The sequence below is a fragment of the Ipomoea nil genome, unplaced genomic scaffold (genome assembly GCF_001879475.1).
Source record: "Ipomoea nil cultivar Tokyo-kokei standard unplaced genomic scaffold, Asagao_1.1 scaffold3314, whole genome shotgun sequence".
NCBI classification, from domain to species: domain Eukaryota; kingdom Viridiplantae; phylum Streptophyta; class Magnoliopsida; order Solanales; family Convolvulaceae; genus Ipomoea; species Ipomoea nil.
In genome coordinates this window covers 5,046,338-5,118,426 of record NW_017619742.1, presented here as the reverse complement: position 1 = coordinate 5,118,426, position 72,089 = coordinate 5,046,338, and the positions used below count along the sequence as shown (strand labels likewise).

Here is a 72,089-nt window from a genome sequence, read left to right as displayed (position 1 = left end):
TACAATTGGGGTCTACAAAATACATTTGTCTCCTCAAAACTTATACAATATATTACTAACAATTTCCCCATTTTTGATGATGTCGAAACTTATACCCAAGTCATTTGGCTATGTCAAATTTTGAAAAATAATCTTTTGAAAAATAATCTTTTTGTCCAATTTTATTGTGACTAGCCATTTGATGGGTTTAACACATTTAAGACTTAGAGATTTTAATCTTGGACGGTCTTAAACGTATATTGAGACTAAGACGCGGGGTTTGCGTATTGATTTTTATCTTTTAATTTTTCTTCCCCCTTTCAATTTTATTTTCTCAATTATACGCATTACATGCATTTTGCTAAGTCCAATTAAAATCTTAAGACTTTAAAGCAATTAAACAAACACACTAGACAACTAAAGAGATAAGCCGTGAGCTAGCTATTATATTGTGTACCAAAAGATATAATTCGAATAAGCTAGCTGGGATTATGTACACCAAAAAACAAATAAAAATAAGAGACTTCATTTTTACCTCTTGCCAATTAAGGCATTCACATGTGCCCTTAGCTTCTTGAAATCTTGTTCACCTTCATTGAGTTGGTATGGTGCGTTGACTTTCTCGGTTACATAATTTCCATATGCTTCTTGAATATTGTCACCTCGCAACACTCCGGCTTGGTACCAAGCAACGCATTCCTCGAATGATCTTCCATCTACCATCTCGTTGCTTGAGTGTCCAAAGAATGTCTCCAACTCATGCACTAACTTCATCTTGGTCTCATCATAGATTGATCTTGAAGGTGTTGATCTTGGGAAATCTTGTGGACTCGGTAAATCCGAACTTTGAGCAGTCACAAGATACTCCATAATTTTTCCTCCTCGACCTCGACCTTGAACCTTTGGCATAGGAGAGACTCCTCGTGGTACTCCCGGAGGTCGAACAAGCTCAACAAGTGGACGTTGTGATGACGGTCCAATCAAGTGATTTACCAAATGACTTGGAGCTCCTCTAGCCCTTTCCCCCTTTTCGGCAGCAGCAACATAGCTTTGAAAGCTTGCCGAAGCTTCGAGTTGGCTTTTCTGAACTCCAACTAATAGATCATTGTTTACGCCGGTTTGATGAAGTAAGGCCTTCAACTGATTTTCCACCAACCGTAATCTTGACTCGCAATCGGTTCCTTTCTTTCCCAATTCAAAGAACATTTTCAAGACTTCCCGGTTGTGTTCTTCTTGCTTGGTGGTCATCATAGCCATATCACCAGCTTTCATTGATCCTTGGCCAAGTAGCAAGGATTCGGCCCTTTCATACACACCTTTGTGAAAATCATCCAATTTGGTATCAACATTACCAAATCGGTGATGAACTTTTTCAAACTCTTGAGAGACATCCTCCTTCATTCCTTGGATTTCCCTGCGTACATCTCCAACAATACTTTGCCTTAAAGCTTCAACATCAATTGGATAAGAGTGTACCTCGGTGTGTGCCGTAGGTGGTGGTCACGAAAGTGTAGAATCAACCGGCTCCGGTGCATCCACATGAGGTGTGTTCTCAAGATATAATGGCTCGGCAATGGTAGGATCAACCGGCTCGATACAACTTAAAGTTAACGGAGTAGATGATTCAACTTGCATCACTCCCTCTTGTGCATTCTCACGGGTTTCACACTCATTTAAATCACCAACACTTTCTTCATTCACCAATGATGTAGGATTAAGTGTGACTTGATTATTCTCCAAATTTTCTTCATTCACAGAATTTTCACATCCGTAGCCGTGTGTGGAGAGATAGCATCAAAGCTAAGATTGTCTCCTCCAATGTTCGAAGGAAATGCATCCAAATCATTTAGGCTTCCACCATCGGTTTCCTTCAAAGTTGATGCTTCTCCCGGTGGTCCGTGAGCTTCCTCTCTTGAAAGAATCATAGCTCGGGCAATGTCATCACGAGCAAATCCATCAACTGTCTCAACAACAACTTCAATAACAACTTGTGCAACTTTCTTTCCTCGGCTATTGGCAACTTTCTTGATAAAGCACTCATTGATCACCGATAGCCTCGTAGCAATGGCAAGGTTTCGTGTACCTAACCATGCTAGAGCAAACTCCTCTAACTCAAGTGTATTCGGTCCTATGGTTGTAGCAACTGAATGGTGATCACTCAATCTCCAAGTTCTCCAAAACTGAACTCGATTAAGCTCCTCTAACAAAACACTATCCGCCCCATACGTAGGAATGTCATCCACACACCCATCTTGCTTAGAACTCCCACATCATCTTCATTCGGGTTCAAGGAGTTGACTATGGGTGCGGGTAAGGTAACAAAGGGATGGCTACAAGCATCATCACTAGCTCTCCCATGGGTGTTGGACTCTCCATGGCTAGGTTCTCGGATAACAAGGGATTTCTTGGTTAAGGATATGTTTGACGGGTTTGCCGGTTTTCGCTTTCGGGTGGTTGTTTGTGAGGGTTCGACTGGGGTTGGTGTTCTAAAGATGTAGTTTTGGTTTTGGATGGGTCGTGGCTTAGACAGGGCAACACCTTTGGCTTTCAAAAACTCTCCAATCCACAGCAACATTGTTCAATATAATATGCATCAAACCCAATTTCTCCTTAGTAAAATAATTCCTACTAGCATACTTGCATTCAATAATCTTATGCACAATATCTAGCAACATTCCATATTCATGCTTTAACAACACTTTATTTCCATTATTGCATGCCCCGACCGGTGCGATTTCGTGCCTTATTTCACTCCAAAAGGTATTCAAATCAAATCCATGATTTTCAACTCTCAAACCTTTCTCCAACAAGCCATACTTGGTTCGAACATCATCTAACCCAATTGACAATGCTACACCTCCAACAATAGATTTTATAAAGCCATTTTCGACATATGCATGCTTATAAAAATCTACTACTTCATTCTTGTAAAATCCATCATACTTGAAAGAGCAAAACTTTAATAACCCACTAGATTCAAGAGAGTTTAAAATTTTTACCCCCAAGTCTTTGGATTGAACATGCTTGTTGTAATCCTCAAGGTCTAAGATCATCCCGCGAATCACCCGTGTAACTTTCCTTGATCCTTCGGCTTCAAATTGATTGGTAGCTCCTTCCATCTTGAATTAGAACACAATTTAGGGATTTTTAGGTGGATTTTCGGGTGGTGATTTCGGCAGTCTGAAAAGTGGGTTGAAGGGCATGGGTTTTTGGTTGTGAGGGGTTTTAAGGTTAATGGTGAGGATGGGTGATGGGTATTTATGTGTAGAAGAGATATATGTAGAGGATTTGGGACGGGTTAGGTAGGATTGGAAGATTTTAGAGCTTCTTCTCTTCTTCTTGCATATCACATATATTACCCACATGATATAATCAAATAACTTTCCACGTTATTTATCACAAATAAATTAAAATCATGAATCACATAAACACATAGGAAAATTGATTTTTGATTTGGGCCAAAAGAAATTTTAGTGAACATAAATCTTACCTGGATTTCGAAATAAATAAAACCATTGAATCGAATACATCATAGAGAATAAACTCAAAGTGACGCCAAAATTGGAAAAGCATGAGGGTGTCGGATGATGGTGAATTGGTGATGATGGCTAGGTTTTCTCCCTCTTTCTTATGAATATTACGCTCCAAGGAAACTTATGTATACGTATTAAATATGTGATTGCAGCGTGCGTGAGTTTAAACATAGATATACATACATATATTACAGTTGTGGCGTGAGTAGTATTCTATACATGGATATACATACATATATTACAGTTGTTGCGTGAGTAGTATTCTATATATTAGCAGTGGTTTATATAATATAAAAACCTTAGTTTTAGTCGTGTACTGAAGTAAAACTTTAGGTTTATTTAATATATATAATAAAACATATTAGTTTAGAATTTCAAGATTAGTTATTATATTATATTAGTAATTAGTAATATGAGTTTAGGAAAATATTTAAACTATCTTCATTATTAGGAAAAGTATATTCCTTTACATATTATATTTGGATTAGGAAGCTATTAGGCTCAAAGAATAATATTTCTACAATAATAGGGATTAGGAGACTCTAAATAATTTAGTCACGTACGCACGTACGGTCTTCGTACAATGCCCAGAAAATATGGGGTATCACACTCTACCCCCCTTAAAAGATGATTCGACCCCGAATCATGACCACAAGGTTATAAGGAACTCAACCTCACAAATAAACTCGACCTCAAATTTAACGACACATCAAAGAAAAGATGATACACCACAAACGAGACTGGATAAAAGAAATCCAACGGGGTGGCACGCCACGTCTACCAAACACGGTAAACGCTACGGCAAACAATCTGCAAGTGTATACATCTATCCCAAAACATCAGTCTAACTACATTGGCGCACAGGCCACAAAAGCAAGGATAAAGGTGCTAAGTACCAGGCTCTAGACATCGCGCTCGTCTAAACATCACCTGAAAGATACAAAGATAAACATTGGGACGACGCCCGGTCAGCGAATAATGTTGGTAACCCACCAATACCGTTAAGTATCATAAATAGATAGATATAAGTCATAAAAACCATTTTCGAAACGGAATACATATATATAAGTCAAAACCAAGATCAACTGTCAACACAAGACTCATCACTCTCAAGGATAACACGGGAACACATCCCAAACAACAAAGGTTAACCACACGCAAAGGGTAAAGACTCACCCATCGGCAACACATGCCAAAACAACACAAGCCTCCGTGACTACACACGTCACGAGAGAAGATCACCCAACGCCGGCTTTACAAGCCCTCGCAACATCACCCATCACGAGTTGGTATGCTTTCCTTATGCCCTGTTCCAACCTTATGGCTACCCCCAACCTTGTACCTTCTTTCCAACCATTACCTCCAGGACCCCTGTACTTCTTAGTCCAACCTTATTCCCCCGGGACCGTCGTCCCCCACCAACGACCACCAACGAAAACCACCAATCACGGCAACACATGCCCGGATAACACATGTTATACCCCAAAAACGTGGACCCATCACTCAGGCCACAACTCCATAATCACGTCACGGCCACCACGAGGACCGCTGCAATACCTTGGTGACTAGTGTCCCATACCACTAATCATGCAATCCAGGTAGAGCCACACACGCGCCACAACTTAACAAGAATCAAACAACGGATCACAATGAAGGTATGAAACATACTCAATCAAGGAATGGGTCATAGCCCAACGACAACAACGATGGATAACACAAGTTATCATCAACCAAACGGAAGGTACAAACAACACACACGCTAGCATTAAGACAACAAACTAGCATGCTTATCAACGGGGAAACTCAAGATAGTTCCGAGGAACACACAAGACACCTCTTGGTCCAACAAAACACAATGTTGAACACTTAGCACGATTCAAGACACCAAAGTCCTACATGGATACCTACCATATAGTTCTAGACATACGAAACATCAATAAGACGCTCAAATAGTTCCACAAAAGAACAACGGGAAGCCAAAAGACCAAATACCGAGCCAAACAAATCACGTGGAACAAATCCCGAACGAACACCATCGTGTTCCCCGCGGGTGGACCCACGGGTAGTGCCCCACCCGTGGTCCCGCCCGCGGGAACACATCCCCACAGGACTATGTACCCGCGGGTAGGCCGGCGGGTGGTGCCCCGCCCGCCGTTCCGCCCGCAGGAACATCCCTGTTCCACAACAAATCCCTTCGGGGATTTTCTTCTCCAAACACAAATTCAAGTCCAAAACATGCCAAATCTCACCAATCACAACAAAATGACTTAAACCATGGAAAATGTCAAGCAATGGCACAAAGGAACCCTAAACACAAGCTCTAGAAATGCAATATCACAAGACAAATGCATAAACCCTCACATTTCATAGCAAAACACGAGTAGAATCCAAGAAATCACATATAGGTAAGCAAAATAGGTTTTGTAGAGCATAGGTTACCTCTTGAAGACCAAAAGACTTCACTAATCACCACAACAAGCTCTCCATAAGGCTTACTTTCCAAACCCACTTCAAGATTAAACCAAATGATCATAAAGATCCTACCTTTAAGAAAAAGACAACTAAGATGGAACCAAAAACACAAGATGAACTTAGATCTTACCCTCCTAGATGCCCAAATAGGTGAAAGGTTGAATCTTGGAAGCAAATCTTGGAATCTTGACAAGGGTCTCAACTTGGCTTGGAGAATAAGCTACACTTCTTTTCTAGAGAGAAGGTTGAACTATTTTCTAAGAATGTATGGAATGAAATGAAGAAGTCTTCTAGGTTAGGTTACAATACTAACTCTTGGTGAAAAGACAAGGATACCCTTACTAACCCTTAGAAAGTGTAAGGAACAAGAGAACTCCCCTAAAAGCACAAGGTGCAACGCAACTTAAAGGTTGACTAGTCAAATTCTAGTCCTTGAGTATTAAAAATCAGGATTTTAGGAATTAATTCCTCAAATAAAATAGGATTAATTACTCAATTAATTCATGAATTGAATGTGGATTTTTGGGGTGTCACATGCATGGGAGAATGAAGGTTGAACAGGCTCAACTTCAGCAGGCAAACCAGAGAGATTATCAGAGGGACAAATTTCACGTGAGACATCAGCAATTGCAGAGGGAGGCAGAGCAACATTATCAGCCGAGTAAACAACCAAACTTAAGTCCTTGGACTTCTCAGACGGTTTATCTTTCTCCTCAGACACATTAACAGTAACTTCCTTCAAATGTTCAGGCTTTGTAGAGGGGATGCATGGGGGATCATCAGATACAGAGGATTTCACAGAAATTAATTCATTCACATTATCAGAAACATTAGGCACAGTAGATGGAATAGAAGTAGAAACTACACCATCAGGCTTATCAGGAGAGATTTCAATATGGGAATCAGAAGTATTTGACCTGTTACGCAGAATCTCAAGCCGGTGTCTGGCTTCAGTCTCGGCAGCCTGAAGATATAGGGGTTGTGCAACTGCTCGACGACGAGTTATTTCTTCTGACTCAAGGGCCATTTGGCAAAGTAGTGGAGAAACGCCCTAGCCCGATTTCCATCTGAGGGTTCTGGAATAGATACCGGACTGACATCATCACTTGCTTCGGAGGCCAGCAGCAAGAGCTCACTCGTGTCATCGTCGGACCAGTTAGCATAGAACTCTGGATAATCGGACAGCACTGTGACTATGATTTCATCGCAGAGAAGGGGATCAAGCTTCAACTTTTTCTTCGTAGCTAACTGGAGCAAGGTTTTGACATGTTTGGTGGCTGTTTCTTGTGAATGAACCTTTCTCCCAAGCATGATGATAATGTTACGAACTGCATCCGCCATTGGTATGAGATTTGAGAAATCGGAGAAGAAAACCTTAGATAGAAGAGCCAAGAGAATTCAAACGGTGAGCAGAGATATTTTTGAACTCCTTCGTCCTCACAAGCCTGACCCGGTAATCGATTATAAACCCAAGGGAGAGGTACCCTAATAAATGCAGCTAGTCAGAATACATGCAGAGCAGATGTGATTGACGCAACGGTATGTCTTCTTTTTATGCAGGAAACGAATGAGGAGAGGATTTGAAATTTGAAAAAGGCGAATTACTATATGGAAAAAAAGGTTAAGATATTCTCTTAACAAAACAGAAGAGAGTTTTAAAAGGAAGTCAAGGCTGGTTATTGACCGGGAAACTTAATTCCATATACTCTCCTTCTGTATTACTTACGCCTTATTAATCAATCCTGCAGATTCCCAGAGCAGATCTGAGAATCTCAAACTAATTTACCTCTAGGGGCTTAGTCAGAATATCAGCCAATTGCTTATCAGTTTGAATATACTCCAACTCAATCTCCTTTGATTCTACCAAGTCTCTGATGTAGTGATGTCTTATATCAATATGCTTCGTTCTGGAGTGTTGAACTGGGTTCTTTGAGATATTGATAGCACTGACATTATCACAGTAGAGTGTCATAATTCCTTGAGTCAGACCATAATCTAAAAGCATCTGTTTCATCCATACCAACTGAGTACAACATCCACCAGCAGCGGTGTATTCTGCCTCTGCAGTACTTAAGGAAATTGAATTTTGTTTCTTACTCAGCCATGATACCAAGTTTTTACCAACAAAAAAGCATCCTCCAGAAGTACTCTTTCGGTCATCAATATTTCCTGCCCAGTCAGCATCACAATAAGCAACTAGACTCAGTTCACTGTCCTTGGAGTACCACAACCCATATTGAATTGTTCCTTTTATATATTTCAGAATACGCTTAGCAGCTATCAGGTGTGATTCTTTTGGATCAGACTGATACCGTGCACATATTCCAAAACTGAACATTATGTCTGGTCGACTGGCTGTCAAATACAGCAGACTTCCTATCAGACTTCGGTAGACTGTGTTATCTACTGATACAACTGTGTCATCTTTAGATACTTTTGTGGAGGTGGAGATCGGTGTCCTGGATGGTTTGCATGATTCCAGATCAAAATCCTTGACTAAATTCTTAGGATACTTTTCTTGTGAGATAAAGTATCTTTCAGGACTTTGCTTAACTTGCACCCCTAGGAAATATGTCAGTTGACCAACCATGGACATCTCGAATTCTTCCTTCATGACCTTTACTAACTCATCAGTGTATTTCTGTAAAGTAGATCCAAATACAATGTCATCCACATAGATCTGAGCAATGGTGACATGACCTCCAGTGGCTTTTACAAAAAGCGTTTTGTCGACACTTCCTCGTTTATACCCGTGTTGTAGCAGATACTGTGTCAGTCGTTCATACCATGCTCATGGGGCATATTTAAGACCATAGAGAGCTTTTCTGAGCTTGTAGACATGGGATGGATAATCTGGATCTTCAAAGCCTTTAGGTTGTGCCACATAAATATCTTCATGCAGATATCCATTCAAGAATGTTGTCTTAACATCCATCTGGAACAGTGTGAATCCCAGAATGCATGCCACTGCCAGTAGAATTCTGATTGACTCTAGTCTCGCCACAGGAGCAAACGTTTCGTCATAATCAATTCCTTCTATTTGAGTGTATCCTTGTGCCACTAACCGAGCTTTGTTCCTTGCAATATTCCCAGCTTCATCAGTTTTATTTTTGAAGATCCACTTTGTTCCAATTATGTTGACACGGTCAAGTCTTGGTACTAAATCCCAAACATGATTTCGGTCAAATTGATGTAGCTCCTCTTGCATCGCCTTGATCCATAGATCATCCTGTAAAGCTTCCTTTACATTCCTTGGTTCTATCTTTGAGGTGTAGCAAGCAGATCCGGATATTTCTATCAGATTATTTCTTACTCTGCTCCTGGTCTTCATCCCATCTGTTGGATCACCAATGATGTTGTCTGATGGATGATTTTTCTGAGTTCTGGTGGGTTTGTCTTTACTCGTATTATTTATAGGGGTGGTCTCCTATTCAGAACTTTCTTGATCATCATCTGAGGATTTTTGTGTTTTGGGCTAACTGTTGTCATCGGCAGTATTCAGTTCACTGAGAGGGAGCTCAGTCGCTGGATCAGTCACTGTTGTTTCCACTGATTCGTCTGGATTGTCGTCTATAACCACATTTACTTATTCCATTACAGACTGAGTTCTCTTGTTGTAGACTCTATAGGTACGACTATTTGGAGAGTACCCAAGAAAGATGCTCTCATCACTCTTAGGTTCAAACTTTCCTCTTTGTTCCCTATCAATCAGCACATAACACTTAGTCCCAAACACATGAAGGTACTTCAAGTTTGGCTTCTTTCCCTTCCAGATCTCATATGGTGTTTTGGATGTTCCTGGTCTAAGATAGACTCTATTCACTGTATGACAAGCTGTGTGAACTGCTTCAGCCCAGAAGCGCTGTGGTAGGTGAGAAGCATGTAACATAACTCTAGCCATTTCCTGCAAGGTTCGATTCTTTCTTTCCACCACACCATTCTGTTGAGCTGTTCTAGGAGCGGAGAACTCATGTGATATACCATGCTCGGAGTAGAAATTTGAGTATAGAAAATTTTCAAATTCTTTTCCATGATCACTTCTTTGTCTCTGAATCTTTATTATAGGCTCGTTCTTTTCCTTTTGAACCCTTATGCACGAGGTTTTAAAGGCATTGAAGGCTTCAGATTTTTCCCTTAGGAAGTATACCTAGATGTACCGAGAGAAATCATTTACACACATAAATATGTATTTCTTTCCTCCAATGCTTTCAGTCTGTGTTGGCCCCATGAGGTCTATGTGAACAAGCTCTAGACATTTCTCAGTAGTGATAACTCTTACAGCTTTGTGAGGATTTCTTATTTGTTTCCCAATGGCACATGCACCACAAACTCTCTCCAGTTCTATTCTGATCCCTTAGGTACTCCTTTCACAGCTTCTAGTTTGATCAATTTATCCATATCTCTGAAGTTTATGTGACCTAGTCGTCTATGCCAGAGTTTTGATTCATCAGATTTTGATAGGTGACAGGCATTTTCGTTTGCCAAAACATAACAGTTGTCTGAAGATCGTGTTCCTTCCATGACTAGTTTATCTGCTTTATCACTGACTCTGCAGCAGTTACGATTGAAGCACACATTCCAGTTTTGATCACACAACTGATTGATGCTAATCAGATTTGCTTTCAAACCACTGACTAACAAAACCTCTTCGAAGTGAGGTAAACCTGGTACATTCAGGGTACCTTTTCCAACTATTTTTCCTTTTTGCCCGTTGTCATATGTAACAGATCCACTGCTTGGTTGAACAGCCATAAGACACTTTACATTCCCAGTCATATGCCTGGAACAGCTACTGTCGAAATACCATCTAGCTTCAGTCGTAGATGCAGTCAGAACTATAGTGGGGTAGCATATAACTTCTGACTTTCTGACCCAAACCTGTTTAGTGAACGGTATAATAGTCTTGTTCTGATATTTTTCCTTTCTTTGATCTCTGTAGAAGAAATAACACTCAGGTCGAGTGTGACCTTTTGTTTGACAGTAGTGGCAAATGGAAGTGTATTGTCTAACTCTGACAAACTTGTTTTTGAACCTTGAATACTGAGATTGAGGAGCTACTCTGCCGGAGTCAGTATCTGCAGTTCGATCATACACCTTTCTCTTTTCATTTTTCTGAACTGACCGGGATGTCTGTCCACGTTCAAAACTGTGAACTGTTGTGGCTGTTGACATACCCTCTTTGACAAACATAGGAGCTCTATTCGAAGATTAACCTCGTTCAAATCCCAGACCCTTTTTATCATTTGGATTTCTACCAGAGTCCAGAATTTTGTCTAATGTTGATGTGGTGTCCATCATCTGAATATTTATCTTCAGACCTTCCAATTCCTTTATCGGTTTTCCTTCTTGGGATCTTATCTGTGTGATAAGATCTTCTTTTATGACAAGATCTATTTTTAGTTTCTTCAGAAGATCATCCCTTTGCTTCAGTTCATCATTCAGATTTTTATTGACTTTCACTAGTTGTTCCCAGCTTGCAACAAGTTTAGCAAATTCCATTTCAAGTTGAATATGCCTCTCTTCAAAATCATCTGTTGATATATAGGATTCTCCATCGGATTCGTTTTTGTCTGACTGATTCTCTGTAGCTTGTAAAGAAGGCTACAAAGTTTCCCACATTCGCATCTGACTGACCATTAGATGCTTCCTCCTCATCATCACTTAGCGTAGCCACTGACATAGCCTTCTTCCTCTTGAGATAAGTTGCACATTCAGCCTGTATGTGTCCAAAACCTTCACACTCTCTACACTGCACTGACCGGTTGAGAGACCTCCCTGTATTTGTGGAACTATTTCTATTTTGTCTTGTTCGGCCAGTCTGGGATTTATTGTTCTGTGAAAACGGTGAGGTTTCTGCTTTCTGATATGAGGAGTTATTGCCTCTGTATTGTGTCCTGGTAGACTGACCTTGACTTTTTTTGTTAAAACCTTTCAATATTTTCTTAAAATTCTTGGTTAGAAGAGTCAAGGTTTCATCATCTATGTCGTCTGTGTCAGATTCTCGATCAGCTTCAGCCACAAAAGCCACTGACTTTCCTTTTCTGTTGACAGCAAGATCATCATCAGCAATCACTTCAAGTTCATATGTGTGTAAACTTCGCATAAGTTCTCCTATAGTCTTCTTTTCCCAGCCTGTGTGTTCCTGAATAGCAGTTACTTTCATCCGGAAGCGTTTAGGTAAAGATCGAAGGATCTTTTTGACTACTCTCTCATCAGTGAATGGTTCACCGAGGATTGAGGCTCTATTCATCATATTCTGAACCTGACTGTGAAAAACTGAAATAGTTTCCTCTTCGTTCATTCTAAGAGCTTCAAATTCTGACAGCACCATTTGTAGCTTTGACTGCTTGACATCACTAGTTCCCTCAAATCTGGTTTCAAGAATTTCCCATACTCGTTTAGCTTCTTTTACCCCCTGTGACTAGGGTAAAGACAGAATCATGCAGGGATCCTACAATAGAGTTCAACGCTTTGTTGTTTAGATCAGAGGCATCCATTTCATCGTCTGTCCAACTCTCCATGGGCTTATCCCCAGTGGTTCCATCAGCATTCTGAACAGTTGGACGACTCCACCCAGATAGGACAGTACGATAAACCCTGGTACCTTGTGCTTGGAGATAGATCTCCATACAAGCCTTCCAGAAAGAGTAGTTGTGACAATCTAGTTCTGGTGGTTTCATACTTGCATCCATCCTGAACAAAGACAACCAGCCAACGAACACACAGAGCCACTTCCAAAAGAAGGAGAACAATGCAAAACCAAAAACCCGTACGGATCAAGTCACTATGTAGACTTAAAAGCTCTGATACCACATGTAATTTTGCATTTCCTCATTTTTAATCAAATTAACTGGATTAACTAACTGATGAAATGGACTGACTGATTCAACGATGAAGTCAGTTAGTAAAGAAAATAATTGAGATGATTATAGAAAGAGATAACAGCACAAAGCAAAACACAAGATGTTTACACAGTTTGATACAGTGTGTATCTACGTCTGGGGGACGATCACATAGGCGTCCAATCCACTGAATCATAATCCAATGTACAAAGGTAGAGAAACAATAATCTCACCCAAGTGCCCCACACAAGGTACGTACCTAGTCTACACAGGTTTAGTGGATTGTTGGAGATGGAGAGTCATATATGCATGCAGAAGTCCAATGAAATCCCTTCACTTGGAGAGCCAACTCTGATGCAGTCCACTTCAATGACGCACTTCACGGTTGTTCCCACAACAGTGTGATCGTAGTGTCCTTTCGTTTAAGCAACAGTGATTCTTCTCAAGTTCTTCATCTTAATCACCATGAAAATGTTATATTGAGAAGAGGCATGGTAATCAAAGATCTGATCTCATAAAACTGACAAAGAGTGTTTCTTCTCTCTTCAAAGCGTAACCCTAATTCTTGTCGAATAAGAGTACTTATAGTTCCATAGTACGAACACTCTCCATAGATATCTTTGATTGTAGATGGTATAACAATATTTGAATAATGTAATCTTAAAGATTCGGTCCATACCTTTCCAAAACAGATATGCTGATCTTCTTTCCAAAAATGTCTTCTTTAAACCGCGTACAGACTTTAAGGAAACAGCTTCCTAATTTAGATCTTCAGTGTCAGTCCCTTTGTTGTTGTATCTGATTGATCAGTCCTCTGTAAGACAAAACCGACACTAAGCTAATCCTATCTTAGTTTGCCATAATAATATTGCCAATTATAAGTTGGGGTTTTGTGAACAATTTAAACACTAACAAAACCCAATCACAGAATATTACCAATAGTTCCTCAAACTAGCTCGCTTCACACCCGGGCTAGTACCTACAGAGTAAACCAAGATCGAGAAATTTATGGCAGGCCTCAACCTCGAAAGCCAGAGGGCCCTAACCATACGCAAACCAAGGACTCTCGAAGAAACCTATGCCAAGGCATCCAAACTACAACAAATACCAAACAGCCCACAAGAAACATACTGGGGACACAAAAGAAAAGTTGAAGAGAATCACACAACCCTCTCTCGAGAACCAAAGACTGCCAGGGCCACCTCGCCCCACAAAGCCATAACACCGGTTCCCACAAGGAAAACAGGGAACACTCAAGGAAGGATCTTTACCATAAGCAAAGCTAAAATAAGAGATAGCAACATAGTCTCCGGAACATTCCTAGTGCACGCCACCCCTGCCACCGTACTATTTCACTCAGGAGCCACCAACTCATTCATAGCAACCGACTTCGCCACGCAACTTGCACTACAAGAAAAATCACAATTCGCGACGGAAAAATTCCATCGCAAATTACGTTTTGCGACGGAATCTTTCATTTTCGCGACGGAATCCATTCCGTAGTCTCAAGGCTTGTCGTATTTCATTTCGTGACGGAAATAATCCGTCGCGAGTGATGGCGACGGAAAATGGTGACGGAATTGTTCGTCGTGAAGTAGGCGACGGAAGTCATTCTGTCGCGAGTTCGTCGTGATTTTGGCAACAGAAATGTTTCTTTCTGTCGCCATTGCGTGAAAAAATATTCCGTCGCAAAACTCATATTCCGTTGCAAATTTCTGTCGTGAAATATAACGACAGAAATAATTATTGTCGCGAATCCGTCACTAACATTTCCGTTGCAAATTTTTTATTCCGTCATAAAATTTTGTCGTAAAAACACGACGAAAAAAATTGACGTCGCTATTCGATCGCAAAATTTTCAGTTACAAATTTTGTCTCCCGTCGCACAAATTCGTCGTAAGAAAATGACGGAAAGAATTTCCCTAGTAATTCCATCGCTAGATATTCCGTTGTAAAATTTGTTTTCCATCACAAAAATTTCGTTGTAAAATAATAACGTAACTAATCACTGTTGTGATTCCGTCGCATTTTGGATGAAAAAATCTTTTCGTCGCTATAATTACAATGAATATTCTATCGCTAAAATTATATTTCATCGCAATTAATGCTAAATTATTATTTTAATATTTTTTTAATTATTATTATTTTGTTAAAATTCTAGTATTTGTATTTAAATTGTTATTATGCAAACAAAAATACAATATAATTTGTTGTACTTAATACCAAAATGATGTATAAACAACAATATAGTAATTCATAAAAGAAAAATTAAATCAAGGTGAATTCGGTCGTGATGAGGGTGATGATGAAGTACAAGTTTTCTCACTCTCAAGAGCATTTAATCTTTGCTACATAAGAACCATAGAAGCCTTTAAATTCTCAATCTCATCAATCTCATCTAAGACCTTTGCAGAATTAGCATTCTCTTATGGCTACGAGGTTGATTCTATATTGTCCGATGTGTTAGCATTTATTGGACTACGAATGAATGTACAATATGAACAAAGTCCATAAACTCTTCTTTTTTTTATCATGTCCGCCAACTGCATCATAGTACAATTGACTCTCATCTACTTCTTCTCCATTTTGTGTTAATACATCCTGTTGCAATGCAATTTGTTCCTGCAAAACTTAAAAAATTAGTACAATTTTTATAAAAATTCATATACATTCAAAGAAAATCAAGATAAATAAACTTACATGGATTTGTTTATCTTTTTCAACTATAAATGTTTGGCCATCATGTTTTTTGATATGTGTATGCTTGAATAATTCAAAATATGATGGACGATGGCCAAATTGCTTTTCCTAAAAATTAGTTAAAATAGAAACAAAATAAAATAAAAATTAAAACAAATAAGATTATAATATATAACAAAAATATTTCAAACATCAACTCAATAAGCAGAATATAATATAATCACACTGTTTTTATCACAATAGTGTCAATAAAAGTTTCTACCTACATAAAAATACATAATTATTATATAAAGCAAACAAAATTCTGATAAAAAATCATCATAGTTTCCTGTATAAATAGAACTATCTCCCTGCTTAATATGTAATATAAATATCTCAAACATCAGCTCAATAGGTACATTAAAATAAAATCACAAGAAGTTCATCATAATAATGTCAATTAAAGTTTCTACCAACACAATAACGCATAATTCAGATAATCCAAACATAATCAGTTATAATTTAAACAATTCGAATTAACTTACAATTTGAGTGGCAACTTAGGAATGAGGTGTTGATCCTGTGGTATGCGTAGATTGAGCAACTTCATCTAAAAACACCACCACGTCTATTTCTCTTACCTAATTCTGATTTTTTCTTACTGTCTTTAGAATTCCAAACATCATTCCACTTTGCCCATATTTCTTCGTTGATATAGGGAGGTCTTGACTTGTTCTTCATTCTGCTTATATAATCAGCATATCTTCTTTTTGCCTTCACTTCCCAAGCACTATACACTAAATCTGTTTTAGTAGCACTCCAATCAAAATGTTTCTGCAATACACAATATAAATAATATTAAGCATCAAATGTTAGACATGTAAACAAAAAAATTTTAGATATTAAAAAATTACTTTGAACTCTTCCCAATAAAAGTTAATTGTATCATCACTAAGTTGCGCCCATGCATAGCCATTGGGATCTGTTCGTTCCTGGAATAGCTTAGTAATCTTTCTAGCGCAAACATCAGACTGAGTCAACCTATAATAAAGGAAATTCATAGTTTAAAAGAAGTAATATATATATATATATATATATATATATATATATATATATATATATATATATATATATATTCAAATTTAAAATCTCATTTTAATTTAATTAACTTACATCTTTCCCTGAACATCAATCGATAAGCGCCCGTTATGTGTTATACTATCAACCTGATGATTTTGTCTCCAGCCTCGAGGTTGAACTTTACAGACAACTAACCAATCAACTTTGTCTCGTTTCATACTAGGGTACGGCACAAAACAAACTTGAGTGGCTTGACTTGCTAAAATAAATGGCTCAAACTTATTAAACATTTTCCGGTGATTTATTTCAACCAAATTATACTTGTTATGCGCCTTGACTCCAACATTAGAAGTTGGATTGAACCAATCACATTTGAACAAGACAGTGTGTCTAATTGACAAAGCAGTATACTCAATTTCTAATATTTCTATCAGCTTACCATAGTAATCACCACATGTACTACTTATACAAACACCACTATTCATTGTTGATCTATTCTCACCATGTGACTCCCTGTGAAATCTATACCCGTTAACAAAATATACAGGATAAGATTTTACAGTTCTCAAAGGCCACTTAGACAAATCACTTATATACTTGTTTTGTATTTTGTTTTGACGTGCTTGCACCATTGTAAAAGTTGTAGATGAGAATGAAGTTCTAAGTAGTTTAGAAGAAAGTAGTTATCTATAATACTTACATAATTTTCAAACCAATAACCAAAATTTTGTTGTTGTATTGCAAGTTCTGAATCACTTATCTCGGAATCAAGTTCCTTCAACATATCTTCATGTAAACTGTAAATTTATATTCACAATATTATATATTAATGCAGGATTCAACATTGGCTAAACATAGAATAGATGTGGAACTTACTTAATGAAAGGTTCCACTTCGTCACAATTAAGCAATATATAATGGCACTACATATTTATTATTAAGTACGGAATGGCAGCTTTAGTCTTAATGGTCATGCCTGGGAAAAAATAGTCTACTTAAAGATGCAGATTGGTATTCTAAACATGTAGAAGATTGGTAATTTGGTATGCTTATAAGTGCTAAATATGCAAAAAATAATCTGATTAGTATCCAATATCCCTTTCATTATGGTAATGAAAAGTAATGAACTCACTACTAGAATAGCTAAACATGCAGAAGATTGGTATGCTTATAAGTTCTAAAAATAAAGCACATAGCACCTAACAGAAGGGGAGTATCCAAAGACTTTGAAATCTAGTGTCATATGTTTTTTACTCTACTTTTTTTTCAAGATTTGAAGAAAAAAAGAAGCACGGCATACATCATGACGATGATGATTCTTCACAGCATTGAAGAACAAGCAAACTGCTAGCACTGCAGAGTCACACAGGTAGAACACCAAATCTCAATGGAACTTTACCTAAAGTGAGAATAGCTCACAAGCCACTACTAGTACACTACTAAGCATAAGAGATAACAGGGTCACTTTGCCTAATACTACAATCAAAATGCATCATTCATTCCAGATCTAATTCCCTAACCTTCTTCTCCTGCAAAACACTTAAATTACTTTCAAAGCAAAAAAAACACATTCAGATTTTAACTATTCCCCCTGCTGCAACCGCCTTGTCAATTTCTTCCACATGTTCATGAAGTACCTTCCTCTCTTAAAGATTTATTTACCCCCATATAAATTTATATGACAGGGCATGGTGGCTCACAGCTCTCAATTGAGTTCAACTTTCAAATTCAAGAAGCTGTTAATCAATCTGATCGATCGGCTAATTAAACCGACAAATTGAAATAATTTTGTAACAAATATGGGTTTAAAATGGCGAATTCCGCCAATACGTATATATACAAAACAGTAGTGTTTTATATATATACATTGTACACAAACAGAAAATAATAAATCTATAATAGTACACACAAAAAAATCTGGAAAGAATCTAACCTTGGTTTTGATGGACGTCTCGCCACAACCAGTTGCCGCCTCGTCACCTCGTCGTAGCCCATCTCCGCCTCGCTACAGCACGTCCCAATCACGAATTCGCAAAGTCGAGTCTGAGGCCGACGTGAGTCGCAGAGTCTGAAGTAGACGTGAGGAGAGTTAGTGATTTTTAGGAATTTAGGAATTAGAGATTTTTAGGAATTTAGTTATTAGAAATTTTTGGAATTTAGTTATTTTAGGATTTTAGGTGTAAATTAAAATAAAATTTAAGATTTTAGTATATTAACATAGTATTTAACTTTTAAAATACTATATATATATATATATATATATATATATATATATATATATATATATATATATAAAATAAAACATATAATAAAACATATGTAGTTTTGGATTAATTAATATAATAAATATACTTCCTATATAATTAAGAAAATTAATTTTTTTTACATGTGTGTATGATCAAAAATCTTTTTTATTTAAATATTTACATAAATTTTAATTATATTTTTAGGAGTGTATACAATTCACTGAAAATATGTTAAATTGTCGAACCAAAAATCAGTTAATAAATTTATAAAATAAATATTTCAATTCAGTCAATGAATAAAGATTTTAAAAACTTTTTGCTACCGATATATAGTTTAGTACAATTTTAAATATAAAATAAAAATAATTATTTTTAATATAATAGAAATGAGTATTTTAAACTTCTAGCCAAAGTAATCGTAAAGATTAATATTATTGTACATAGTTATAATAGATAATACAAATGATGTCCTAACAATTTTTATATTAAAATAAATTAAATTTATAATTCAATATTGATTAAACTGTAAAACTTAACTTAATTTCTGTGAAAAGTAAAATTTATTATGCCCCTCAGAAGTAGATGTTCTTTATACAAAGTACAATTTTACTTGTCTCATTAATTACCTAGAAACATGGTCGTTCCAATCAAAGTTGGGGTCCAATGATAATTGTTTGATTTCATTAAATACAATCATTCAATATAGCATTTGTACATTTCTACAACAAAGATAATAATAAGAAAAACAACAACAACAACAACAACAACAACAACAATAATAATAATAATAATAATAATAATAATAATAATAATAATAATAATAATAATAATAATAATAATAATAATAACAATAACAATAACAACAACAAAAAATTAACTTTGTGTGCATAAGGAGGAGGAAAAAGGAAAATAATAATAATAATAATAATAATAATAATAATAATAATAATAATAATAATAATAATAATAATAATAATAATAACAATAACAATAACAACAACAAAAAATTAACTTTGTGTGCATAAGGAGGAGGAAAAAGGAAAATAATAATAATAATAATAATAATAATAATAATAATAATAATAATAATAATAATAATAATAATAATAATAATAATAATAATAATAATAATAATATATTTTGTACAATTTTACAACAACAATAATCAAGGACGGAGCCAGAAATTTGGTTGAAGGGGGCAAAGAAATATGGACGGATTCAGAAAATTTTTATAGTAAAGGCGAAATATTTTTTTTTTTAAAAAAAGAGATAATTAAAAAAAAAAAAAAGAAATTACCTAAGAAATATAGTTGTAAATATTGTTGGAGATGAGCATAATTAATTTAAATTTAAAACACGATAAATATATGTTGATACCAAACGATTTGAAACCTTGATCTTTATAATTGCCAAACATGTGCTCTACCAACTAATCTAACTCATTCTTGTTAATATTTCATAATTTTTTTATACTAGCTAATACTAAAACATGTACTATATATACATATATACATACAAAGATTATAGATAGGGTGGGGGTGAGAGTGGGCTGAGGGGCAGCCGCCCCCTACCCCCTTTGGCTCCGTCCCTAATAATAATAATAATAATAATAATAATAATAATAATAATAATGATGGTGTATGCATAGGACGAAGGGAAATTGAAGGGAAAATGGATAATAATTTAAAAAATAATAGTAATAACAATAATAACAATATAATTAATATAATAATAGTAATAATAAATATAATAATAATATTAAGGGGAAGGGAAATGGGAAGGAAAAGGGAAAATGCATTGGGGGGGGGAAGTGAAAATAAGCGAAATGGGAGGGTGAATCAGTGGAAGGGAAATGAGAGGAAATGACAAAAAATGTAAGGCTACGCACGTAGGGTTCCATACTTTGAGTCATTTTTAAATTAACATATGGGCCTAGAATCTGTGTTTATATATTTCTCAACAGATATTTTGGGTGCCTAAAATAAATGTTACTTAAACACAGATCTTTATGCCAAAGATCTCAACAGAATTAATTTCTGTTGCCAAACGAATGATCGTCGTAAGTTTCGTCGTCAACCTCAAACGTCAAATTTATCTTTATGCCAAAGATCTCAACAGAATTAATTTCTGTTGCCAATTTCATTGCCATTGCGCGACAAATATATAGGGCGTCGCATTTTCTGTCGCCAATGTGTCAACATATTGGAGACAAAATTGATTCTGTCGTCGCATTCCGTAGCGAAAATAAACTTTACATAAAAAAATTAAATATTTTAGTGACAGAAAGAATGATCGTCGTAAGTTCCGTCGCCAACTTCAAACGTCAAATCTACTATTGCTCCAAACATCGCAAGAGAATTAATTCTCGTTGCTGATTCGATCGCCATAGTGCGACAGACATATAGGGCGTCGTTTTATCTGTCGCCAATGTGTCAACATATTTGCGACAGAATTGATTCCGTCGTCTCATTCTGTAACAAAAATAAACTTTACTTCAAAATTTATATATTTTTGCGACAGAAAAAAATTCCCGTCGCAAATTCCGTCGTCAACCTCCGTCGTTAATCCCTTGGTGTGAGATTATTTTCCACTTTGCGCCAAATATTGCAACAGAATTTATTCTCGTAGTCGATTCTGTAGCAAAACCGTAATGGAACCATCGACCGTTGCCTTTTTCGCCACTATTGTGGTGACAGAACTTAATTTTGTCGCAAAATCCATCACCAAAATGTAGGCGCCAAAATTTCCCATGTTTTATTCTCATTTTGCGCCAAAAATCACTACGGAATTGCATTCTGTCACCATTTTCGACGTAAAATCGCGACAGAACACATTTCGTCGCAAAAACCGTCACAAATTGACAACAGATTATGTTCCATCGCGATGTTTGCGTTACAATTCGTAATTTTTCTTGTAGTGTTGGCTTGAACACCAACACAAAAGTACAACTGCAAGTCAAGGTGGCATCCGGCGAAATCATAAAATGTGACCGCATGTACAAAAATATAATGATCACCATCGAAGGAATAGAGTTCCCTAGCAACCTGATACAATTCATGCTGGATGGGATACAAGTGATCTTGGGCATGGACTGGCTAGGGAAATTCTGAGCACAAATCCTATGCGGCGAACAAAAAGTCATCTTACGAGGACCAAACGGCAAACGGGTATCCTACCACAGGACCCGCAAGAACCCGGAAATCAAACTAGTAAACATGATAAAGATGAAGAAATACCTGACTAAGGGACACGAAGCCTTCCTGTGCTCAGTCGAAGATCTCACACCAAGACAGCCGAACCTCAGACCATTCCGGTGGTGAACGAACTCACCGATGTCTTTCCAGACGAAATCCCCGGGGCACCCCCAACCAGAGAAGTAGAATTCACCATCGACTTGGTGCCTGGCGCTGCCCCAATCTCAAAACCACCCTATAGGCTGGCACCAAAAGAAATGAAGGAACTAAAAGCACAACTCCAGGATTTACTGGACAAAGGGTACATACGCCCCAGTACCTCGCCATGGGGAGCACTGGTATTATTCGTCAAAAAGAAGGATGGAAGCATGCGCCTATGAATCGACTACAGGGAACTAAACCAAGTCACAATAAAGAACAAGTATCATCTCCCCCGAATTGATGACTTGTTCGACCAACTTAAGAGAGCGGGAGTATTCTCAAAAATCGATTTAAGATCCAGGTACCACCAGATAAAAGTGGCCGACCCGGACATTCAGAAAACAGCTTTTCGAACCCATTACGGCCACTACGAATTCACGGTAATGCCCTTCGGACTCACCAATGCACCTGCTATATTCATGGACCTCATGAACCGAGTATTTCGGCGCTACGTAGATGACTTCGTCATTGTGTTCATTGACAACATCCTGGTCTACTCTCAAAACAAGGAGGAACATGAAAAGCACCTCCGCACAACCTTGCAAACCTTAAGGGAGAACCAGCTATACGCCAAATTCTCCAAATGCGAATTTTGGAAAGCCAACATGGCATTCCTAGGACACGTGATAACCAAGGAGGGGATCAGGGTGGATCCAACCAAAATCCATGCCGTCAAGGAATGGCCCACACCTAAATCACTTTCGGAGATTAGAAGCTTCCTAGGGTTGGCAGGCTAGTATCGGAGGTTCATACCCGATTTTACCAAAATAGCCCAACCACTCACCAAACTCATGAAGAAGGAAACCCCCTTCCGATGGGACGACAATTGCACTTCAGTCTTTCAGGAATTGAAAGAAAGACTGACCACAGCACCCGTTCTAGCCCTTCCCTCCTGAGTGGAAGGATTCGAAGTTTTCAGTGACGCTTCTAAAAAGAGACTAGGATGCGTACTAATGCAAAAGGGCAAGGTAATAGCATATGCATCTAGGCAACTCAAAACTCACGAAGAAAACTACCACACACACGACCTAGAGCTAGCTGCCATCGTGTTCACCCTGAAGATTTGGAGGCATTACCTATACGGGGTACAATGCAAGATCTACACAGACCATAAGAGCCTGAAATACATCTTCACTCAAAAAGATCTAAACATGCGACAACGAAGATGGTTGGAACTAATAAAGGACTATGACCTGGATATCCAGTACCATGAGGGGAAAGCTAACGTCGTGGCAGACGCACTAAGTCGAAAAACTAACCACTCCCACAACACCAACAGGTAAGGATAAAATCTGGGTAATAGTGGACCGGCTAACCAAGACAGAACGGTTCTTTGCCCTGAAAGAAACATGGACAATGACACAACTAGCCAGGGCCGACCTAAATCGAGTAGTGAAATACCACGGAGTCCCCCGAAACATTGTGCCCGATAGAGATCCCAAGTTCCTCTCGCAATTCTGGAAATCTCTACAAAAAGCCATGGGGACAAGGCTGAACTTGAGCACTGCCTTCCACCCCACTACCGACGGCCAAACTGAAAGAACCATTCAAACTCTCGAAGACATGCTAAGAGCCTGCATGTTAGACTTCCAGGGGACATGGGAAGAACACCTAGACCTCATCGAATTCTCTTACAACAACAGCTACCACATGAGCATCCGCATGGCTCCCTATGAAGCACTATACGGTCAAAAATGTAGGACACCCTTGTGCTGGGAAGACATGGTTAGCCCAGTGACACTGGGGCCCCAATACCTACAAGACACCGTAACTAAAGTCAAACACATCCAAGAAAGGATGAAGGCCGCCCAAGATCGCCAGAAATCCTACGTCGACCTGGGAAGGAAGCAGGCCGAGTTCTCCACAGGAGAGAAAGCCTGGCTAAAAATCTCACCCACACGGGGGGTGATGAGGTTCGGAAGAAAGGGGAAACTCAGTCCCCGATTCATTAGTCCCTACGAAATCATAGAAAAGGTCGGGAACCTGGCCTACCGCCTCGCCCTACCCGCCAAACTGGAGCGGGTGCACAACGTATTCCACGAATCTCAACTAAAGAAATACATACACGGTCCAAGTCACGTACTACAACCTGAGGCCGTGGACCTGGACGACATACTAACCTACGAGGAGAAACCCGTAAGGATCTTGGACACCAAGACAAGGGCCACTCGCCAACGAACCATAGAAATGGTGAAGATCCTCTGGACCAACCACGGAACCGAAGAAGCAACATGGGAACTTAAGGACACCATTAGGGAACGCTACCCTGAAATCTTCACCAGGTACCCAAGGCGAAATCCTAGGATAAGGAAAGAAGTCAAATCAACAAACCAAAGCTTCGGAGATGAAGCTTCCCGTTAAGGGGGGAGGGTGTAACACCCCGTGTTACGGCCTCCAAATCAACCAATTATTTAATTACTTACCCTAAAAAGAGAATTAAATTCCAGTAATTAACTAGGAAGAGTCCACTATAAGCCATAGACCCTTATCCCTAAACCAAACCCTTAGTCCTATAAGAAATAGGATTAGTAAATCCATATCATTCAGACCCTAATTAGGACTCTTAGATATATATAAGGACATAGGAGGCACCTAGAACTCACACCACAATAGCTTTCACCGCACAAGAATTCCCAAGAAATCCCCTAGGAGAAATCAAGAAGAGGAGATCTTAGAGAAAGAACCTTTATAGCCAAGGATTCTAATTAAGGCTAAGAGATAACCCATGTCTCAACAAAACCTATTTTCTTTGCTATAATCTTCTTCTTTGGCTCCTTCTCTATGCTTGTGTCTTGATAAATCTTTTATGATGATTATGATATGATCTTGATGATTGATGAGATGATCTTATGTGTTGATCTTGATAATCTTGATGATTATAAGAAGATCTTGATAATTGTGTGATGTTCTTGATAAATCTTGATGTTCTTGATTTTAAAGATAAACTATGATTTTGATGATTTGAATATGATTAGAGCCCTAGGATAAAATTGGGAATTTCGTATTGTGATATTCTTGACATATTTGGGTGGGACTTCGCATGTTCGGGTGTTAATTATGTTTAGAAGTCAGGTTAGGATATCATCAATATGATTCTTGGTTTTGATCCATTATTTGACTACGTGGTGTCGACGTTTATGTTTAAAAGTGTCTAAACATGGTTTCGGGTTCCACAAAGGATCCCGGGACCCAAGTATTGAAAAAGAGTCAGTGGGGGATAGGTGGGGGTAGGGGAACCCGCCACCTACCCGCTGCCCCTATTGGGCGTCGCCGGCAGCGGGCAGGCTACTGCCAGCCGGGCACCCGCTGCCCAGAAGTCCCGCCGCCGGTGGGTGGTCCTCCACCCGCCGGCCACCCGCTGGAAAATCCCAATGTGGGATGGTGGTTTCCCCGTTTGATGTTTCCCCGACTTTCGTGGTATCCCAACGGACTCCGTTTATCGTGCCTGAGTCTAGTTTGATGTTTCAGGTACCATTCGTAGGATAAAAGAGTCTTAGGTATTGCATGCTAGTTGAATCGGTACCCCTTTGGCCTAGGTGAAAGGAGTATGAACCCCTTAGGACTATTCCTAATATGTGGATGACCACGCATAAGTTTATTATACGCTTTCTCTCCCCTTTTCCAATGTGCTAAAGTGGGTTGCATGTGCTTGCCATGTGTTATGTGTGCATGATACCCCAATTTGGTTGTGATCAAATTGGTTATACGGGCAGTTGGATGGTTTGAGAACCATACTAACTGTTAACCAGGCCGGTTGCGATCGGTCTGGTATATAAATATTATATAGGGTTGCGGTCCACCGTTTGGTTGCGATCAAACGTTTTACATAAGCTACGGTTCATAATCTGGTTGCGATCAGATTACACTTTTGGGCTGCGGTTCATGATGAGCTGCAGTTCATCGGTCGGTTGCGATCGACCTCTTGTGCTGCAGTACTGGCAGGGTGCTTCGGGGCCATGCCAGAGCTATATGCACTGGCGCTTCGTGTATGAGCGCGTGAAGCGTCCTGCGGCACCACCAAAGTGTGTCTATGTGATTGAGATGATGATTGAATAATGATATGAATGACGTGAAATAATCTTGTGACCTTAGGATATATGCTAGTATCTTTAAGGCATTGTAACACCCTGTGTTACGACCGCTAAAACCGATTAATCATTTAACCAATTGCCCAGAGGGGAGAATTAAATTACAATAATTAATTAGGAAAAGGCCCACCCCTAAAACCCAACCCCTAGCCCTAAAAGGAATAGAATTAGCAAGCCTATAATATTAGTTCCTAATTAGGACTCCTAGGTATATAAATAGAGGACTTAAGAGGCACCTAGAACCCCCACCACAATAATCCCTTACCACACAAGAAGTTCCAAGAATTCCCCTAGGAGAAATCAAGAAAGAAGAAAGCTTCAAGAAAGACCCTTCATAGCCAAGGAATTAATTAAGGCTAAAAGGTAACCCATGTCTCAACAAAACCTATTTTCATAGCTATGATTCCCCTCTTAGGATTTCCCCCATATTCTTGTGTGTTGATGATTCGTTATAATGATCTTGATAATTGGTGTTATGATTCCATGGGTAATCTTGATGATAAGAGGTTCTTGATGATTATATGGTGTTCTTGGTGTTCTTGATGATTATATGATGTTCTTGATGTTTATATGATATTCCTACCGAATCTTGATATTAGAAGATGAATTGTGTTCTTGTTGAATTAAAAATAATTAGAACCCTAGGTTATATCGTGGAATTCGTATGGTATTATTTTTTGTAGATTGGGTGGGAATTTGTATGTTTGGGTGTTGATTATGTTTAGAAAAGCATGATAGGTTATGTGCCGTATGTTTCTTGATTTTGATCCGTTAATTATCTACATGTGTTATCAATTGCGTTTGAAAGTGCCTAAGCATGGTTTCGGGGTCCACAAAGGTTCCCGGAGCGTTTTTGGTGAAAAAGAGTCAGTGCGGGGGTAGGTGGGGGTAGGGGACCCGCCACCTACCCGCGGGCGGGCAGCTGCCCGCCGGGCGCCCGCTACCCAGAGTCACGCCACCGACGGGTGAACCCTCACCCACCGGCTACCCGCTGGAAAATACCCTACCTCGGGTTTCCGGCTTCCCCGTTTGATGTTCCCCCAACCCCCGTGACGTCCCAACGGACTCCGTCTATCGTACCTATGTCTAGTTTGATATTTCGGGTACCGTTCGTAGGTTGTATGATTCTTATATATTGCATGCTAGTTGAATTGGTATCCCGTTGACCTAGGTGAAAGGAGTATGAACCCCTTAGGATTATCCTTAGTATGTGAAGGAACACGCATAGGTTTTGTTATACGTTTTCTCCCCCTCCCCAATGTGTTAATGTGGGTTGCATGTGCTTGTTATGTGTTATGTGTGCATGATACCCCAATTCGGTTGCGATCGGATTGGTTATTCCTGAGCTGCGGTTCAGTAGCTGGCTGCGGTCAGATTTACACTCTCGGGCTGCGGTCCACCGTTTTGTTGCGATCAAACGTTTCTACATGAGCTGCGGTTCATATTTCCTGGCTGCGGTCAGATGACATACTCTTGGGCTGCGGTTCACTGTTTGGTTGCGATCAAACTATAATGAGCTGCGGTTCATCGGTCGGTTGCGATCGACCCCTCCGTGTTGCGATACGGGGCAGGGTGCTGCGGGGCCGTGTCAGAGCTATATGCGCTGACCCTCATGTATGGGCATGTGATTGGTCCTGTGGCGCCAACAAAGTGTGCTATGTGATGAGATATGGATGAGTTGTTGTTATGAGTGTCTCGGGAGGTGACTTTGGGATTTATGCCGGGAATCGTATATGTTGGGTTATGGATATTAATTGTGCTTATCTTTATCTGCCTTGCCTGTTTCCCTATGCTTGTAAATTGTTTATGCTCGATTATGTCCGTTGTCTGTGCTAAGCCCTATCTGTTGAGTCTATTCCCTGTTTTGAAAGCTAGAGTCTCTTAGGGTATATCTTCATGCTTCAAAATGGTTTTTCGTATAACTATGTATATATCTATATGTACTGTATTTCAACACGTTGGAGTGGGTTACCAACATCTCTCGTTGAACAGATATATTTGGCTTTCAGGCACAGACGAGTAGATCACTGGAGCGCGCTAGAAGCTTGGGGCGTAGATTAGATAGTTTTCACTTTCGGCCTGCGTGCCATGATTTTGTATTGACACTGACTGAGGTTTTAGAATTTAGCCTGTGCACCTGAGTTCTCTAGCTCGGGTGTGGCATAACACCCGGTACTCTTCGTATTATGTTTTGGATTTACGATCATTACCTTTGTTATATAGTTCCAAAAGATTTTTTGAAATTTCGGGGTGTTACAGGCATGATTATGTCTGTTGAATGTGCTTGTCCCTACTTGTTGAATCCATTCTCGGTTTTAAAGCTAGAGTCTCCTAAGTATACATCTTCCGGCTTCAAAATGGTTTTCCTATATATATATATATATATATATATATATATATATATATATATATATATATATATATATATATATATATATATATATATATATATATATATATATATATATATATATATATATATATATATATATATATATATATATATACATATATATATATATATATATATATATATATATATATATATATACCTACCTATATTGTATTTTAACGCGTTGGAGTGGGTTACCAGCATTATTCGCTTAACAGATATATTTGGCTTTCAGGCACAGATGAGTAGCTCCGGAGCGTGCTAGAGGACCCGAGGCTTAGATATTTAGTTTCCTTATCGGCTTGCGTGCCATGATGATGTAATGACACTGTTTTGAGGATTTTTAGATAGTATAGCCTGTGCATCTGGGTTCTCCAGCTCAGATGTGGCATAACACCCCATACACTTATGTTTAGTAATGCTCTGTTTTGAGATTTAATAAGAGATTTTCTTTATTATATAAGTTTTAAAAGTTCCAAAAATCTCGGGTGTTACACCCTAAGTCCTTGAGTGCAAACCGTGTTGCCAGAGAAGTGACAAACTGATCCAAAAACTTTTGTGAATTGCCGGTTAGAACCACATCATCAACATACACCATAAAGTACGCAACAATATCATCACTTTGATAGACAAATAAAGAGTAATCAGCCTTAGACTTTCGAAACCCAAAAGTGATAAGATAAGACGACAACTCCATATACCACGCCCGAGGAGCCTGTTTCAAGCCATATAATGCCTTTTTCAAACGATAGACATATTTCGGATGGTCCGGATCACAGAATCCTGACGGCTACTTCATATATACCTCTTCTGACAGGGTTCCGTGCAAGAATGCGTTATTAACATCTAGTTGACGCAAAGGCCAGTTAGAGGCTAACGCCAATGTCAAGACAATTCGTATTGTAGCTGGCTTTGTAACCGGGCTGAAGGTTTCAAAGTAGTCTTTACCTGGTTCTTGTAAATACCCCTTAGCTACCAGCCGGGCTTTATACCGTTCTACCGACCCATCCGGTTTTCGCTTGATGCGAAAAATCCACTTGCACCCAATTGGAGTGTGGGATGACGGTGGCACCAACTCCCACGTCTTATTTCTCAACAATGCTTGATATTCCTCATTCATCGCATTACACCAGTGTGGAGATTTGCGAGCCTGGGTAACAGATGTCGGCTCAAGTAACGTAGCCAAGTCATGCTTTGTTGTTACATTAACAAAGTTAGAACCAAAATACTTTGGATTCTTCCATGTAATACGCGTTGACTGGGAAACAGTCTGCGTTTGAACATCTTCTGCAACCAGTTCACACGGAGGTGGCGGTTCATCATTTTGTGCGTGCACTGCCGACTCACTGTATGCACTACCGACGGCTAAAGAGGAAGACTGCTGACCATCTAAAGTAAGTTGATGACTGGTAGGGTGCTGCCACGAGATTGGGTTGTGAGTGGATGACATTTGAGAGTCAGTGTTGTTGGATGGGCTGTGGGTTTGGGCATCAGTATGTAGAGTATTCTGAGAGGTTTGAGCGTAAGTATGTAGAGTATTCTGAGAGGTTTGTGTTCTGTGTATGGGTAAGGGTGAGCTATTGGTTGGGTGGGCAATAGGTGGATCAATTCGGGAGGTTGTAGGCGTGTGTTAATGTGGTTCAGTGGAGAAAATAGGATAAGGAACAAGTTTGTCACCTTCCGAGCGTTCCACGCCTGCCAGGGAACTCCGTGACTGTGATAGTGCCTGAAACGGAAAATCAAACGGGACAAAATGAACATGACGAGATAAATAGACACGTCCTGTAAAAATGATCAAGACACTTGTATGCAGATTGGGAAGTAGAATAACCTAGGAATATACACGGCTTAGACCGGGGTTGGATCTTTGAGCTAGTGTAAGGGCGTAGCTAGGGATAACACAAACATCCAAATGGTTGTAACTTAGAATAGTTCGGTATAGTGCCAAACAACGCATAGAAAGGAGATTTATTTTTAAAGATAGGAGTCGGCATTCTATTAATGAGGTATACTGTTGTCTAAAAAGCGTACGACCAATAGGTTAGGGGCAGAGACGCATGATGTAGTAATGATAACCCAGTATCGACAATATGTCTATGCCGACGTTCAGACACCCCATTATGCTCAGGTGTGTGCGGTGGGCTATTGAAGTGAGATATACCACATGAGCTTAACAGAGGTTTTAATTTTTGGAATTCACCACCATTATCTGAAAATAAGGTGTGTATCCTGTAATTATATTTGTTCTCAACTAGCTTTTTGAATTGTGAGAAGACAAAATACACGTCAGATTTTTTAACCAACGGAAAAATCCATATATATTTGGTGAAGTGATCCACAAAAATCACATAGTACCGAAACCCATCAATAGACTGCTGATTTGTACTCCAAACATCCGAGTATAATAACTCGAGAGGTCTCGAGCTTGTCATTGAGGTTTCATGGAACGGTAATTTATGACTTTTATTACTGAGACAAGACTTACATTGAAAACCCAAAATATACTGAAATGAAACATTGGCAGTTCTTAGCATGTGATCCAGTGTCCTGCTGGATGGGTGACCGAGGGTATGATGCCAAGTGGCAAGATCAGGCTTAATAGCTGCATTTATTTGTGGAGGTGATGACAATGGAGCACTATACACATCATGGACGGTCCTCCCGCACAGAAGTGGCGCCCCCGTGAATCGATCCTTCACAACAAAATGGGTGTCAAAAAACTTAACAGAAACATGATTAGTTTTGCAGAGTTTTGAAATAGAAACTAAGTTTCTTTGTAGTTGTGGAACACATAAGACATTATAGAGAGTAAGATCACGGGCTTTAGTTGGGAGAAGTGTTTTACCAGTATGAGAAATAGACAGAGAATTACCATCACCTAAATGGATCTCATCCGGTCCACCGTATTTAGAGAAAGACTGTAGCACATACGGGTCCGAGGTAGCATGGTGGGAAGCACCTGAGTCAAACAGCCATGGTGATTGTTGTTGATGAGAATTCATGGTGGTAGTGTTCACCGCAGGATTTTTCTCGAACCTATCGTTTAGAGAGACATTATTGTCTCGCAAGAAGCTTTGCAATTTATGGCATTCACGTGCTTCATGTCCATTTAGATTACAAAACTTGCAGACCACGTTCCTGCGGCGTTGAGTAGAGTTGTTAGGCCGTTGGTACTCTTGAAACTGTTGGCCATTATTATTGCGATTGGACTTATAGTTATTCCGGCTATTTTGAGAAAAAACCATACTGGCGTTGCGTGACATTTGCTGTAGCGACAAGCGAGTGTCTGGCAGCATCTTTCATCTTATGTTGTCTTTCAAATTCTGTTAGCACGTCTTTGAGTTCCAAGAACGTAATCGGGGTTGGTCGTATACGTAACGCAGGAACTATGTGATCATAATCATCACTGAGTTCAGTAAGGATATGGATTACCAAGTCTTGCTCACTGATCGGGTTTTGAGCAAGTCCAAGAGCTTCAGCAATATTAAACATCTCATCAACATATTCCGCGACCGGACGACCATTTTGAGGATTAGACGCCAATTTGATTTTGAGTGACACAATACGGGATGGTGATGAGCTTGCATAGGTTGTAGTTAAGCGTTCCCAGGCCACAACAGAGGATGCCGCTGAATAGATCAGCGGTTGGATGGTGTCAGAACAGCTACCTAAAATGGCGTTGAGAATGGTTTGATCTTGTCTAAACCATGTGGTGTACTCTGGATTAGACTCCTTTTGGGCTGCATCGCTAAATTGTGCAGGTGCTGGGGAGGTACCGTCAATGTAACTGAGTAAGTCGAGGCCAATAAGGGAGGCTTGAGTCTGTTTTCTCCACACTTGAAAGTTGGAGAATGTCAATTTAATGGGAAAACTCGTTGGGGCATTAAGTTGAATCACTTGTTTCTTTGGAGTGGTGGCCATTTAATTGGAAGGAAAGAGGAAAAAAATGCTCGTTAGAGTGTGGCTCTGGATACCATATAGAAATATGAAGTGAATGCTTTATGTAACACCCCGTGTTACGGCCTTCAATCCCGGATTAATTATTTAATTAATCCCGTTAATAATAATTAAATATGATTTAATTCGGTTAGGTTTTCCTTTAATTAATTAATAAGGCCCACCATGAACCGTGGGCCCTTGCCTAAATTAGAGCCTTAAGCCTATTAGGAATAAAGAAAGTAAACCTTTTACTATTCAGATTCTGATTAGGAATCCTAAACCTAGTTATCTATTAGGAATAAAGGAAGTAGGTCTTTTACTATTCAGATTATGATTAGGATTCTCTTTAATTAATTAATATGGTCCATTATGGACCATGGAACCCAATCCTTAGTCCCAAAAGGAATAGAATTAGCAAGCCTATAATATTAGTTCCTAATTAGGACTCCTGAATATATAAATAGGGGACTTAAGAGGCACCTAGAACCTCCCACAAGAATAACGCCCCACCACCCCAAAAGAGCTCCAAGAATCCCCTTAGGAGAAATCAAGAAAGCAAGGAAGCTTAAAGAAAGATCCTTCGTAGCCAAGGAATTAATTAAGGCAAAGAGGTAACCCATGTCTCAACAAAACCTATTTTCATAGTTATGATTCCCCCTTAGGGTTTCCCCATATTATTGTGTATTAATGATTGGTGATGATTATTATTAATGATTGATATAATGATTCCATGAGGAACCTTGATAATCTTGATATTGGGAGATTCTTGATAATTATAGTGTTCTTGGTAATTATATGGAGTTCTTGATGATTATGTGTTGTTCTTGAAAATTATATGATGCTCTTGATGTTTATGTGTTATTCTTACCGAATCTTGCAATTAGAAGACGAACCGTATTCTTGTTGATATAAAAGTGATTAGAACCATAGGTTGTATCGTATGATATTATTCTTGGTTTATTGGGTGGGGAAATCGCATGTTTGGGTGTTGATTATATTTAGAAAAGCATGATAGGTTATGTGTCGTTCGTTTCTCATAATTGATCCGTTAATTGTCTACGTGTTGTCGTTAATTGCGTTGTAAAGTGTCTAAGCATGGTTTCGGGTTCCACAACGGTTCCCGGGGCGCAATTGATGAAAAAGAGTCAGTGAGGGGTAGGTGGGGGGGTAGGGGACCCGCCACCTACCCGGTGCCGAGAATCACCGCCTCGCAGCGGGTGGCCGGCGGGCGGGCAGCTGCCCGCCGGCGACCCGCTGCCCGGAACAGTAAAACCGGCGGGCAGCCGGCGGGTGGCCCCCCCACCCACCGGCTACCCGCTGGAAATTTCCCCAACTTGGGATCCCGGCTTCCCCGTTTGATGTTCCCCGTTCCCCGTGGTGTCCCAACGGACTCCGTTTATCGTGCCTATGTCTAGTTTGATGTTTCGGGTACCGTTCGTAGGTTTATGAGTCTATTATATTGCATGCTAGTTGAATTGGTATCCCGTTGACCTAGGTGGAAGAAGTATGAACCCCTTAGGACCATTCTTAGTAAGTGATGGATCACGCATAGGTTTTGTTATACGTTTTCTCCCCCTTCCTAATGTGTAATGTGGGTTGCATGTGCTTGCTATGTGTTATGTGTGTGTTACCCCAATTCGGTTGCGATCGGATTGGTTATCCTGAGCTGCGGTTCAGAAGCTGGCTGCGGTCAGATTGATACTCTTGGGCTGCGGTCCACCGTTTGGTTGCGATCAAACGTTTCTATACGAGCTGCGGTTCGTCCTTTTTCCTGGCTGCAGTCAGATGACATTCTCTTGGGCTGCGGTCCACTGTTTGGTTGCAATCAAACACTATGATGAGCTGCGGTTCATCGGTCGGTTGCGATCGACCCCTCCGTGTTGCGATACGGGGCAGGGTGCTGCGGGGCCGTGTCAGAGCTATATGCGCTGACCCTCATGTATGGGCATGCGATTGGTCCTGTGGCGCCAACAAAGTGTGTTATGTGTTGTGACCTGGACGAGTTGTGATTACGAGTGTCTTGGGGGATGTGACTATGGGATTTATATTGGGGATTGTTCATGTTGTGTTATGATCATTGTTTATGCTTTGCCTTATCTGCCTCATCTGTTGTGAACTGCATATGCTCATTATAACTGTGCTTGTGTCTAGCCTTATCTGTCGAGTCATTCCCGGTTTTAAAGCTAGCGTTCGTAGGATATATCTTCATGCTCAAAATGGTTTTCGTATATCAATATATATCTCTATATGTATTGTATTTCAACGCGTTGGAGTGGGTTACCAGCATTTCTCGCTGAACAGATATATTTGGCTTTCAGGAACAGAAGATTAAGTCACTGGAGTGCGCTAGAACTTAGAAGTAGATAGTTTCCCTTTTAGCCTGCGTGCCACGTTTACGTATTTACGCTTGGAGGATATTAGTTAGTTAGCCTGTGCACTTGGGTTCTCTAGCCCAGGTGTGGCATAGCACCCCGAACGCTTGTATTTATATCTTGGGATTTAATAAGATTCTACCTTTATTATAAGTTTTAAATGTCTTGAAAATCTGGGGTGTTACAGTTGGTATCAGAGCTTAAGTTTGATCCTAGGATAAGACTCTTAAGACCGGACTTTAGGACACTAGGCTTGAACTCTAGGTACTTAGGAACATAGGATCCAGGAATCTTAGGACGCGCAGTAAGATTGTGAAACCTACACATAACCTCCCCTCACTTCATCCCCCTCTAACTTAAAGGAACCTCCCCCTACGCTTACCACACCAGGTAAGGGTGCGAATAGATAAGTTTACTTCAACAACTGGGTAACGTACACTTACCCGATAAATCGCCTCGTCCTAACTCCCGTCAAAAGACTTGACAAGGACCCTGACCAAAGAAAATGAAGATTTGGATGACTACTAAAAAAAGGCGTTACAGTCAGGACTGCTAAAAGGTACGGACTGCAATACGCACCAACCCAGGGTAACCACGATAACCCCCGAGTCAGACAAATGACATGCACCTTCTGACAAGTTGCCTTATCTCGGCAAACCCGGGTTGCGGCTACAACAAACAGGAAGGAGAACTAGGACACCTATTAAAGTAGCAAAGGAATGACACCATTAGTCGAATCCTTGGGTGCAAGGTAAGTATATCGCAACACCTTGCGACCCCACCACCCCAATTTAAAATATCATCCGCCCTAAAACCCCAGCATCTTGATACCCCTATTTGTTGAAAACTCCCACCCCGAATCCTTAATTACCTTAAGAGCAAATTCGCAATCGTCATGACCTTGCTCACCCTTTGTTGCGCTTAACCCAAACCCTCGGAAACCCTAAATTGTTATTGCCCTTACTCTAAGTTCATATCCCCACTCCGTTTGGAAACCCTGTTAAAAACCGTAGAGCAGCATAAGGCCCTTACCCTGCCCAGGGGCGTGAAGAACCGACATTCGTTGATTCAATATTAAAATAAGTTGTTAGATAGGAATCGGCGAAGTAGGTGGAGGTTACGAATACGTATCACCCCACCCTTGCACGAAAACCGTGAAGGTTTCACGAGAAACCATAGCCTGTACGTACGCCACCGAAGAACGCCATGCGTTGACAAGAGCGGGCAAACAGATACGTTCAATGTGTCAGGGGCTCTCGCTACAGAAAACATCGTCAAATAGGTGCAACAGGCCGAACCTCAAGGAGGACATAAAGCCTTGCTAAGAATTTCATCCACCAAGGAAGGGATGAAACCCAATAGAACAAGAAAGACTAACCCGAAACCCCCCTTACCCTTAAGAACCCTCGGCAAGGATTAGGAGTCAAGACCTAGGGGTTTGACCCACTAAACCGACTGGGTCCAGACTTCTGGACATCCGAGGGGAACGTGCACGGAAACCATCACGAGAATTCCCCTGGAAGCCATAGAGACGAAGGGGACTTCGACATGGGAAGAGAAGATCAAACGAAAATCTTAGAATCAAACAAAGCCAAGGAAAAGGGATCACCAGTTCGACTGCACGCCACAACCAAGCCCCAAACAGGCATAATCACTCGAAGCCAAGGGTCCTTAGCCCCTTTCCCTCCCCTTGCCAATCAAGTACCATTTCGTTAAAGAATCCGTCCTATCACTCCAAACCTCGCTCTTGATCCCTCATTACAGACAAACACGTACAAGGTGGCAACCTTCCTTCCTGTATTACGACCTTGAGACATCGACCCTATCCGCCCCTCGACTTTGAAACCTAGCCCTTGCACTTCTTACACCCCTTTAAACCCAGACCAAGAAAACATAGATATATATATATATATATATGTATGTATATCTACCTCTAGAACTCGTGCTTAAGGATCAATGAACATTGTACGATGGGTCATCCTATGTATCCAAGTCCCTTTTATTGTGCACAAGGGCATGGGACTTGTCAGGACATGAATCTGTGCATTTTTGGGGTCTTTCCCGAAGGAATTGACTATTCCTAGTCACTTTCCCGCGGGTCCCCAACGGGTCCTTGACGGGACCTTGGCGGGTCCTTGGCAGGAGCTTGGCAGGCGGACGACCGCCCACCTCGTGCCCACTGGTACAATGTGCTGATTTCTTAACCCCTCATTTTATTGATTTGTGGCGCACTTGTGTTCCTCGATTGAGGAATGTGAGTCTTGGGTAAGGAACCATGGACCACCCAAACATAGTGTCCTACGTAAAAGACCTTGACGCACGAGACACCATCGAGAAATCACAATCAATTACATTGCACGAGTAATTGAAATCGGATCCTACGATACAACCGACTAGGGATGTTTGGCGTAAAGGATTGCGCAAACCAAGGAGGCGAGTTGGGAACTCGTACTAAGAACCCACGAAAACCTTAAAAATCAAAATGCTAAGGAGGGACCGGGACTCCTCCAAACCATGGACATCGTTCGAGCAAATTAGAGGACTCCTTACAAGTTGTATGGAATCAAGAACTACGTAGCCCATGGTGCTAAGCAAAAGGGTGAAGAACACATTCGCGCCAAGACTTCAAGGGTCATTAAGGACCCACAAGGAAATGAGGTGACTCGTAAAGTCGCCGAGTCATCCCACAACGAAATTTGGTAACCAACTGCGCTTTAAAAGAAAAAGGGCACGCAAGGACACCTTCATCATTAAAAATAACACAAACAGGGCACAACAATGCCGAACCTCGGGTAAGACATGAAGTCTTACTAAGAATTTCATCCACTAAAGAGGAGATGAAATTCAATAAGAAGAGAAATTCAACCCAAAGTCCATCAACTCCCAAGAGACTTTGGGAAGAATTTGGGAAGTGCGCCCTAAGAGATTGGCTTGGTTGACCCAACTCGGTCAAGACCTTGGGCGCATTAAAGAAGTAAGTGTTGAATCACCACGGGAAATTCCCTCAAGAAAGAAGAGAAGGATGAAACCTTAGCCTGGGAAGCAAGGTCTAACGAGGACCTTAAAGTCAAGCAAGCACCAACACCAAGGAAGGAGGATCATCAGCTCGTCGACGCATCGTGATCAAAGCATCTAACCAGATTATTCACTTGGGATCGAGAAACCTTAACCCATCCTAGCCGAATTCCTTTCCCTCCCTCGGAAAATCGGCCCCTTCCTTATTTCAAAACCCTTTCTACCCTTCAGACCCCATTCTCAATCCCATGTTTTAACGATTCCATACAAGTGGCAACCTCACAACCTAAGTTGCAACCTCGAAAACTCGATCCTAATTCCTGAATTCACCGTGTCCTCAAGTTTGAAACCCACTCTCTTAGCCCTGTAAACCTAATCGTTCCCAAAAACCCAACACACATAGGCGTGCAAGTATACAATTTCCCCGTGGAATACCTTCTCTATAGGACCGCGGTTCTTCTCTTGACTCGTTAACCCTGCAATGATTTCCAAGCTTCGGGGACGAAGCTTCTCGTAAGGGGGGGAGAGTGTAACACCCCGTGTTACGGCCTTCAATCCCGGATTAATTATTTAATTAATCCCGTTAATAATAATTAAATATGATTTAATTCGGTTAGGTTTTCCTTTAATTAATTAATAAGGCCCACCATGAACCGTGGGCCCTTGCCTAAATTAGAGCCTTAAGCCTATTAGGAATAAAGAAAGTAAACCTTTTACTATTCAGATTCTGATTAGGAATCCTAGACCTAGTTATCTATTAGGAATAAAGGAAGTAGGTCTTTTACTATTCAGATTATGATTAGGATTCTCTTTAATTAATTAATATGGTCCATTATGGACCATGGAACCCAATCCTTAGTCCCAAAAGGAATAGAATTAGCAAGCCTATAATATTAGTTCCTAATTAGGACTCCTGAATATATAAATAGGGGACTTAAGAGGCACCTAGAACCTCCCACAAGAATAACGCCCCACCACCCCAAAAGAGCTCCAAGAATCCCCTTAGGAGAAATCAAGAAAGCAAGGAAGCTTAAAGAAAGATCCTTCGTAGCCAAGGAATTAATTAAGGCAAAGAGGTAACCCATGTCTCAACAAAACCTATTTTCATAGTTATGATTCCCCTTAGGGTTTCCCCATATTATTGTGTATTAATGATTGGTGATGATTATTATTAATGATTGATATAATGATTCCATGAGGAACCTTGATAATCTTGATATTGGGAGATTCTTGATAATTATGGTGTTCTTGGTAATTATATGGAGTTCTTGATGATTATGTGTTGTTCTTGAAAATTATATGATGCTCTTGATGTTTATGTGTTATTCTTACCGAATCTTGCAATTAGAAGACGAACCGTATTCTTGTTGATATAAAAGTGATTAGAACCATAGGTTGTATCGTATGATATTATTCTTGGTTTATTGGGTGGGGAAATCGCATGTTTGGGTGTTGATTATATTTAGAAAAGCATGATAGGTTATGTGTCGTTCGTTTCTCATAATTGATCCGTTAATTGTCTACGTGTTGTCGTTAATTGCGTTGTAAAGTGTCTAAGCATGGTTTCGGGTTCCACAACGGTTCCCGGGGCGCAATTGATGAAAAAGAGTCAGTGAGGGGTAGGTGGGGGGGTAGGGGACCCGCCACCTACCCGGTGCCGAGAATCACCGCCTCGCAGCGGGTGGCCGGCGGGCGGGCAGCTGCCCGCCGGCGACCCGCTGCCCGGAACAGTAAAACCGGCGGGTGGCCCCCCCACCCACCGGCTACCCGCTGGAAATTTCCCCAACTTGGGATCCCGGCTTCCCCGTTTGATGTTCCCCGTTCCCCGTGGTGTCCCAACGGACTCCGTTTATCGTGCCTATGTCTAGTTTGATGTTTCGGGTACCGTTCGTAGGTTTATGAGTCTATTATATTGCATGCTAGTTGAATTGGTATCCCGTTGACCTAGGTGGAAGAAGTATGAACCCCTTAGGACCATTCTTAGTAAGTGATGGATCACGCATAGGTTTTGTTATACGTTTTCTCCCCCTTCCTAATGTGTAATGTGGGTTGCATGTGCTTGCTATGTGTTATGTGTGTGTTACCCCAATTCGGTTGCGATCGGATTGGTTATCCTGAGCTGCGGTTCAGAAGCTGGCTGCGGTCAGATTGATACACTTGGGCTGCGGTCCACCGTTTGGTTGCGATCAAACGTTTCTATACGAGCTGCGGTTCGTCCTTTTTCCTGGCTGCAGTCAGATGACATTCTCTTGGGCTGCGGTCCACTGTTTGGTTGCAATCAAACACTATGATGAGCTGCGGTTCATCGGTCGGTTGCGATCGACCCCTCCGTGTTGCGATACGGGGCAGGGTGCTGCGGGGCCGTGTCAGAGCTATATGCGCTGACCCTCATGTATGGGCATGCGATTGGTCTTGTGGCGCCAACAAAGTGTGTTATGTGTTGTGACCTGGACGAGTTGTGATTACGAGTGTCTTGGGGGATGTGACTATGGGATTTATATTGGGGATTGTTCATGTTGTGTTATGATCATTGTTTATGCTTTGCCTTATCTGTTGTGAACTGCATATGCTCGTTATAACTGTGCTTGTGTCTAGCCTTATCTGTCGAGTCATTCCCGGTTTTAAAGCTAGCGTTCGTAGGATATATCTTCATGCTCAAAATGGTTTTCGTATATCTATATATATCTCTATATGTATTGTATTTCAACGCGTTGGAGTGGGTTACCAGCATCTCTCGCTGAACAGATATATTTGGCTTTCAGGCACAGAAGATTAAGTCACTGGAGTGCGCTAGAACTTAGAAGTAGATAGTTTCCCTTTTGGCCTGCGTGCCACGTTTACGTATTTACGCTGGGAGGATATTAGTTAGTTAGCCTGTGCACTTGGGTTCTCTAGCCCAGGTGTGGCATAGCACCCCGAACGCTTGTATTTATATCTTGGGATTTAATAAGATTCTACCTTTATTATAAGTTTTAAATGTCTTGAAAATCGGGGGTGTTACACTTTATTATGAACCATGAAGGAAGCTTAAATAGCCTGCACATAACAGCAAAGCCTACTCCTATGCTATTAACCAGTAGATTAATACTAACAAACCAGACAAAGTCTAACCACAAAACTAAATATAATTAATGATATACACTACTCCTTTACAGAGATTTCCTTGTACTACATACTTTGGAGTGGTATATGCTCTCAAGTGGTGTACAAGCAAGTCTCGAGGGGGAATTTGTTGACATTGAAAATTTGATAAATATGATTATTTATCAATATTAATATATTTGAATATATTTGGATATATTTTGGATAATATTGATATTATCTAATTTGTTAATTAGATAATATCAAAAGAGTTTGGGCTTATCAAAACTCTTCTATCCGACCGCTATAAATAAGAGCTCTTATTTCTATGTACACATCCTAGGAAAAATTCATAGAAACATCAAGTTTATTCAGATATCACAATAAAAATGTGATCCTGAAAGTAAAAGGCCCTCCTCCAATCCAATCATGCATGTTGATCCAAACCTCCATTGAAGATCAAGCCATTTGAACCCGGAGGCCCTTCAATGAAGAACAAGCTATATACAAGCCCTTATTTGAAGATTAAGTCACTTGAAACCCGGAGGCCCTTCAATGGTGGAGTGTTCAAGGCATCCAATTGAAGAATCAGAGGACCATCCAGAGACTTGTACCCACACCACATTGATACTCAATGTAACCAGAATTTTGAATATTAAAATATTTTATTCAATTGATTCAATTTTCTTTGTTCACATCAATATATATAGATATTAATATAACAAAGAACATTGCATGTTTGTCTGTACAGATAACTAAAGAAAATGAAAATGGAAACCCAAATAAACAAGGTAAATGGACAAGCAGAAGAGTAATATGACGAAAAACCAGAGCTTACCTTCTGGAGTGAGAAGGTGATCTTGAATTTGGTCTATATTTAGATCTATCTTTGGAGTGAGATCTAGACCTACATTTGTGTCTATCCTCTATCTCTACAATAATCCCGTCGCCTGCAAAACCAGTAAAAAAAAATGAACTTGCAGATTGGGGGCGGAGGAGATGGCACCAGCGGTGTGTCGTCTGGTACAGAGGAACGCAGCATCGCAGGGAAGGCGGTGGAGGGAACGAAAATTCCTTAGATCGGCCGGGGTGGCGACGAAGGCGGCGTTGGTCGTCGCGGTTGCTGATCTAAACGACGAAGCTGCAGCAGATCGGGTGGTCGTTGGGCTGAAGACGGTGACAAGGATGGAGGCTGAAGCGGCGACAAGGGCTTTGTGAGCGAGGAGGTTGAAGAGAAAATTTGTAAAGAGAGAAAAATTGGCGCTAAGTAAAAATTTGTAAAGGGGGGAAGAATTGAAGGAATTATGGAATTATTTTTATTTTGTGAGGGAAATAACATAACATATTAACATATACTATATACTATATAATATATATTATGTACTAATATACTCGGTAATAAGGAAAATAACGAAATTTTATTTTAATTTTATAATAAACCTTCATTTTTTTCCAAATTAAATAAGTATATTCATAGTTTTATAGGAACCCGGTCCACCATAAACCGGGTATATAGGTATAGATAGGGGGTAAGAAAATATTAGCTTTATTACCCGATGCGCTAGACCCAAAATAGTACCAGGTATATAGGTACAAAACGCGAGGTAAGAAAATAGTAGCTTTATTACCCGGGGTGTACCAGGTATATATGTATAGAACGGGGTGTAAGAAAATAGTAGTTTTATTATCTGGGGTGCTAGGTCCAAAATAGTTCATAATTTCTATACTATAGATTCTGAATTTCTATACTATAGGTTCATAATTTCTATATTATAGATTCATAATTTCTATGCTATAGATTCATAATTTCTATACTGTAGATTCATAAAATCTTTATTGTAGATTTATAATTTCTAAATCGTAGATTCATAATATAAATACAGTAGATTCATAATTTTTATACAGTAGATTCATAATTTCTACACTGCAGATTCATAATATCTGGACTGTAGATTCATAATTTCTTTATTGTTGATTCATAATTTCTAAACTGTATAGTTATCAAATTATGAACATATAGTTGATTTGTGAATACAGAGAACAGTGTGCACCATGCATGGTGCACACGATTGCACAACATAATTTTCCCTATATTACCTGGGGGTTTTATTACCCAGACAGCTGGCAGCCCAATTACAAAGATCGCGGCCAAAGAAATGGGCTATAGCTAACTGTACGACATCAACTACTCTTTCATATCCATTCTCCATGTGTCTCATGCATGCCTGAAGGGTCGATTATCAACATTTAGCTAACCTTGTTAGTCATGCACTAGCCGGAAGGGTCGATTACCAGCCCATGATCATACCGGCCTTACCCCTTCACACCATATTGCACCATTTTGAACACCACAGCGCACCGCGTCGCACCCCCTTAGGACCAGGGGCGCGGTTGAAGTGCCCGGGAGCGCACCACCCTGCCCGCCCACGCCATGGACTGAGGTGGCCGACTGGACACGCCGTCGGGAAGTCTTCGGCCGGTCATGACGGTGGTCAAAGCTCTCAGCCCAAAATTATAGGTAAAATATAAGGTGTAATGCATTAATAAACAAGAGTTGGTGTAACTTGGTGGGTTTAGCCTTGTTTGTTATGTTAGAGGTGTAACACCCCGTGTTACGGCCCCTAAAACCAATTAATCATTTAATCATTTACCCAAAAGAAAGAATTAAATTCCAGTAATTAATTAGGAAAAGGCCCACCATAGTCCATGGGCCCTTATCCCTAAAACCAATCCCCTAGTCCTATAAGGAATAGAATTAGCAAGCCCATAGTATTTGGACCCTAATTGGGACTCTTAGGTGTATAAATAGGGGGCATAGGGGGGGCACCTAGAACCCACACCACAATAATCTCTCACCACACAAGAAGTTCCAAGAATTCCCCTAGGAGAAATCAAGAAAGGAGGAATCTTAAAGAAAGACCCTTCATAGCCAAGGAAATTAATTAAGGCTAAGAGGTAACCCATGTCTCAACAAAACCTATTTTCTTCGCTATAATCTCCTTCCTTGGCCTCCTTCTATATGCTTGTGTCTTGATGAATTCCTCTATGCTATTTGTGATATATTCTTGATGATTGATAAGATGATTTATGTGTATTCTTGATAATCTTGATGATCTTGATGTTGAAAAGAGGTTCTTGATATTGATGTGATGATTGTTGACGAATCTTGGTAATTCTTGATAAAATATGGTTTTGATAATTTGGGAGGGATTAGAGCCCTAGGATGAATTGGGAATTTGTGTTGTAATGTTCTTAATTTATATTTGGGTGGGAATTCACATGTTCAGGTGTTGTTTATATTTAGAAGTCGTGATAGGACGAGTTATATGTGATTCTTGCTTTTTGATCCGTTAATTAACTACGTGGTGTCGTTAATTGTGTTTAAAAGTGTCTAAGCATGGTTTCGGGTTCCACAAAGGATCCCGGGGCGAAATATTGATGAATGAGTCAGTGGGGGGTAGGTGGGGGTAGGGGTACCCGCTGCCCGAAGATCACCGCCGGGCAGCGGGCAGGCGCCAGGCAGGCGTCCGCCCTCCGGCAACCCGCTGCCGGGCAGTGATCTCCGGCGAGCAGCCGGCGGGTGATCCCTCACCCACCGGCTACCCGCTGGTTCGTGACCCCTCCAGGGTCCGCGGCTTCCCCGTTTGATGTCCCCCATTCCCCGTGGCGTCCCAACGGACCCCATTTGTCGTACCTAAGTCTAGTTTGATGTTTCGTGTACTGTTCGTAGGATAGGTGAATCTTAGGAGTTGCATGCTAGTTGAATTGGTAGCCCATTGACCTAGGTGGAAGTCGTATGAACCCCTTAGGACAATTCTTAGTATGTGAATGATCACAGGTAAGTTTAATTATATGCCTCCCCTCCCCAATGTGCTATTATGTGCTATAACGTGTTATGTGATGCATGATTCCTCAATTTGGTTGCGATCAAATTGGCTATACGGGCAGTTGGATGGGTTGAGAACCATACCAACTGTTAACCAGGCCGGTTGCGATCGGTCAGGTATATAAATATTATATAGGGTTGCGGTCCACTGTTTGGCTACTTATGAGCTGCAGTTCATTCTCCTGGCTGTGGTCAGTGATTCACTTCTAGGGCTGCGGTCCACATGGGCCTCGGTGCTATGACCCACCGGACCTGAACGCGCCAGGACGGTGTGTAGGGCCAATAAGCCGAGGAAGGCTGTAGTCCACCGATCCAAGTAATCGGGGCGGTGTGTAGGGCTACGGCTGGCTGCGACCCATCGAGTGATGGGACGACGGTGTGTAGGGCCATAGTCTCCGAGGATCTTCGCCCACCGACTGAGTATAGCTCCGCGATGTGTCGGGCTTGATCCGCTATGGTCCACCGGCGTACCCATCGGCGGTGTGTAGGGTCGTAAGTCCCCCTTGAAAAGGGGATCGCGATCCACCGACTGGGTGCGTCAGTGGTGTGTAGGATCGTGGTCCGACGCTGAGTTCGTCAGCGGTTCTCAAAGGGTTCGTTGCGATCAACTCCCCTCATACCGCGGTACTGAGGTAGGGTGCTGCCGGGCCGTGTTAATGCTATAAGCATTAACCCTCATGTTCGGGGCAGGCGATTGGTCCCGTGGCGCCATCAACGATTATTTGATATGAATGGTGATTGAATGATGATGTGATTTGGGAATTGGGAAAATGTTCTGTGACCTTAGATGCGTATTCCTTGTGACGTTATCTCTACTTAACTGTTTATTGTTTATTGATGAGCTTGTCCCTATTTGCTGAGTCTATTCCTAGTTTTAAAACTAGTGTCTCTTAAGTATATATCTTCCTGCTTCGAAATGATTTTTGTATATCTATATATATCTATCTATAAGGTATTTCAACGCGTTGGAGTGGGTTGCATGTGCTTGCTAGGAATAGTCCTAAGGAGTTCATACTCCTTTCACCTAGGCCAAAGGGGTACTGATTCAACTAACATGCAATACCTAAGACTCTTTTATCCTACGAATGGTACCCGAAACATCAAACTAGACTCAGGCACGATAAACGGAGTCCATTGGGATACCACGAGGGTCAGGGAAACATCAAATGGGGAAACCACCATCCCACATTGGGATTTTCCAACGGGTGGGCGGCAGGTGGAGGACCACCCGCAGGTTGCCCGCCGGCGGCGAGACTTCTGGGCAGCGGGTGCCCGGCAGGCAGTGGCCTGCCCGCCGGCTGCCCGCTGCCGGCGACGCCCAATAGGGGCAGCGGGTAGGTGGTGGGTTCCCCTACCCCCCACTGACTCTTTTTCAATACTTGGGTCCCGGGATCTTTTGTGGAACCTGAAACCATGTTTAGACACTTTTAAACATAAACGTCGACACCATGTAGTCAAATAACGGATCAAAACCAAGAATCACATTGAACACATCCTAACATGACTTCTAAACATAATCAACACCCGAACATGCGAATTCCCACCCAAATATACCAAGAATATCACAATACGAAATTCACGATTCAACCTAGGGCTCTAATCATATTTAAATCACAAAATCATACTTTATCTTTAAAATCAAGAACATCAAGATTTATCAAGAATCAACACACAATTATCAAGATCCTCTTATAATCATCAAGATTATCAAGATCAACACATAAGATCATCTCATCATTATCAAGATCATATCATAATCATCATAAAAGATTTATCAAGACACAAGCATAGAGAAGGAGCCAAAGAAGAAGATTATAGCAAGGAAAATAGGTTTTGTTGTGACATGGGTTACCTCTTAGCCTTAATTAGAATCCTTGGCTATAAAGGTTCTTTCTCTAAGATCTCCTCTTCTTGATTTCTCCTAGAGGATTTCTTGGGAATTCTTGTGCGGTGAAAGCTATTGTGGTGTGAGTTCTAGGTGCCTCCTATGTCCTTATATATATCTAAGAGTCCTAATTAGGGTCTGAATGATATGGATTTACTAATTCTATTTCTTATAGGACTAAGGGTTTGGTTTAGGGATAAGGGTACATGCCTTATGGTGGACTCTTCCAAGTTAATTACTGGAATTTAATTCTCTTTTTAGGGTAAGTAACTAAATAATTGGTTGATTTGGAGGCCGTAACACGGGGTGCTACAGTTGTTACACTGAATGTTTTTCAGGGACAGTTGAGTAGCTTCGGAGTGCGCTAGTTGGATTCGTGGACTTAGTTTAGATAGTTCTAGCCTTGATGAGATGGCCTACGTGCCTTGATTTGTACATAGATATCAATCGTGGATTATGCTTTGTTAGATAGTTTAGCCTGTGCATCTGAGTTCTCTAGCTCAGATGTGGCATAACACTGTAACACCCCAGATTTTCAAGACATTTAAAACTTAAAAAATAAAGGTGAAATTCCATTAAATCCCAAAACATAATACAAGAGTATGGGGTGCTATGCCACACCTGAGCTAGAGAACTCAGGTGCACAGGCTAACTAACTAATATCCTCAATAATGTAAAGGCATAAGCATGGCACGCAGGCCGAAAAGGGAAACTATCTACTTCTACGTTCCAAGTTCTAGCGCGCTCCAGTGACTTATTCTTCTGTGCCTGAAAGCCAAATATATCTGTTCAGCGAGAGATGCTGGTAACCCACTCCAACGCGTTGAAATACAATACATATAGAGATATATATATAGATATACGAAAACCATTTTGAGCATGAAGATATATCCTACGAACTCTAGCTTTTAAAACCGGGAATGACTCGACAGATAAGGCCAGACACGAGCAACAGTTATAACAACATATGCAGTTCACAACAGATAAGGCAGATAAGGCAAAGCATAAACAATAGTCACAACCCAACATAAACAATTCCCAACATAAATCCCATAGTCACATCCCCCAAGACACTCATGATCACCACTCATCCATATCACAACACATAGCACACTGTGTTGGCGCCACAGGACCGATCGCATGCCCATACATGAGGGTCAGCGCATATAGCTCTGACACGGCCCCGCAGCACCCTGCCCCGTATCGCAATACGGAGGGGTCGATCGCAACCGACCGATGAACCGCAGCTCATCATAGTGTTTGATCGCAACCAAACAGTGGACCGCAGCCCAGGAGAATGTCATCTGACCGCAGCCAGGAAAGAGGACGAACCGCAGCTCGTATAGAAACATTTGATCGCAACCAAACGGTGGACCGCAGCCCAAGAGTATCAATCTGACCGCAGCCAGCTTCTGAACCGCAGCTCAAGATAACCAATCCGATCGCAACCGAATTGGGGTAACACACACACATATCACATAGCAAGCACATGCAACCCATATTACATATTGGGAAGGGGGAGAAAGCGTATAACAAAACCTATGCGTGATCCTTCACATACTAAGAATAGTCCTAAGGGGTTCATACTCCTTCCACCTAGGTCAACGGGATACCAATTCAACTAGCATGCAATATAGTAGACTCGTAAACCTACGAACGGTACCCGAAATATCAAACTAGACATAGGCACGATAAACGGAGTCCGTTGGGACACCACGGGGAACGGGGGAACATCAAACGGGGAAGCCAAGATCCCCAATTGGGGTGCAAACCAGCGGGTAGCCGGTGGGTGAAGGATCACCCGCCGGCGGTAACAAAACCGGGCAGCTGCCCGCCCGCCAGCTGCCCGCTGCCGGCGTTGCCCAAGGAGGCCGCGGGTAGGTGGCGGGTCCCCTACCCCCCACTGACTCTTTTCATCAAGAAACGCCCCAGGAACCTTTGTGGAACCCGAAACCATGCTTGGACACTTTCAAACGCAATTGATAACACACGTAGACAATTAACGGATCAAAATCAGGAAACAATCGGCACATAACCTAACATGCTTTTCTAAACATAATAGACACCCAATCATGCGAATTCCCACCCAATATACCAAGAATAATTCCATACGATACAACCTAGAGTTCTAATCACTTTTATGCCAACAAGAATACGATTTGTCTTCTAATTACAAGATCGGTACAAATAACACATAAGTATCAAGAACGCCATACAATTATCAAGAACAACATATAATTATCAAGAACTCCACGTAATCGTTAAGAACACCATAATTATCAAGAATCTCCCGATATCAAGATCACCCATGGAATTATCCCATCAGTCATCAATAATAACATCACAAATCATCAATACACAATAATATGGGGAAATCCTACGGGGGAAATCATAGCTATGAAAATAGGTTTTGTTGAGACATGGGTTACCTCTTAGCCTTAATTAATTCCTTGGCTATGAAGGGTCTTTCTTTAAGCTTTCTTGCTTTCTTGATTTCTTCTAAGGGAATTCTTGGAGCTCTTTTGGGATGGTGAGTCGTTTATTGTGATGGGGGGTTCTAGGTGCCTCTTAAGTCCCCTATTTATATATTTAGGAGTCCTAATTAGGAACTAATATTATAGGCTTGCTAATTCTATTCCTTTTGGGACTAAGGATTGGGTTCCATGGTCCATAGTGGACCATATTAATTAATTAAAGAGAATCCTAATCATAATCTGAATAGTAAAAGACCTACTTCCTTTATTCCTAATGGATAACTAGGTCTAGGATTCCTAATCAGAATCTGAATAGTAAAAGGTTTACTTTCTTTATTCCTAATAGGCTTAAGGCTCTAATTTAGGCAAGGGCCCACGGTTCATGGTGGGCCTTATTAATTAATTAAAGGGAAACCTAACCGAATTAAATCATATTTAATTATTATTAACGGGATTAATTAAATAATTAATCTGGGATTGAAGGCCGTAACACGGGGTGTTACAAACACCCCGACTATTATGAATTTATGATTAGCTTATGCTGTGTTTGGGAAATAATAATAGATTAGCCTTTATTTTATAGGTTTTAAATATCTTTAAATTTAGGCGGGCTACCTAAAGTCCCTTGGCAACGGCACATCCATTATACTTGGGGAAAACGAAGCTGCCATCCGCACCTCGGATTCCGGCGATTGCTCCCAAGCTTCTACCTTCTTTGCTAACTCTTCAATTTTCCTCTGCTGTCTCTCGACTAAGGCCGACTCATTAGGGTGCTGATGTGGGGCCAGCTCATTAAAGTGTCGGCGTGGGCCCGACTCACCCATATGCCGGCGCGGGGCTGGCTCATCGACATGTCAGCGCGGGACCGGCTCATCCTCGTGTCGGTGCGGGGCCAGCCCATCCAAGTGCCGGCGCGGGGCCGACTCGTCAACATGCCGCTCATCCAAGTGTCGGTGCCGGGCCGGCTCTTCAGATTCGCCCATCTTCTCCGTGGGTGATCTCTCTGCTCCTCTGCTTTCGCGTCGGCGATGGCCTCTAGTGGAGGACCCCATGGCCCGCGATCCCAATCTTTGCCATGCGGACGACCTTTGTCCCAACTATTCGAGCGCAAACTAGGAGGGTCCTGGTCGTCATCTGGTCGGTCCACTTCTTTGGGCGCCCTCCTCTAGGGCCCCTGTCCTAGTGTGGCATCCTGCATCCCTCGCCGCACGGGTTGTGTCCTGTTGTTGCCGGGTTTCTACCCTTCGTGGGGATTCCACTTCTATTTCCTGGGGCCGCGGCGGGGGCGCTTGGCCTTGCAATCCTACCACTGCCTGGGTTAGTGTTGTCGCCGCTTGCTGGATGGCCTCGGCGGTCGTTTGGAGGTTCATGATTTGGTTTGTTCCTCATTGTTGATTTGTTCTCGAAGGTCCCCGGCCCTCCCGTTATTGAGTTGTTCTCGGAGGTCCCCTCCACGATTGTTGGCGAGTTGGTCTCGAAGATCACCTAAGGCGTTGCCATTGTTCAAGTAGCGGGAACCATGGGAGCTGCAGGACACCATTCTTTCAAGCTTGTCGTTGAAAGAGAGAGTTGTGTGTATTCGCCTGCTTGAGTATTGATCTCAGGCTCTCAATGAAAGCACCAATGACGGTGAATATGTTACCAGAAATATAATATAAGAATAACGAATTGTATTGCTTTAGTATTTCAGTACAGAATATTCAATGTATCCCCCCTAGCTGAGGAGAGGTTCTACTTATATCAAGTCCCTAACGGTAATAACATCATGAGACGTAATGAGGAGCTGAGCCTTTATTTCTCTTTCTTCAATGGGCGCAGTAAATGACCCGTAGTAATGTTTTCACCGGTTGGCATTCTGTCCGTTGGAGTTCTGCCCGTTCGATTTCCACGTGGTGCTGGGTCAGGTGCCTGTTAACAACCCGGGTCGGGTGCTAGGCCCATTACTTTGTCACACATAAATACTCTCAGTGGCAGAGCCACAATGGTGGCAGTGGGGTAGCTGCCCCCCCCCCCCCCTCCCTTCATGCCTTACCCCTTTAATGTTATGTACATATACAAATTACTAAAGAGTTCAATAGCTCATTTGGTTGAACCTTGAATCCCACTAAGAACACTTTTTGTTAGCTCTTCCCACAATCTCACCCTTCAATAAATTAAATGTATATTTTTAATTCTACTTTTTGTGTGTGTATATTTTAGCTTCTATTCTTTATTTTAGCTCTTCTCACCATTCAATAAATTAAATACTTTTTTAAGTCTACTTTTTTGTGAATCATTTTGTTAATGTAGTCAACAAATTTATATTATACTTCATCGTATTCAAATTAATTTAGAAAAATTTTAAAGTTGATCTAATTAAAAGAAAATTAAAATTAAAGTATTTATAAATGTTGGTCCCAAAAGAGGTAAGGTGAAAGTCTGGGGGGGGGGGGGGGTGAATAGACTTTCAAACTTTTTCACACAACACAACAATTGCTAAGGCACAGAGAAACCAAAACTCTTAACTAGATTGTTAGAGTTTGGTACGCAGCGGAAATAAATAAAGACAAGTGTGTGTGAGATTGTGTCAAGTATATCTCGTGAGAAGCAAGTAAAGAGTAGTAAGTAAAGAAAGCAGTAAAGAACACAAGACAATTATAGTGGTTCGGAGGTGGTGTAATCCTCCTACTCCACTTGCTCTTATCTCCAAGAGCAATTCATTATATCCACCACTTCTTGGTTCCAAGATACAATGAATTCCATGATCTAGTGCTTTGATCACCAAGCCCGCACTAATCACGCGCAGTGACACCACACTGCTGCTTCGGGTTTCACGTCGCCGCGCTACTTTCCCAGGATTTCACGACTCTGCGTTACTTTCCCCCAGTCTTCTACACTCCGGTAGAAATGCTCTTCCGTGATCTAGTGTTTTGATCACAAAGCCCGCACTAATCACGCCCAGTGCCTCCAACACTGCTGCTTCGGATCTCAGCTCCGTGTGACAATCCAGGATTTCACAGCTCCGTGCTACTTTCCTCCCTTCCTACACTCCCGTAGGAATATTACTTGTTCAAAGACAAGTTTTCTTCTTGCTTCCAACTTCTGAGACTCTGTAGATGATCTTCAATATGATGCAGGTCTTGACGTTGATGAAGATTAAACACTCTTGAATGATTTCTCGTGAAAGCTCTGTATTTCTGACTGTTTTTCTCTCTTTGAATGTATCAAGTATAGCACTTGATATTTATGCTCTGTTTAGCTCTGCTTTTAAAACTCTCTGAATATTTCTTTTGAAGCTCTTTGAGTTCTTTTTCTTTTCTCACTTGAAGATTTCTTTTTTGTATGCTCTGTACCAATTGAAACTCTTGCTCTTTCTAAGCTTTTTGTTCGTGAGTTCGTGTTCTTGCTCTGTTTTGCTCTGTCTTGCACTCTCTTCAAGTCTTCATATCTTCATCCTTATATAGCTGGTAATGAGAATCTGCCTGTTGGAAAGAGACGATCTCATTTTTGAGTTCTTGTATCTTTTTGTCACAGATCTTATCTTATCTTCTGGCAAAGTGTCAGAAAAGATAATCTAGCAGTTTGTAGAGCTTCAACTTCATGTAAATGAGTTCCCAAACTTCATCTGATATTCCTCTGGTGTTCTCACGTTTCTTGGAAATATCTGGGTCTCAGTCAAATTCATAGATGCTTGACAATGTTGCAAAACACGCTAGGCGCCCCCTAGGCGCCAAGGGGGCGCCTAGCGCCTAGGGAGCCTAGGCGCCGATTTTTTAGTTTTTATTTTTATTTTATTTTTATTTTATTTTTTATTTTTTTAATTAAAAATTAAAATTTTTTAAAATTTAGTAATAAAACATAAGGTTTCCATAGTTATTTCTTAGAAACTATTTACGAAAGTGGTTGTAAAAGTGTTCAAAATATTGTTTAAACCATCTAAATACATAAAGAAACTAAAATTAAGAGCTAAAGAAGCATTTTTTTGAGAAATTAGTGATTTGAAAAAAAATTGTCCAAATCGGACAACCGAGTCAAAAGTTATGCCTTCCGAAAGTTTTCCGACATTTTCAAAAAAAAAAAAAAAAAATTAAAAGCACCGGTTCAGGCGCCGGTTCAGCCGGCTAGGCGGCCGGCCGCGGAGATGGCCGATTTCGGCCTTCTTCGCAGCGGCGCAATGGCGCCTAGGCGCGATTTTTGCAACATTGATGCTTGATCTTCAAGTCAAATTCATGCAAACTTCCAATCTTAATTTTCTTCCTCGAAAATTCTTCTGGGAATTCTTTTTGAGTAGCAGCGACTTAAACTCATATCATTCATCTTCTTCTTCAATTTGTCATTTTCACCAGACAAATCCTTGATTTTAGGCTTTATATCTTCTTCTTCTATTTTCATGCATCTTCCTCTGTTTTTCTCTTTTGCAAGATAAATAATTTCCCGATCATGGTCTGAGACTCTACTAGACCTATACAAATAAAATTTGGGTTCTACAAATACATATTTGGCATATCAAAACCATTACACTTTATTCCTAACAATAAATATAATAATGTCTTTTCTATTCAAACTATTTTATCTAATCGATTATATTTTATATTTTGCCATAAATATTTTTATAACATTTCAAATTAAAATTTCACCCTACCCAAGTACGGAGTATATAGTTTTGGCTCCGCAGTTAACTATCATATAGTCTATCATAAATATTGTATTATAATTTATAATGTATTATTTGAAACATATTATAGGTGTTTAATATTTTGTTATGACAATTCTAAAGTCATTTTAAGTATGCCTCCACTCACATAATTTTCTGGACAATCATTGAATACTCTTGCTTAAAATTTTTAGCACATTATAACATAAAACTACATTGAGCTATACATTTATATGTACGTAGCAATACACGAACTGTTAAAATACAAATCAAATATTAATAAATTAATAAATTTAAGTGTAATTAAAATTGTGAGATTAGTCCTACAACCAATTGGAACAGCTGGCCTAATAGTGAATGAGCAGGTATAAGCTAGATGGATAAGCTGATTGAATTTTTGTACAATCATATGCAAACTAAACAAACGATACAAACAAACGACTCTCCTTCCTTTGTTGTTTTCACATGAATGGACACTTCCCTGGTCTTCATATGACTTTTTCTTTTTTCTTTCATTTTTTTTTTTTTTTTGAAAACAAACAAACAAAAAAAAAAACGAAATTTTGCAATACAAAAAAAAGTTAACAAGAAATCATAAAAACGAAATTTTACAATATAATAAGTCATATAAGTTTAACCTATCATATAAGTCATAGGAAAAAGGAAAAGCAAAAAGTTAACTAGAAATCAAAGAATGTTATATGTTTAACCTATCTACATTCTATCATATGTACAAAAACCGAAGAAAAAAAAAAAACTAAGATAATCCATGAAACGGAATTATTAGATCTACCTCTTGACCTACAAAGCTATTTGAATACTCTATTTGGTAAAATAGTTAGCATATCAGTTAATTTTAGACTTTTTAGCTTATTTGATCATTATTAGCTGTTTGACTTGATTAAACAATCAATATAAGTATTTCATTAATTATTTTTTTGTAACAATTTATTGCTCCAAAATGTTAAAATTCAAAAGGTACTCAAAATAGTTTTTTCGATCAATTTTTTCAAAAAATCATTTTGTATGTAATCAACTATCAGCTAACAGCTAATTTACCAAACACTTTTCTACAAAAATAAACTAATGCTATCAGCTAGTCAAACCCACTAACACAATCAGCTAACAACTATTTACCAAACAACCCCGACATCAAAAGTGTTAATTACCAAATTGACGAAACTTGTTTATTTGTATGAGTTCTTTAGTACGTCTAATAAACACTTAGCTTGTTTGAATGAATTTCACATTTAATTTCACTATTATAATGATATTTAAAAAAAATAAATTATGTCTTAACATTTAATTGAGACTGACTTGGTTAATTTTATAAAATCAAAAATAAAATGAATAAAATTAAGGAAAAAATTGTAATTTATGACTAACAAATATGTCAATTATCAATGTCACTTCTGAATTATTAGTGGTGTAAATGTTGCCCCTTAATTTCCAAAACGTGACATATGTTGCCCCTCTTGAATTATTTGTGCTGTAAATGTGGTTACCCGTTATTTTTCCTATTCGAAGATCACATTTCTTTCCTCCATTTTTCTTTTTTATTTTGTTCTCCTTCCGCCGACAATAATGTTTCTCCTTATTCCTATTAGGGTAGTGACAATATATGCCACATTTTAAAAATTGAGGGACAACATTTACACCACTAATAATTATGGTGACATTGATAATTGGCATATTTGTGGATCCATAAATTATAATTTTTCTTAAAATTACTAAGTTAGAACCTAAAAATATTTTTTTTTCTTATAAAACAAATTATACCACGGATTAGGATCTATCTTGTATTGTGGTCTAAATGAATATTCAAATTATGTATAAGCAATTAACATGTTATGTGATTGTAGTACCAGTAAATAAATTGAATGCACATGATAATAAGTTTTTTTTTTTTGAAAAAGCACATGATAATAAGTTAATTACAATATTTATCAACATAATTTATTAACCGGATCACATAATACGTTAACACTGTATATTGACATATAATTTTTAAATGGAAAATGTACAAATAGATCATTGAACTATTTGTGGGATATCAATTATGCTACCGAACTCGAATAAGCTCCAAATTCATCAATAAACCTGGAAAAAAAGTGTAATTAGCATTTTTAACAGGTTACAACAGGTTTGGGTTGTCATGTATATATTTTATTTTATATTTTATTATTTTTATTATCCTACCAAGAATTTGACCATCTTCCATGTCATGTTTTCATGATTTTATTTCCTGACGTGTCGGGTACTGTATTTAAAAATAATTTTTTTAATTTATTTTAATAATTTCAAATAAAATAATTATTTTCAAAAAATAAAATAAAATAAAATAATTATTTTCAAATTAAAAAAAAATAAATAAATAACCTTGTCGGAGACAAAGGGGACTCCTTCGTCTCCATGGCCGACCCTTCATCTTCGTGGCTAGCCGGAAACGAAGGGGTCCCCTTTTGTCAACATGGCCAGCCGGAGACGAAGGGGATCCTTCGTCTCGATGGCTGGCTGGGCGGAGATGAAGCGCTAGGGACCGCTTCATCTCCGGCCAGCCATGGAGGTTGTTTTTTTTTAATAATTATTTTATTTGAAATTATTAAAATAAAATTTAAAAAAATATTTTTTTTGAAACAAAAAAAATTACTGTATTATTTTTAAATATAGTAGTCGACACGTCATGAAATAAAATTAGGAAAACATGACATGGACGATGGTCAAATGCTTAATAGGATAATAAAAATAATAAAATATAAAATAAAATATACATATAACAATCCAAACTTGTTGTTAAGCTACTAATAATGCTAAGTGTACCTTTTTTCTAAATTAATGAATAAATTTAGAACTTAATTGAGTTCGGTGACTTAATTACTATCCCCACATAATTCAATGACCAATTTATATCTTTTCCCTTTTTAAATTAGTGCCACAAAGCAACATAAACCCTCTTTATAACAAATGGAAATGGTTTTCAAACAAAAAAATACAATTGGAAATGTAACGATAAACCCAACCCGCGTTCAGGTTTCCTCGTTCATTTCAAAACTCTAGAGTCAAGACAGTAATTCTTCATCTTCTTCTCTGTAAATTTCACCATTTCAACTCACCTGCAAGCTGTAAATCCCGTTAATTTCTATAATAAACTATATGTACATGCTATACACGTTATCTTACGTGTGTATTTATATATTCAAATCTTCAACTAGAGGGCGACGCACATCCATATAATATAGTACGGAGTATATACATATACATATACATATATATGTTGATTTAGAGAGCAGGGGGTGGGGGATATGGCGATCCTTTATGCGTTGGTTGGCCGGGGATCAGTGGTGTTAGCAGAGCACAGCGCGGCGTCGACGAACGCCAGTGCGATTGCGAAGCAGATACTGGACAAGATCCCCGGGAACGACGACACAAACGTGTCTTACTCTCAGGATCGCTACATTTTCCATGTCAAACGCACCGATGGACTCACCGTCCTCTGTATGGCCGACGACGTCGCCGGAAGTAAGTTGAACCGTAAATTTAAGTAAAATAAAAAGTTGCTTGAATTCTAAGCTTTTGATCGTGTAGATTTAAAATTTCTTTTTACTTAAACCTTGACTGGAACTCTAAAGGGAAAAGCCACTCGTGGATTTGATTTTGCGTTTTACTGCAATTTTGTGTTAGCACTAGGCTTAAAAATGGAAAATTGTAAAATTGCCTCTAACTTTTAAAATTTTAATTTCTTTTAGTGAATTTGACTGGAGTTCCGAAGGAAAGACAGATTTTTTTGATTTGACTTTGAGTTTCGTTGCAATTTTTCATTTGAATTGCTTTGAGGGCCTAGATTATTTTGTGTAAATTATGCCTTAATTAGTAATACTGAAATTGAGAACTACATTAGCTCAAAACGAAAAAGAATTGCTATTGAGTAACTATTGAGTTTGAATTGCTATTTTCATTTGTATGAATGAATCAAAATAAAGCCAAAGCACAAGTCTGTTGATCCTTTTGTTTGATAAATTTGAAAATGGTCCTAGCTATTAGCCTATTATTCAATTGTTCTTTGGTTAACTAGGGAGAATAATATGCAGTACTATTAAGAGTTCCACATTGAAAATATAAGAGAGAACATATACGTTTATAAGGCTATGGGTTAGACTAGCTAATTAATTTGATTTAACTTTTTTTTAGTGTGGTTTGACCCATGTGCATTATATCCTAAAGTGACCATGGTATTAGACCTTGTTACCTACGGAGGATACACATATGAAATAAGGATGTGAAATCTTAGCTTAAGTGGCTTCAAGATGATGTTCTGAAAATTCACCTTTTTGGCTATTCTTAGTACTATTTTGACTGCTGTATCACTGCTTTTAAGTTTCTGCATATTTGGATTTGCAAACATCTACTAGTTGTCCTACTTTCAAGGCATGTGCTTGTCATCTTTTGTATATATAGTTCATGGTGGCTCACTGCTTTGCAGGGAGAATTCCCTTTGCTTTCCTTGAGGACATTCATCAAAGATTTGTTAAAACCTATGGAAGAGCAGTTCTCACTGCACAAGCTTATGCCATGAATAATGAATTCTCAAGAGTCCTCAGCCAACAAATTGAATACTACTCAAAGGATCCAAATGCAGACAGAATAAACAGGATTAAAGGTGAAATTAGTCAGGTAAACCCTGTATATCTGAAATACCTACATGATACAATGCTGCATTAAAAAGTGTCCTTTCTTATTTAGTAACTCTAGGCTTTTAAAAACAAAAAATAATTTGGCAACTCTTGCTTTATTCTACACATTCATGTGTCTGAGCTACCTCCATTCTGAATGTATATAATGCTTGAATGCAATCCAGTTTTATGTGCGCCATTATTTTTGTAAATAAGTCACTTGGTTCTAAAGTTCAGTTTGTCTGACATACACTGTATTATTTTTCATGTTCTCCTAGACATTCTTTTCTTTATTTATGGGACATTATCATAGAAGTTTGAAGATGTCTATGTACTGTGACAGGTGCGCGATGTCATGATTGAGAACATTGATAAAGTTTTAGAGAGAGGGGATCGTTTGGAGTTGCTGGTTGATAAAACTGAAAATATGCAAGGAAATACCTTTCGCTTCAGGAAGCAGGCTCGGCAGTTTAGAAGCACTGTATGGTGGAGAAACGTGAAGCTTATGTATGTCACTTTTAAACTAACAATTACTTCTTCTTCTTTTTTATTTTTTTATTTTTTTTATTTTTTTATTTTTTTGTTTTCTATGCATAAAGATGGATTCTTTGAATTTCCTACATTTTCATCTAAGCTCTTGGACTTAGCTTCTGGCACTTCTACTCTTACCGCTTTGTTCGAATGCAATCCATTTTTCCAATAGCATTGTAATGGGAAATGATAATGTTAGGTTAATCAGGTTGGTCTGCACATGATTTTCTTTAAATGCCTTATCTGCCCTGCTCTTTGGCTGCATGTTTTGTTGTGAACCATGGTTATCTTCTGATCCTATTAGGAAATGGTCTTTGAATAAAGTTATTATGTTGTGAACTTCTTCTAGTCAATTGGATGTTGTATTTGATTTCTCTGTTTATGGCCTTGATATTCTTATTCGCACCTTGGTGGCATAGTCACTTGCTTGTCTGGCTGACAAATTTTTGGTAAACATGTCGCATCATACTGATGCAAATTGTCGTATTTTCTGTCAGTGGTTTCATTTTTGTTCTCTATCTTTTACATATGGGTGTTCTCTTTAGCTGTATATGTATTCCAGTACTAAACCCTCGTGCTGCAGAAGTCAGTTATTCAGAATATGGGCATTTATCACATTATAGTTCAATCTAGTCATTTGTTTGATTTAAGGTTTGCCATTCGTATACTAACCACCTCAGATCCTTGCAAGCGTAATCTACCTCAAAGAACATTAAACCGTGTGAATTTTTTTGCAGAGTTGCAGTGATAGTCGTCCTGTTGGTGATAGGTTATGCGGTTTTGGCCTTCATTTGTCATGGTATTACTCTTCCATCATGCCGGAAGTGAGAATCTCGTGGTTCAGAGTATGGTCTTAAGTTGTCATCTCGACATGTGATTCTTTGCACCGTTTCCTCAGGTAAAGTGCAGATTTGTTTCTTCTTCTTCTTCTTCTTCTTCTTCTTCTTCTTCTTCTTCTTCTTCTTTGAGGGCAGCATGGCAGAGCCAATTCTACAAACCTCCATGCTTGTATGTTTTTAAAGTTTTATGAAAAAAAAAATGAAAAATACTGCCACATGACTGTGATTTGATCAGATTATATGTTGTTAAAACCCTATATATGAGGTGTAAGTTGCTTGTGATCATTCCAGTTTTCCAGTATTGTCAGGCTCTGTTGAGGAACATAGTAACTCTGACTCCAGTAAGAGTTTATGATGTAAATGCTTAGTTATATATATGGATTTTATCTTTATTGCTTTCATTATTTGGTTAACAGTAAATAGTGTGTTTGGTTCATGGGTTTACAAACTAAGATTGAGAATTAAAATCATAGTTAGGGTGTGTTTGGTTCATGGGTTTACATACTAGGAATATGAATCAAAATCATAGTTAGTGTTTGGTTGACTACTTTTTAAAACACATTTATGGGGTTTGATTACCCCTTCAAAAACCTCATTCCCTAATTAAAAATGTATCATTTCATCTTATTAGTAATATATGATTTTTAAGTTTGGATTAGTGATTAAGGGTGTGTTTGGCTCGCACATGGGAATCGGAATCATAATGAGAATCAAATATTTGGTAATGTTAATGTGTTTTGGTGAAAGTATTTTGCATGTTTGGTAGTAGGTGGAACTGGATGATTACCAATATTGTTGTTTGGTTATGTATGATCCTGTAATGAGAATAAAGGTTTTAAAAATACAAGAACAAAAAATCAAGGCAATTTATTCTAATATAAAGACATCCAAAGCACCAATATGAACAAATAAAAAATAAAAACAAAAAATCTAAAAACAATAATTCAAACATAAACATCAAATTACCAATTAGGAGGGAGAATAATGGGATGAAATCTTTCTTTTTTTTTTTTTATTAGGGAATGGGTTTTCTAATTAAGGGGTAATCAAATCTCATAATAGTGTTTTAAAACTTGTCAACTAAACAATAACAATGATTTTGATTCCGTTCCTGATAGCTATACCTATGAACCAAACACACCCTTAGATTTGTGTTTTGTTTTTGTTCATATTAATGTTTTGGATGTCATTATATTATGATCAATTGCTTTGATTTTTTGTTTTTGTATTTTTAAAACCTGTATTCCAATTATAGGGTCATATATAACCAAACATCAATATTGATAATCAGTACAATTCCATCATACTACCAACCATGCAAAATACTTTCACCAAAATTCATACCATTACCAAGCATTTGATTCTCATTCCGATTCCGATTCCCATGTGCGAACCAAATACACCCTTGGTAACCTCTTTTATTAAAATCTCATTCCCTAATTAAAAATGGATATCATTCCAAGTAATCTTTTTAAAGTTTGGATTAGTGCTTTTAAATTTTTGTTTTAATTTTTTTTTTTTTTGTTTATATTGGTGTTTTGGATGTCATTATATTCGGATCAATTATCTTAATTTTTTTATTTTTGTATTTTTAAAGCCATTATTTTAATTATAGAGTCATACATAACCAAACATCAATATTAGTAATACATAACCAAACATCAATATTAGTACTCATTTTAATGTCACCTTACTACCAAATATGTAAAATAGTTTCACCAAAATCTATTATCATTACTAGGGGTGTAAATGAATCGAATCGAGTCAAATATCCCACTATTCGATTCAAATTCGACTATATATTCGAATATTCGTATTCGTTTAAAATTCAAATCTCAAATTTGATTCGTATTCGATTCGACCAGTTTATTCGAATATATTCTATTCGAGGTTCGAATATTCGAATTCAAAATGCCTAACTTAATTTTGTACAAAATTCTCCAGTAAATTAAGATAAAATGTAATAAAAATTTATATTTAAATAGCATAAAATAATCGAATATATTCTAATACTATTCAAATCGAATACACTCTAATTCATATTCGTATTCAAAAAATATTCGAATCAAAAAAAGTATTCGAATTCAGATTCGTATTCGAAATATTCGAATTCGAATCAACTTATTCGAATTCAATTTTTTTTTATTTGATTTGTTTACACCCTTAATCATTATTAAGTATTTGATTACTATTCCGATTTCAAATTTATTTTACGAACCAAACACACCCTAAGTCCATCTAGAACTAAATGCTCAGGAAATATTATTAATTCACATCCAAATATCTAATAGTCAAATATGTTACTGTTGAATGCTTGATTGCATGATTAGGTAGATACCAAATGTGCAGCTAATTGCTAGACTATATTTTTAGTTGAGATGAATTCTATACTTTTTTTTTTGTTGTTGTTTTTTGTTTTTTGTTTTTTTTTGTTTTTTTTTGTCTTTGTTTTTTGTTTTTTGTTTTTTTTTTTTTGTTTTTTGTTTTGATATTGTATCTTTCTTATTTATTATTAAGAAAGGATGTATAATTTTATTGACAAACATTGAACTCATGACTTTCAGATATTCCGTACAAAAATTATTTTCTATCCACTCGTTAGTCGTTACGTTCATCCTTTTTGGGGCATCTATGAGTAGTTATTGATAGATTTTCATGGTCTTCAAAAAATAGAATTTATTGATAAACGAACTCACATTCATTGGTAATTATTATTTATGTAATGTGATAGAAATGTGTAAATATTTAAAATAAAGATGTATTTATAAATATTTTTCTTAAATATGTGAAAATATTAATTCTATTAATTTCATAATTAAAATTATTATACTAAACTATTTATAAATAGTTAAAAACTATAAAGTCTATTTGAAATAACGAATATAATGTCCAAATATCAAAATATTCAAACACATTAAATGTGCCCATATTTTCAATAGCATCTTCATTAAAAAAATACAACTATAACTCTGAACCATTTAAAAATAGTTAATATCCAAAATCGCTCTCAACTATAAAGAGTTAATATCCAAAATCATTCTAACGACTTTGGTGACTTAATATAGTACTAGACTTTTGTGTTTTTGTTTAATGTAGTCCTCTGTTTGTTATTCCGTTAAATTAGTGTTAAATAGAAGGACAATTCATTAATTTTAATATTAGTCTCTCTTTTAATTTATTTATAATGATTAAATAAATCACTCTTCTTTTATGAATTGTTCCAGTAATTTCAATAAAACTCTTTTACAGATTACAAAGACTGATACTGTTCAAGTGTAGTGTTTTGCATTTCTCCATTTGAAAAAGTTGGAAATCAACTAAATCATTAAGAAATATATATAGATCGGGGAAAAAGTTGGAAATCAACTAAAGAACGAATTTAGTAAATAAGTTTTCTATTTTTCATTTTTTCACTTCTCTAATTTTTTATTTTCTAAAAAAATCTCATTTTCTCCACTTTGATAAACAACCCCTCAAACTTTCCTAATTATCAAACGCACTTTTAAATGATTGTTTAAATCAAACGTAATCTTAGTATAACGTAACATTTCACAAACTTATACTGTATTCATACATTTTTGAGTTAATACTCAAAATAGTCCTCAACTATAGTGATTTTACTCGATTTCGTCCTAAACGACTTAATATAGTCCCAGACTTTTGTATTTTTACTCACTATAATCCTCCGTTTGTTAATCCGTTAAGTTGGTGTTAACTAGAAGGTCAATTTTGTAATTTCATATGTATTCCACACAATTCATACCCTTTCATACACAATTCATACGTATTCCACAATGTTTATACATTCATATCTCAATTTCTTTATACATATATTCATACAGTAGGCTTGCAAATGTACCCAAAAAAAATACAATAGGCTTGCAATGTTGGAGTCTGGTGGTGCAGCTCAACTGGGCGAGGGACGAGTCCGGCGACCTGCGGTCGGCGATTGTCCCACAACAATATAGTCCTCCGTCAGCGCGCTGAGAATTGATGAGCAGATTGGAGGGCTTGATATCACGACGAACAATCTTTCGGCGGTGGAGATAATAGAGGCATGAGAGAATCTGGCGGGTGAGATCAGCTAAGGAGGGGTGATGGTCGCGGGACAATCGCCGACCGCCGGCCGCCGGACTCCTCCCTCGCCCAGTTGAGCTGCCCCATCGGACTCCAACATTGCAAGCCTATTGTATTTTTTTTTTTTTTTTTTTTGGGTACATTTGCAAGCCTACTATATGAATATATGTATAAAGGAATTGAGATATGAATGCATAAACATTGTGGAATACGTATGAATTGTGTGGAATAGATATGAAATTACAAAATTGAACTATAGTGAGTAAAAATATAAAAATATGTGATTATATTAGGTCATTAAAGTCGTTTTTATACGAGAGTTTGTTGACTGATTTCACTCTCACATCTCGATCTTTTGGGCCGAATGCAATGTATTTATAGTCATAGAGGAGTACCAAATAATTTACGCTGCATGGAATCCATGGAGCTCAGCTGAGGCTCTCCAAAAGTTGAGGAGATTCCACCACCGTCAACCCTAATTGACCAAGTCAATATTCTTTAAAGAAAAATAAAAAAACTAAAACGACATCTGACTTGAACATCCTTGTTCCTCGTTCATATATACTCAATCTCACCACCTAATTATTAACTTTCCCAAATTCCAACGAACTCTAATCCACCATACATTTCCGATCCCTTATAAGCTTCATGTTTATCTATCTCCTCACAAATACATATGATATCTGTTCCCTGCAGCTCTCTTTCTTGTGCCACTTTTTGAGGGATAATCACAACTCAATCTATTTGAAATATATATAATCTTCCTTCATTTCTTTTTCCAATTCTATCTCCTTCAAGAGAGAGAAAGACACCGAATAAAATTAAGCCTAGAAATCAATTTGCATGCTTCAATTCTTCATCAACTCAGCTTTTAGGGTTTTTGATGCCATTCTTTCTATCATCTTCTGATCTTCCTAGTTAATAGTTTTCTCTCTAAGGTAATATGTTCTTCAGATTAATTTACCATTTACATATAATCTAGTGAACGACAAAAAGCATTTGATCATAATATGCCTAGGAATATAATGATTTTGCAGACAATGTGATATTGTAAATGCAATAACTAATATATATATATATATATATATATATATATATATATATATATATATATATATATATATATATATATATATTGATTGATATAATAATTTTCCTTTTTTTCCCAACTTGTAGATTGCAGCATGAACCAGGTTTGTTCGCCATATTTTGATCCCGATTTCGATAGCTTACCGGAGAGGATACATGGCCCGGAGTAAGTCATCATAGGCAAATTGTGCTGTGGAATTGTGTCCACCTTGCAAGGTGGACACGATTCCAAAACTGTTCATAATTATGAATATATAGTTAAAATATTATGAACATATAGTTCTATAATTATGAACATAGAGCTGTGAATATACTTATGAACATATAGATCTGTAATGATGAATATAGAGATTCAATAATTGTGAATATGAAGTTAAAAAATTATGAATATATAGCTTTATAATTATAAACATATAATTCAGTAATTATGAACATAGAGTTCTGTATTTGTAATTATGAACATATAATTCAGTAATTATGAACATAGAATCATGTCTACCTTGCAAGGTGGACACGGTTTCACGGCATAACGATTGAGTCATCATACCACTAAATATTAGAGAAGAATAGACATTTCGAGATATCACAATATTTTTTTAATATATTTTATATTACTTAATGAAAGACATAAGTTTAGTTTTCAATCTATTAATAACATTTTAATAAAAAAAATTTGGCTTTGGATATGGAACCGTCTTAAACCCAGGCCCCTCTTCAGCAAAGGGGGATTAGTATCACTGGGAGAAAATTTTGGGTACAACCAAAAATAAAATAACATTTTAATAAAGGATGAGAAAATGAAAATTGTGATTATTTTATATTTGCCAAATAAAATATAGATAATGAATCAATTCTTTTTAAGGTTATACAATAACTTTTTCAATATTTTTCTCTTTAATTTTAATTGTAGTTAAAAATTGATAACCTTAATTTATTGTTTCTCAATATCTTGCAGATGTAGAATTACACTTGACAATGATAGTTTAGAAGATTGTACTATTGTTAAGGTAAAATTTCTTTAACTATGTCAAAAGTTAGATTTAAAGGGGTATGACAAGTAATAAGTAGAAATATATAAAATCACTATTAAAATACAAATTTCAATTTGGTACCAAAGCAGTATAAAAAAATGATAAATATTGTTTGGTTGAGTGCAGATAGACAGTGTAAATAAGCAAGGAATCCTTCTAGAAGTGGTGCAGGTGCTAACAGATTTGAACCTTACAATATTGAAGGGCTACATATCATCCGATGCTGGATGGTTCATGGATGGTGTGATAATAATCATATGATATATGTTTCTAATCATGTCTTGAGATTGATTGATAAATTGTGACACTTAATTCTTTGAAATTGGCTGTCCAGTTTTTCATGTTAAAGATGAATTGGGCAACAAGATCACTGACCCAAGAGTCATCAAGTACATCCAGCAGGTACCAACTAACAACTTTGTTGTACCATAACCAACAAATTATATCATGAACCAGGATTTCCCTTACATTTTGGACCTTGGTCAAAAATAATTTTCAGACATATTTTGTATTTACAATTAATAATCTAAACACATAACATGACGACATAACATGACATATTATATATCTACCGTTAATAGTTACCTTGTTAGATCTAAATAGTCTAACTAATACTGAATAATAGTATACGAGAAACCTGACCTCGTATGATAGAGGAAGCGTAGCCATGTAGATCTCCAGCCATAGTTGATGTTCCTGTTGTGTTGCCTCTCAACGGTAGACCGTTAGCCATGTTTTGCCTCAGACCTGACTCAGAACCCTAGATGGTGTATTGGTATCCACTGAGCCGAGTACCGTAACTGAATGTGCTAACATCAATCATATTATATTAGGCACAGAGTTTGGTTGACTAACAGCTACTAGTTATTAAGTCCAACCAGACCACTTAATAAGCCTAGTCAACTTGCACCACTTAATTAAGGCCATAATATATAATATATAATATATATTATTAGGGAAAATCTTACATACCTACCTTATTATTTGTTTGTAGATAGAAAAATACTATATGTACCTTTCCTATTCTCAATTTTTACTCCCACACATTTCGATGTAGACACTTTTATAGGGGCCTACATGAAGAAAATAACTTATTAGCGCTTGCCATATTAGGGAGTAAATTTGAGGGAATAAGATTTGGGAGTACATGTAGTAGTGTACCAGTATATAGGAAAAATACGATATGTACTCCTCATTCTCTACTCTCTCCCACACTTATTTTGATGTCACACTTATTTTGATGTAGACACTTTTACAAGGGGCCCACCGAAGAAAACAACCTATTAGCGCCCGCCATATTATGGAGTAAATTTGAGGGAGTAACATTTAAAAATATATGTAGTCGAACTCTTGTAGATAACATTGACTTAACTGCAAGTACATAATATGAAAAGGCATAATTTTGTCATGGTATAACAATTGATCATAACCATAACCATCTACTTTTTGATTGATTAAGTGTGGTCTCTATTGTTACAGATTTCAATAATTAATTTATCTACAAAAAGTTTTAATTTTACTTAGAATAAGTTTTAGAAATGATGAATGCATGCAGGCTGCAGGTGCAAGTAAGGACGGCGTATTCAGAAATCAAGAGTGTCGAACCGGCGGCAATGTTTTCAACTGCGGATCTCCGGGCGAGCCCACCGCCATTGAGCTGACGGGGACGGACCGGCCGGGGCTATTCTCGGAGATCTCCGCCGCGCTGGCGGATCTGCAATGCAACATAGTGGAAGCGCACGCCTGGAGCCACAACGAGCGTCTGGCTTGCGTGGCCTACATCTCCGAGGCGTCGACGGACACCCCAATCGACGACCACCGGCTGGCGGTGATTGAGGGCCACCTAACCACCGTGCTCCGGGCGACGACGGTGGAGGAAACCCTGAACGACGAGCAAGAAGCGGTGAAGACAGCGTACGGGCTTATTCCCGAAGAAGGAGAAGCGATGATGACGGACGTGGAACGCAGGCTTCATCAGCTGATGCTGTCGGCCGGAGATTTCGAGGTTCCGTCGTCGAAGGTGTCGTCGGCGTCGGAGGGGAGCGAGGAAGAGGAGAAGAGCCATAGCGTGTACATAGAGAGCTGCGATGAGAAGAAATATTCCATAGTTTCGATTTGGGGCAAAGATCGTAGAAGGCTCATGTTTGACACTGTTTGCACTCTCACCGACATGGAGTATATCATTTTCCATGCTTCCATTGATTCTCACAAAGGTTTTGCATTTCAAGTAAGTCTTCCACTCTCATTCTCCAAATATCAATTTAGACTTTTAGTTTAGAGTATACACAATTAACTCAAGTTTATTCTTGGACAGCAAATTGTAGACAATGATGTAGGATGGAGTCTGAACTCATGGCAAGCACAAAACCACTGAGTTATTGTAATTTATCATTTGTGGCACTAGCCTGAACTCCCCCACATTGTGAGTCACATCTAATATGGTGGGCTCTTTGCGAGCACCCATCAGTGGTCTCTCACCTAATAGACCATTGAGTTATCGTAATTTATCACTGATCAATGGAGCCCTAGAAGCCATCGTTATGCTGTGAGCACTTGCCCACCTTGCAAGGTGGGCACGGTTCCATATCTATAATTTATATATTGTAGATTCATAATTTCTATACTGTAGATTCATAAAATTTATACTTTAGATTCATAATTTCTAAATCGTAGATTCATAATTTAAATACAGTAGATTCATAATTTCTATACTGCGATTCATAATATCTGTACTGTAAATTCATAATCTAAAGTATAAATTTTATGAATCTACAGTATAGAAATTATAGATTTATAGTATATAAATTATGAATATACAATAGAATAGAAATTATGGATATGGAACCGTGCCCATCTTGCAAGATGGGCACGTGCTCACAACATAATTTGCCCCCTAAGAGTCACACATTCCTAATGTGGTGGGCTCCTTGCGGACATTGGTCTTTAGCTCCCACCTAATGAACCATTAGGTTACTGTGATTAATTGCCTGTCGGACCCAGACATGGGGTTCTGCGAATGATTTCACTTTTTGTGGGCAAAATTTTTAATTGAGACATCAAAAAGTAATAAGTTGATTGCACAATAATAAATATATATCTAGTCAAATTATCAATTTACCCTTAGTATGGAACCAAACTTCAATTTAAGAAAAATACTATTAAAGAATATTATTTTAGTCACGTGATGTGATGTGTATTGATTGGGATGACAGGAGTACTTTATTAGGCATGTAGATGGGTGTACCTTAAGCAAGGAGAGTGAGAAGGAAAGGGTGATAAAATGCCTAGAAGCAGCAATCGAGCGGCGGGTTTGCGATGGGGTTCGGCTAGAGCTGTGTGCCAATAACAGAGTAGGACTACTTTCCGACATAACTCGAGTCCTCCGAGAGAACGGTTTAGCAGTGGTTAGGGCAGATGTGGCGACCAGGGGAAGTAAGGCTGTGAACATTTTCTATGTGAGAGACATTTCTGGGAACGATGTGGACATGGAATTTGTGAAGTCAATCAAGAGAGAAATGGGTGCCATTGACCTTGCAGTCATGAACGAGACAACAACCACATCAACAATCTCACCAAGATCGCATCGGAGGATGTTCTGTTATAATAGACTTATTAAGTAATTAATTTCTTATAGCATTTAGATTAGTTTTTATACTCATTTAGTTGTAATTGTTCTAAGTAATCTGATTTAATGTAATGATTGATGACGACAATAATAATATCATACTGTGAAGATTACTTTATATTTAAAGATAATTTTAGAGTTAATTTCATCATATATAGGTTCATTGTCTTTGGTGACAAGACTATCGGTTTTGTCATTTAACATGACAGACTATTATTTTTTTACACTTTTAGTCATTTTCATTACTTTTTTTTTTAGCACTAGTGGAAATTATGGAATTTCCGACCACCTGAAAGTGATCTTAAATCAAGTTGATACCAAAAAGTGGTCGGAAATAGCAACAAAGGTTTTTCCGGATACCAAAAGTGGTCAGAACAAGGCTTTTAACTTGATTTAAGATCACTTTCAGGTGGTCGGAAATTTCATAATTTTCAGTAGTGTAGTAAGGGCATTTTCGTTTCTTCATATTTTTCTTTTGTTATTTTTGTGGTTTTTAAAGGTTTAATTAATTGGTTAGGACTTTACTAAAATCCGGTTAAAAATATGATTATTAAAAATCAGAGATTACCTAAAGTTCTAAACCAATTAAACGGATTAAAATTATAAAAATAACAACAGAAAAATATGAAAAGATAAAAATGCTCTTATTATAAATAGAAAAAGTCATGAGAATGACTAAAAGTGTCCAAAAAATAATAATCAGGATGTTATATGACAAAAACGCTAGTTTGGAACTAAATAAATTTGAAATTGTCACCAAAGACAAAGTGGAATTAACTCATAATTTTATACATTAGTATATATAATTGGTTTGCTTTTAGAGAAATGACGACGAAATTTTAGATTAAAAATATTTATTACCCGCATGGATAGCTCAACTGATCACAGAGATGAAATTTATTAAAAGAGATCAAGGATCGAGTTTCACCGGCGATAACGTGAGTACAAGTTTAACATCTGTGGGTGTGGGGCGCCTGGAGTGGATGATTCCACCTCATTGATAGAAGAAAATGTTTGTTTACCGTACCCTATCTTTGTCATGAGTATCAATTGGGAGGTTTCAATTTTTAAAACTAGGCCAGAAAATTTTGCAATTAATATTGTTAAGAGTTATTACTCCTAGCTACCTCATTTATTCTGACCCAATTCAAGTCTACCTGTGTTGTTCAAGCACAAGTCACTCATTCAGATCTTTAAAGCCATCCAGTATCCAATAAAGCGGGGAAATTCTATTCACACCCCCCTTTTTACTATTTGCACCACCTATATAATAGGTCAAACCACTTTATAGGTGGTGCTAACTAAAAAATGCTATTTACACCCCATCATTTAATGTGGTCAAAAGTCTAATATTTATTTTATATTTATTTTTATTTTACAATCAAATTATTAATTAAAAAAAAAAAAAAAAAAAAAAAAAACCCAAACTTGTCGTCACCTTCTCCGGTGAGAAGGCAGGGACTGCCTTCTCACCGGAGAAGGCAACTGGGCTGCCTTCTCCGGTGAGAAGGCAGCCCAGTGGGTCGCCTTCTCACCGGAGAAGGCAACCCAGGTAGTTTCTACCTCTCCGGTGAGAAGGCAGCCCAGTGGGTCGCCTTCTCACCGGAGAAGGCAACCCAGGTAGTTTCTACCTGGGTCGCCTTCTCCGGTGAGAAGGCAGTCTCTGCCTTCTCACCGGAGAAGGTGACGGGACTTTTAGTTTTTTTTTTTTTTTTTTTTTTTTTTTTTTTTTTTTTTTTTTAATGTCTAATTTAAGTTTTTATTTTCAATAAAAAAAATTTTGTTTCTATTTTCAATGAATCTTTTTCTTCAATATATTTTTTAAATTTTCTATTTTCAATACTTGTTTTTGTTTGTGGTTTAATTTTTAAATAAAAAAATAATAATTAATTTTATTATTTTAATATTCTTTAGAATTAAAATTTGTTGTATATTTTTTTTATCTTAATTATAAACATATAATAATATTAAATTTGAATCGCAAAAAATGTAAAAAACACTAACATCACAATAAAAAAACTAAAAAACAAATTCATTCAATTTCAATCTAATATAACATTTTCCCGAGTACAATTAGAGCGTACATGCTCATTGTAACTTTCAATCCGATTCATATATGGAGCAATCCATGCATTTGCACAATCATATCTAAAATAAGCCCATTGTGGAACAATAGTAGGCATTGGGTACCCTCCTGTCAATGTTACCTTAACATAATGGTTGTTATTAACATAAC

At 38.5% G+C, this 72,089-nt stretch overlaps 3 protein-coding genes and 1 long non-coding RNA gene across 5 annotated transcripts in view; 2 read left to right on the top strand and 2 right to left on the bottom strand.

Moving 5' to 3' along the window:
* Window positions 1–39,141: 39,141 nt before the first annotated feature.
* On the bottom strand, window positions 39,142–61,851 carry LOC109169340. The gene is made up of 3 exons (XR_002052217.1): window positions 61,770–61,851; window positions 55,040–55,041; window positions 39,142–39,153 (listed from the first exon to the last, which is right to left on the bottom strand). It is a non-coding gene; the product is annotated as an uncharacterized LOC109169340 (long non-coding RNA).
* Window positions 57,034–60,432, top strand: LOC109169339 (vesicle-associated membrane protein 711-like). Of its 2 annotated transcripts, XR_002052216.1 has the most exons (5): window positions 57,034–57,510; window positions 58,472–58,662; window positions 59,005–59,168; window positions 59,930–60,109; window positions 60,144–60,432. XR_002052216.1 is itself a non-coding variant. In XM_019318223.1 (4 exons), exons 1-4 carry the CDS (start codon window positions 57,294–57,296, stop codon window positions 60,018–60,020), a joined length of 663 nt encoding a protein of 220 aa, XP_019173768.1. In that variant the 5' UTR covers window positions 57,034–57,293; the 3' UTR covers window positions 60,021–60,432. The 2 variants fall into 2 exon arrangements, 1 of the variants encoding a protein (XP_019173768.1); XM_019318223.1 differs by having other exon boundaries at window positions 59,930–60,432.
* A 3,074-nt stretch (window positions 61,852–64,925) lies between the features above and the next one.
* Window positions 64,926–69,867, top strand: LOC109169338 (ACT domain-containing protein ACR2). Its single transcript, XM_019318222.1, has 7 exons — window positions 64,926–65,046; window positions 65,285–65,363; window positions 66,153–66,204; window positions 66,355–66,469; window positions 66,563–66,630; window positions 67,784–68,455; window positions 69,441–69,867. Exons 2-7 carry the CDS (start codon window positions 65,293–65,295, stop codon window positions 69,846–69,848), a joined length of 1,386 nt encoding a protein of 461 aa, XP_019173767.1. The 5' UTR covers window positions 64,926–65,046; window positions 65,285–65,292; the 3' UTR covers window positions 69,849–69,867.
* Window positions 69,868–71,866: 1,999 nt separating this feature from the next.
* The window catches only part of LOC109169514, a 2,256-nt gene continuing 2,033 nt past the window's right edge, over window positions 71,867–72,089 (bottom strand). The window contains exon 2 of the mRNA XM_019318382.1: window positions 71,867–72,089. This exon is cut by the window's right edge and continues 864 nt beyond it. Coding sequence (XP_019173927.1) covers window positions 71,896–72,089 — 194 coding nt within the window. The 3' untranslated portion in view covers window positions 71,867–71,895.

Coding starts and splice junctions, on each gene's coding strand:
- LOC109169339 (XM_019318223.1), top strand. CDS start 57,294: ATGGCGATCCTTTATGCGTTGGTTGGCCGGGGATCAGTGGTGTTAGCA. Junction 57,511..58,471: donor GGCCGACGACGTCGCCGGAA/GTAAGTTGAACC, acceptor ACTGCTTTGCAG/GGAGAATTCCCTTTGCTTTC. Junction 59,169..59,929: donor TGGAGAAACGTGAAGCTTAT/GTATGTCACTTT, acceptor ATTTTTTTGCAG/AGTTGCAGTGATAGTCGTCC.
- LOC109169338 (XM_019318222.1), top strand. CDS start 65,293: ATGAACCAGGTTTGTTCGCCATATTTTGATCCCGATTTCGATAGCTTA. Junction 66,205..66,354: donor AAGATTGTACTATTGTTAAG/GTAAAATTTCTT, acceptor GGTTGAGTGCAG/ATAGACAGTGTAAATAAGCA. Junction 66,470..66,562: donor TGCTGGATGGTTCATGGATG/GTGTGATAATAA, acceptor TTGGCTGTCCAG/TTTTTCATGTTAAAGATGAA.